This window comes from Notechis scutatus, chromosome 5 (genome assembly GCF_049901735.1).
Source record: "Notechis scutatus isolate UNSWTSFEM ecotype Mainland chromosome 5, rNotScu1.2, whole genome shotgun sequence".
Taxonomy (NCBI): domain Eukaryota; kingdom Metazoa; phylum Chordata; class Lepidosauria; order Squamata; family Elapidae; genus Notechis; species Notechis scutatus.
In genome coordinates, this window is record NC_142013.1 from 82,274,346 (window position 1) to 82,346,434 (window position 72,089).

A 72,089-nucleotide genomic window follows, 5' to 3' on the forward strand; every position below is an offset into this window, starting at 1 on the left:
AGATTTTTAATTATATTATAAGTAGTCCAAGGTGGTGAATATATATCATATATCTTACTCTTCCAATTTTCCACCCAAAAACCCTCTGAGGTGAGTTTGGCTGAGAGAGAGAGTGGACATCCCACTTAACAGTCTTATGGTGGACAACTAAATATTAATATAAAGAGGATCAGATGTACATGTGGAGGAGTTTGTAATTTATGCTTATAAAATATATTTTGAAGGTTCTTTGAACATGAAACATTCTAGGCAGTGTAAATGGAAAGGAATTAAGTAGACACTCTGTTCTTTCTTTTCCTCTAACAGATTGATTGTTTCTAGTCAGGAAAAAGCTGAAGCAGATTGAGCAAAAATAGGAGCAAACACAATGCTGTAGGGAGCAAACACAATGCTGTGTCAAACACAATGCTGTACAAAATAGAAACACAATGCTGTCTAAATGCTTGCAAAATATTGTTTTTAGTGGTAATTGCACAATACTATGTTCAGAAAGACAATATATACGTCCACAGAGTCCAAAATAGTTCAAGTCAACTCATAGCTTTACTTTTTTTAAACAGAATACATAATAATCTGAAGATGATAATAATTATTACAGTATCCACCCAGACTTCTTTCTGGCTAATAATTTTATTAGCTCTTTTTCCTCTTTTTGTCTGCTTATAGTTATCATTGCAATCCAGGCCTCTGGGAGAAGAAGAAAGGCAAGAACTGGCCTCGTAAGCTGGAGACATTTGATTTAATATGAAAAGGGCTACTGTACAACTTCCTGGGGTCACAATGAATTCACCTGAAGACGCTGAAAATATTAAAATGTTTTTTCATCATCAACATTCATTTGTAATCTCAAAGGTAAGACATGTAATACTTACAAATAGTATATTAAGTAGTAAAACTTACAAAACAAAATTTTTTCACTTCCTTCTTTTTGTGGGATGCCTCTTTATACCTCCCTGGACATGTGTCGGTGGATTTTTTTGGACAACATGTTTAGAAATAATTTGCCTTTGCCTTCCTCCTTGACCAGAGAGAGAATGATCGGCCCAAGATCACTGAGTTGGCTTCAGGCCTAAGGCAGGACTGAAACTCAGCTGTCCTATTTTCTAGCCTGGTGCCTTAACCACGACTGCAAACCAGCTTTCTTTGTCTTCTTCATGGAAGTGAAAACCACTGAATGCTGAAAACTTTCCTATAATGAAAACATACATATAAGTTGTATAAATGACACAAGGTGTTTTGCTGCATTCTTTGAGTGAGCTCCAAAAATTGGATTGCAGATGTATTATAAAACAATCCCTTCCCTTTATTTTGCTTTCCTATTGATTTATCTCATCAGCAGACATGATCCCATAATCCCCAACAATTGAAATTTTTCTTTGGCTCCTTCCAGCTGTTTTCCCATTAATACTGGTAAGTTAAACAAATTCAAGCTCTCAAGAGAGAAGTAATCTTACCATCTGTCATGAGTGTCACTGCACTTAATCATTCCAGACTGTGTGGATGTGGTTGCACAAAAGAGCAGATTCCTGAACAGCCCATTTCTTCTCTTGCTCATCAGCAACAGATGCAGCGGGCAAGAATAGTTGCCATACATAATCATGCTTGGTCCTAGAGCAATAGTTATTTATTTATCCCACATTTATTATTATACACAAATAAGTCAATGTAGCAAAGATATCCATCAGACCTCCATTCTGGTATTTTCCCCACAACAGCTCAGTGAGGTCAGTTCAGAGATGGTATTCAGCAGGTTCTGACCAGTTCTGGAGAACTGGTAGCGAGAATTTTGAATAATTCAAAGAACTGGCAAATGCCACCTCTGACTGGAGATTTTACAGTATCCTTCCCCTGCCATGCCCACCAAGCCACGCCCACAGAACTGGTAGTAAAAAAAATTGAATCCCACCACTGGGTCAGTTGTGTTGAGAGGAAGTGACTGACCCAAGGCCAAACAGCTGGCTTTCATGGCTAAAGCTATCATTGTCTTGAGAGCAAGTTCAGCTCTGAGTAAGATCTAGAAAAAGCAGAAATCTACTCACACTTAAAGTGATGCAGTAACGTTCCTTTTTGTACATTTGTCCATGTCTTTCCAGATCATATTTACTTCAAGTGAGCTGGGTGTCCTTGATTTGCTGAGGGAGTCGGGGGAACCGCTCTCCTCTGCGACTGTGGCTGAGCGCTTGAAGACCAGTCTCACCGGGATGCAGACACTGCTGGGGGCCTGTGTGGGGTTAAAGGTCCTGAAAGTGGAATGGAAGGAGGGCAAAGGTGATCCTGTTAGCAGGAGAAAGCAGTTACAGCTGTTTCAGGATTGTCAGCAATTCTTTTTGGAGTGCCAGATCAAATGTTTTGGGTGTCATGACTGAAATAATGCTAAAAGCATTATTATGCTTTGCTTATCTCAAGGAATTCAGTATATGGAATTCAGCAACGAGGTTTTGAAGTAATTGTTTTATCATTTTCAGGTCTTTATGGAAACACAGAGTTTGCTGATCTCTTTCTGGCTAAATCAAGCTCAAAGTCTCAGTATTATACCATGAAGTTCCATTCAGAAGCTGTGTATCCAGCTATGCAACATTTGTCTGAAGCTGTGAGGTAAGAAGGGAGTACCAGTAAAGTAAAAACTTCTTCTCAAAGACAATATTAGGTCAGGATGATAGTCTTCCTTTCCAACAAGTAACAGGGATTAGTGTCCTTACCATGTGGCAGTTTTGTTTGCTGTATCATTTGCATATTTGTTCACTCAATTACTGTAGAATCATCATCACTGAATAGATTTTCTCTCTTGTCTATCTTCTCAGTGGTCTCTCCTGAGATTGAAGAAGTAATTATCTCTGCACCTCTAGGTCTGTTTAATTTAAGATATAGAGTTTCAGCAGATGCCATGGTGGTGAACTGATTATACACACCCATTTCCTTTTGGATTTTCCAGTGGTGTTATTTATTCACTTAATCAAAATTTAATTGTTGCTCAATGTCTTTGGAAAAGATGCCTTTGCATGGCATGCCTGCAGATATACATAGAAAGCCAATTTATAAAAATTAGGGTTAAGATTTTTAATCTGATTAAAACATTGTCTTAGCTGCATTTTAATTAGAAAGACACTTTGATGATTGAAGCAAAACTCAGTTCATCAAATATCAGAATTCAAAAAGTCTAATGATGAAAATGACAAAAAATATCCTGCAAAAAGATTGACTAAATGAATTTAATAACTATTTAGTGAAACAAGAAGGACATAACGAGTCAGTTTCTGTCAGATCCACTCACTTCCCAGGTTTCAGTACTGTTTAGAGCCTATGATATTTTTGGAGTAACTTTTGCAAGTAATATTATTATGCTATTTGAATAGAAACACTATTTTGATGCTGGGGAAGTAGAAGAATATAATAGCTAATGGTATTTTTGTTGTTTTCAATTAAAACAAAAAACAAAACATCTGCTACAGGGATGGGAAACCTCCGATGCTATCAATATATGGCACTCCTTCAAATGAATTTTATGGACCTCAGTACAGGTAAAGTAGCATTTGTATGACTTTTGTTTGTAGAGATTGGATAGTAAATAGCTGTTTTGCTTTTAATTTTCTTATCAAATCTCACTTTGCAACTCTGCAAATATGTTTTCTTGAAAGTTTTGTTTAAATTTACTAAACAAGCTTAGACTAGCAGCACTACCCACCAACACTAATTTTGAGCAATCTGCCACAAAGAGAACCAAAGCCCAGTTTTATTCTAATAATCCTCACACTATTCCATCCATCCTACAATCACAACTTTGGAGTCTAGGTTGTAAACTAGTCCATCAGCCAATTTATCACCCCTGGATGATTTGCAAGGAGAAGAAGGCATAGAGAGATATGCTGATTATTGTTTTCATAATCTTGGTTTGTGTGTGTGTGTTTCTTGTTATCTTCTACTTCCCAGCTCATCTATTATTACCTGGTCTTTGCATAAGGTTGATTACCCTGAAAAGAAATAGTATGAAAAGTAGCTATGTTTGGATCTTAATGAAGCATGAATAATTTATAAACTTTCCCATGCCCTTATATCTTATGATATTTTTTTCTTTCAGCCTTCAATCTTTCTTTTCTGGCATTGGGATATTTTTACAACCTGTCTCACTGATCAAGAATTAATTTTCAAAAGGGAGAACTGGAATCTACAAGTACAGCTAGGTCATCTACATCTCAAATGCTAGAATGTGCAGTATGGTCCAGTATAGAAACAAAGATGCTTTCGTTCATTACCCAGAGATTCTCCAGTCTAGGTTGTAAACTAGTCCATCAGTCTAGGTTGTAAACTAGTCCATCCTTGTAATATACTTTTGTTGCTCCGATGCTAGTCCACAAGAATGTTGAACTACTTTTGAGATCCTTTCAGGACAGTTGATCCTGAGGCAAATGTTGGCACACAGTGTTCAACAATTCTGCCCAGGAATTGCTCAGGGTACAAATTGGATGGAAATGAGAATAATTCATCTAGGTCATATGGATTACTAATGCCATCAAACTTCAAGACAAATATTAAATAATCTGTTCTTTAAAACTAGATAATTAACAAAAGCCTGCAGAAACCATGGCTACATAATGAAAAATATAATTTTAGACATATGATCAGACATTAATCATATTGTATTTCATGTAGTTGTTGATCATCTGCCAATGCAAATTTCAATTCTAGTTCAAAGGAAGGTGTTGAAAGCTTTTTCCATTTCATGAGTGAGGCTTGGAGTCTCTATGGAAAAGAAGTGGTCTCTGCCTTTGATCTTTCTGAATTTCAGCTCATTTATGATATGGGTGGTAAGTATGTGAAGATATTCATCATGCCCCTTATTAGCAATTTGATATTATGTGATATTTTTTTACTTGAAGTCAAAAGGGTCATCAAACTATATGTACAAATAACAACTCCCCAAACCAGAAAAAACAAATTACCCATAACAATAAGGAAGCTCCAATCCAAAAAGAAATCTCTTTGGTGGAAAAACAAATCTGGTCACGTTGCCAACTTTAAAAGCCGATACAAAAATGTATGCCACCAGATAAAGACTGAATGTACCAATTATCACACTAAACAAGAGGAAAACCTTCTACGCACCAATTTCACCTGCGCTTTCTACAATTTTGTAAACAACAAACTAAAAGACTCAAGGTCCATCCCACCCCTGATAGGACCTAATGGTAAAGACAACAACGATGACACCATTAAAGCCAACCTCTTTAACACATTCTTTGGCTCAGTATTTGTAAACAGCAATGGATCATGCCCAATATTTCCTAGTCGAACCACAGAAAACTACAATGATCTAATACATTTTACAGAAGACAATGTTGAAAAAGCACTACGCAATCTAAAACCATCTCTATCTATTGGACCGGACGGAGTTTGTGCCTACTTCTTAAAAAAGCTATTCACTGCCATAGCTGAACCTCTAAGCATAATCTTTGAAAAATCTTTCAGGACCAGCTCCTTGCCAAATCTATGGTCACTAGCCATGGTCATTCCCATCTTCAAAAAGGGAGACCCCAGGCTAGTTGAAAATTACAGACCAATCTCTTTATCCGGTGTCACCTGTAAAGTCATGAAATCAATTATTAACCAATCCATTATCCTCCACTTAGAGACAAATAACCTACTCTCTAACAAACAGTTGGTTTCAGAAGGAAACTGTCCTGTAACCTGCAACTCTTACACTGCAAAAACATATGGACTACACAACTCGATCAGAGCAAAGCAATAGATGCAATCTACATAGACTTCTGTAAAGCCTTTGATTCAGTGGTACACAACAAACTACTCCTAAAACTAAGGTCTTATGGTATCTCTGGATACCTGCATAACTGGATAGAAGCATTCCTGTCAAACAGGCAACAAATGGTCAAAATTGGGAGTACCCTATCAAATCCTGTACCTGTGAACAGTGGTATCCCCCAAGGCAGTGTTCTAGGACCAACTCTCTTCATACTTTATATTAATGACCTCTGTGATTTTATTTAGAGCAATTGCGTTCTTTTCGGTGACGATGTAAAGCTATTCAACACCACTGACAATGCTGCTACCCTTCAAAAAGACCTCGACTATGTGTCAGAATGGTCAAACAAATGGCAACTTCAAATCTCAACAAATAAATGCTCTGTCTTACATATCAGCAAAAAAAATCAAAAAATAAAATACAAGCTGAATAGTCAAGACATTATTGATGACAAAAACTTTGTCAAGGACCTTGGAATACTCATCTCAAATGATCTAAGTGCTAGAGCCCACTGTAACTACATAGCCAAAAAGGCATTAAGAGTTGTTAACCTAATCCTGCATAGCTTTTTCTCCGATAATATCACTCTACTAACTAGAGCATATAAAACATTTGCTAGACCAATACTTGAATACAGCTCATCAGTCTGGAACCCGCATTACATATCTGATATTCATACAATTGAGAAAGTCCAGAAATACTTTACGAGAAGAATCCTCCACTCCTCTACCTTATGCCACCAGACTTGAAATTTTAGACCTAGACAACTTAGAACTACGCCGCCTTCGGTTCAATCTAAGTATAGTATATAAAATTATACATTGCAATGTCTTACCTATCAATGAATACTTCAGCTTCAACCAAAACAATACAAGAGCACTAAATAGATACAAACTAAAGATAAACCGCACCAAACTTGATTGCAGGAAAAACGACTTCAGGAACAGAGTAGTCAATGTCTGGAATACTCTACCTGACTCTATGGTTTCTTCCCCAACCCCCAAAATCTTCAACATTAGACTGTCTACTATTGACCTCACCCCTTTCCTAAGAGGTCTGTAGGGGGCGTGCATAAGTGCACCAAAACGTGCCTACCGTCCCTGTCCTATTGTTTCTTTCTTTTTCTTATTCATATCCATTTCATATATTTATAACCATGTTTATACTTATACTTGTTATCTAATTGTTTCACAAAATAAATAAAATAAATAAATAAATTTTGGAGAAACTGGATTGAAAGTCTTTCAGGCTCTATTAAGATTTATAATTCCCTGATTGTAAAAGTACTGTAGGCTTGTAGAATTCTACCCTGTGATCTTCTCTTCTAGAGTTTTGAACATTATTTATAAATACCCAATTTTAAAATGGCTTAGCTTATCAGAATTAGTCAATGACTCACAGTAAGTACCAACAATACTGAGACTGTTTGGAAAGAGATGGGCATGTTTTTGAAGATGAAATAACTCTTTTCCTACCTTTTCCATCCCTTGCCTGAGATAATAGTGTAATGATGCATTGAATGAAAAGAGAGCCAGCTCCTGTGGTGGTTAAAACATTCAGGCTAGAAACCTGGAAACCAGGAGTTTTAGTCCAGCTGGATGACTTTGGGCCAGTCATTTTTTTTTCTCAGCCCAATGAAGGAAGCAATGGCAAACCTGTACTGAAACTTTGCCAAAACAAAAACAAACAAACAACCCAAACCCCCATCTCCACCCCACCCCTATAAGGGTTTATCCAGGCTGGCATGAGATAACTCGCCATTGTCAGTTGGCTGCAGAACAACTTGCCCTAGGCAGCTTGCCATGGGGAAAACTTGTCATGAGCCTGGGCCTCCCACTCTGGTTTCCTGGCTTGGCCTGGCTTGAGAGAAGTGAACACACACAGAGACATAGAGACACAGAGACACACGCACCATTCTGAACTTGGGGACTTTTATCTTCATCCATGCTGGCAATTGTGCCCCGAGCTTGGAGGGAAGGACCTTTCCTTCAGTGTGTTGTGTGCACACACATACAAACCTCCCCTCCACACCCAATTCCAAGCATGGGGACTTTTATCTGCATCCAAGCTGGCAATCTTCCAATCACTCTTGGGCTTGGGGAGAAGAACCACTCTATCGGCGTGCTGTACTTGTGCTACAGAACATGTCAGTCAGAAAATTCTGACTGGCTGGGTCAAGGAAAAGGGCCTTTTCTGCTGCTGTTCCTGCTTTGCAGAACATCTTGCCCCCAGAACTGAGGAAAGTCCTCAATCTTCTGGCCTTCTGTAATGGTATCAAAACTTGGCTGTAGAGGACATCAGAGCCCACACATCCATAGGAGAGAATTCATGACATCACCCATGCCCCTCCTGTATTAACTTTTTGTCTTCCCATCTTGGATCTCTCTATCTCTTGCACTTTTATAATGTCTTACATTTTTAATCTTAAATTATTCATTTTTAATGTTTTATTATTGAATGGCATCATGGCCTAGAGGTGAAGATGCTTGCCTCCCACTCAGAACGTTGAGAGTTCAATCCTAGGCAGCAACATACGTTTCTCTATCAAGCTGCAAAGAGAAAATATCTGCTGCAAACTCTGCATAGGCGTCAGGAAGGGCACCAACCAGGAAATGCTCAGCTTCAGTTAGTTGCCCTGACCTCCATCCTGATAAAAGGGATTACAGGGTTGTAAAATGTTTTATTTATTGATTGTACACCCCTCAGAGCCCCTGGTGAGGGAGATGCACATTTAATAAGTTTGATATATAAATAAATAACCAAACAAACAAACATACATTTGTACACTTCTTTAAATGACAATATTATATGTCTGTTTAGCATAGCTATATGAACAATAAAATAATGAGGTAAGCTAAAAATCATAACAAATGTTCTAGTAAATTGTTAAAAATATTGATATGGAGGATATCTGTCTCACATAGTTCCTTTTTTGCATTGTGTTGTTTTTTTCCCAAGGAAGTAGCGGTGGCTTAGCTAAGGAATTGATTTCAGTGTACCCAAATTGTACCGTGAAACTTTTCGATCTTCCTGGAGTTGTGGAAATATCAAAAAAATATAATGCATTTTCAGATGAATCCCAGATCTCTTTCCACGAAGGTAATATGTCCTTTGAATTAACATCTCTGCCATTGCAAAGCAGTAGTTTAAAAAATGGTAGTATCACTGTAGAGCAAGCTTTATGAACAGGAGAGTAAATTGTTTCTCCACGTTGTTAGTAGAATTAACAAATTCCTATCTTATTAAGAGATTTATTCTTGTTACAGGGGATTTTTTTAAAGATCCAATTCCCGAAGCAGATCTTTACATCTTATCAAGAGTTTTGTATAATTGGAATGATGAAAAGTGTATCCAGCTACTAACAAAAGTATTTACAGCCTGTAAGCCAGGTAGGCATTGCTAGAAAGAGAAAAAATTGCCATTTGTGAATGGGAAGACAAACAAACCAATCAGAGCGATCCGTACATTTTTAAATGTATTTGCAACAACCTTTGACAAGTGAGATAGTGCTCACTTATGACCTAAAAGGGTCTCAGAAGTTTGGTTGTAGTTCTTTGCAGTCATTAAGTGATATAGGTAGTCCTTGACTTATAACTATTCTTTTAGTGACTGTTCGAAGTTAGATGGGCACGTGATCAAAATTCAGATGCTTGCCTATTTATGATGGTTGTGGTGTTCTGGGGTCATGTGATCACCTTTTACAACCTGCTGACAAGCAAAGTCAATGGGGAAGCCAGATTAATTCTATAACTGTGTTACCAACTTAACAACTGCAGTGATTTAACAACTATCTTGCTTAACATCAGGAATTTGGGGCCCAATTGGGTTGTAAGTCAAGGACTACCTGTAAAATATGTGACCACATCGCTCAGTGACCACAATCCTGGATCTTTCATTGAGACTGTTAAGCAGTTGTGTGGCTTGTTAAGTGGTGGGGGGACTGAAAAACTGCGTGCCAAAAGAGGACAGGCAGTTTCTCTCCATGCATGGAAGGGAATTTTTGGATTAGGATGCAGAATAGAAGCTTGGACCCCAAAAGTCTGACATGTGATGGAATGTAGTTGGGCGGATTCCTAGGAAGGAGGTGGTGCATCCAGAGGAATAAGAGACAACAGAGTTCAGATATTTTGTGTAAGAGAAAGAGGATGAAGCCAATTCCCCCCCAATAGCTCCCAGACTTAACACTTCATGAAGCTAGCAGTCTGCTTCAGTTTGGCAAGATTCTGTCTGTACATGTAGACCAATAAATACCTATGTTTGGAAGAATCACTACATATCTTTCTTGGAGACTGACGGAGCTTTCTTTCTCTGATCCACAGCAGGCCTTCCCCTGCCCTCCATGTGCAGAAGGGAACCGCTGTGTTGGACCAGAGAAAGGAAGCTCAGATCTTCATTAGCCTAGTTTCCTTTTTCCAGCCCACACATGAGTTCCCCTCTTCTCCATGTGCTAGCCTTTCTATCCTTCAGAACATTATGCTGTCTAGTTGTGGTTTACATTGGCTTGACGTAGTTGTCAGCAGCTACACAAAAGTAAATATAGCAGACCAGGAGATGATGGTGCAAGGAGAAGGACTGGAACTTCTAAGCCTTGTGGGGTGGGGAGAAGGTGGCAGGGAGCATACTGAGGCCTCCTGGGCCATAGCAGCTTTCTGTGTGCTCCCTAACCAACATTGAAGCATTACTATACTATGGAATCCAGTTTCTGCCATAGTGCCTATAAAAGCTATGTTATGAAACCTGTTTCTTTCTTACCCTTCCAAGACAGAGAAATGCCACTTATCATTGAATTTAAACAAAGTACACTTGTGGAAAGATTCCATAGAATGTCTGTGATGCTTCAGTCATGAAATAGAAGCAGAAGAGGTAGAGCATGGGAAGCAATCCTGTAGGAAATAGGCAAAGGTGGCATATGTTTTGAATTAAGCAACGATGAAGGATCCAGGGTTTGCATAACATTTTTTTTAAAACAAGTTTTATTAATTTCAACAACAAACAAATCATTACATATTTAAATCTTTTCCTGTATTTCCACAGAAATTTCCCCAATATTCTCATAAAACACAAACAAACACAAACAAACATATAAAAAATCTTTTAGTAAAGTACCTTGGCCCCAGTTACCTCTCTTTGTATGGGCAGCACATTTCACTCTTCACAATTCTATCTTATTTAATCCATCTTAATTAAATCATTATATTTATATCTTTTGCCCATTCATTATCCCTCTATCTCTTCTTATAATAAAAAGAATTTCTCCTGAAATCACTAATCAGAGTATGATGCCTTTCTATCCTCCCCTAAGTTAGTAAAATTAACATTCAACATAACAAATACCCAATTAGGTTCTGCTTGGTACATTCTATCCACCAAAAATGTTTAAATACATTGTATCCTCCTTTCCTTCAATATTTTATTACATTTTAAAAATCAATCATTATTAAAGACTTCAACATTTTAATTTCTTATTAAATCTTAAACCATTCTAATTTACTATTTCAAATATAAATGTTACAATACCATCTTCTGTACCTAGCAGAATCTTTCTTGCAGAAATTTATATTTCATCCTTTGTCCCTAAAAAAATTTCCTCTTCTCCCATCCAATTTTAAAACTTTGAGGCTTTTCTCCCGCCTTTCCCCTTTCTTTCTTCCCCACCAAATCTTCCTACCCCCCTCTTCTTCTAACCTCTGCCTTGCTGGGATCCCTTCTCTGTTGTGTTCCCTTTTTCTCTTGTTTGCTATCATTATATTTACTTTGCATCATATTTTTCTCTTTCTCAAATGTTTTTTTTAGATCTTAAGTCCTTCATTTTCCTTGCTCTCTTCCTTCCTTCTTTTCTTAGATAAGTTTTGAGATTCAATAAAGATGGCGTCTTCGTCTTTTTCTTGTTGTTGTTCTTCTGTTTCCATCTGTTCATTGTCTGTTGGTAATCAACCAGCGCCATTTCTAGAAATAGAAAGGCTTTTTCCATACCATCTTTGCAGGCTGCTTTTGTTTGCTCATATTCATCCCTCAGGTCCTCAGAAGGAAAAGCCATTATAAATAAATCTTTTCTTTTCTTTATTCCTCTTTCTTCTTACACCAACCAAATATTCAGAGAGAAAGGTAAAACAATCCCAAAGTCCACAATCCTCAATAAATCCAAGCAAGCCAAATTTCCCTTCCTCTTCCAGGGGTGGTATCAAAAAAAAAAAAAAAGAGAGTCCAAATCTGTATTTTAAAGCCTTTTAAAATTATGTTTCTGTCCTCAAATCTTCAAGGCATCTCCTCCAACAAGATCCAGATTTATATATTTTCTTTGTCCTCTCCCCTCCGGCTTAATTCCGTCGGGAGGAGAGTAAACTTTCCTTTCAGCACCTCAAAATTGCCGCTTTTTTTCTCTTGTGGAAAAATCATCAAAAAACCATCTTTTCCAGGAATTAAATTAGATAAATCTCAAAGCCCTGGGTCGACCAAGAATAACTTTCACTTTTAATAACTTTCTCTTCTTCCTCCTGCGCATACTTGCCCGGCTGCCGACTTCTTTGTGGCGGCCATTACGGACCGCCGCTGCACCGTCCTGGTAAAGGGGGTTCTGCCGGCCAGGGAGGGGGTCTGCAACACCCCAGACCCTTCCTCCGGATCCCCTTACCTTCAGCTACCCTGCAGGGCAGCCTTGCTCCGCACCCGTCCGGATCGGAGCCCCAAAACGGCTAGCGCGGCAGGGATCGCGCAGCTTCGCGAATCCCTACCGCTCGCGAAGCCGACAAACCGGAAACCCCCTGGGTTTGCATAACATTTTTATATCCTTTTAGGACCTTCAGGAGATTAAAATCTACCATAGACTTAGTCTAGGGGAAAAGAGTCGAATTTCCCAAAATAATATTTTTAGAAGAGGGGGAAATTTTGGGGAGAAAGGTCACAGCCGTAAAAATGAAAATGTGATGCATTACCTCTTTTGTAGGTGAGCTATTTCTTATTTAACAAATTACTTTCGCAACAGGTGGTGGAGTCTTAGCAATAGATCCAATTATTGATGACAAAATATCTGAGTCGCTTCCTGCTCATTTGTACTGCATTTTAATGTTGCTTATATGTGAAGGAAAGTCACGGAAAGAATCAGAACATCGGATGCTCTTCCAAACTGCTGGCTTTAAAGACATTCAGTTTAAGAAAGGAAATGTTTATGATGTCATTTTGGCCAGAAAATAATATTCAACATGCTTCATTCCAACTAAATGTCAAATAATTTCAAATAATAAAAATGCTTATTGTATTGATCCTAATGTGTGTGTTTGTGTGTTTGTGTATGTGTGTATCCATATTAACCTTATAGTCTATCTATTGACATTACTTTGATTTTCCTCACTGGAAGAAAGTAATTTAGGCTGAATAACTCTTGAGATGTTGTCATTCTGAGGGAACAACATGTTGCCCAAGAGGTAGATTAGATCAGAAAACTGACTTCATAGCAATACAATAACTACTATAGGAAACTATAAAAACATTGTCTCTGAGATGAAATATTACCAATTCTTTTACGGGATAGGGAAAAAAAATGGTGACAATTCCTAAAGTGGCAGTATCTAATGTGGGGTGGGAAAAAAATGAAATGGGCCTGATGAAGGCTGCCACTGTACTGGAGGAAGCTCTTAAAAACCATATGAAGAAGGTTGGGGAAAAAGAGTGAGAACATTTTCTGTTTTCACTGAGCTATTACAGAACAAACTGACTGCTGTGTATGCCACCTTAAGTCATAGAAATCTAATAAAACAAATAAACAAAGAGCAAATCTGTTTCTATCTGAACTTGGAAGAGGAAACTTGAATGTTTTCAGATATATCTTTTATAAGGTCTTTTTGTCCACCTTCCATTAATGCATGAAAATGCTTTACCTGCATCTTTAAGAAGTGGCCTTCCTCTCTAACAATCAGAGTTTGATGATCTTTGCTTGGGAACCTCAGTCCCAAAGGGACTACATGTAAATAGTGGAAATGATATTGCTGAATTTGATAGTTAATCCTTATTTCTTAGTGAAAGTGTGCAATTACAGGAAAGTGTTAGCACAGCTTCCATAGTAGTGATGACTCATTACAGTAACAAGAAATGGATTCTGCAAATGCAATAAGATTTGAGAAAATTTGCCACTCTTAAAGGCACAGTATAGGCTTTAACAGTGGCTCTCACCTGTGTTTGGTAGAGTTCATCCCTTATTGAACTCCAGCAATGCTTTAGATCAGGGGTATCAAACTCCCGTCATCATGGCGATGTCACGTGACATATTGGGACCTTTCCTCTTCACTAAACTTGGGGGGGGGGCAGGGCCAGCACATGACACATCCGGACCGTGGGCCGTGGGTTTGACACTTTAAATGCTTTTGTCCATGCAGCAGACCAGCATGGATAGTCCCCAGCTCCTTTGAAACTGCTCGGCAATCAGTCAGTTGGAGCAGACCAATCTACTGTGTCCAGTCCCTGTGATGGGTCATAGCATTGGAAAATCCCTAGGAAATCAAGGTCTGATCTGACCATGAAAAGGAGACAGTGTAAGTTCTCCCAATTTCAGATCACACTGCCAGTTCTCTGACAGGAACGCTAAATCAGAATTCAGGCTCCAGATGACCTGGGAGACGCTAATGGTTGCCATGGAAGTCTTGAACTCCTGAGCCACCTCAGACTCCATTCTCCAAGGAGATCAGGCAAGGAGATTGTAGTACAGCAGTAATGTAGGTAAAATAGCAACAGTCACAGCTGATCCCTAGACCTCAACGTGATGAACAGGTTTTCATAATTGGGAACCTGTTGGGCAGGATCTCTGAAAGCCACAAGGGGTTTCCTGATAACAATCCCTAGACCCCACCTTCCCAAACCTGTATGCAAATTTCTGATTAGTTCCCTGTCAGCTTTGGAAGCCATATTAGCACCAGCAGCTTCCATGCTGCCACATTCCTGAGCCTGAGAAATTGGGAGGGGGGATTTCATAGGGTATATGTAGTTTGACATAATAACATTCTTCTTTTCAGTCAAGGTCATGTCATCCTGCCCTTGGTTGAGGAATGGTTAGAGGATTGTGTCCTGTTGGGACGGATGGTGACTGGGCCATGTGATGGATTGATGGATTCAGGGGATTGGGTCTTTGAATTTCAATTACTGAGGTAAAACCCGAAACTCTCAGATTCAAGTTTTCCCAGATGTACCAGTATGACAACTCAAATAAAATGGAACTTTGAGAAAATGCCTGTCTCGGAGTTTTGGTGTTGGAGTTTGTTTTTCTGGAACGCTGACATCCACCTTCATTCCCCCAACTGTAATCCCATCTCCATATTTGTGCCCCTCAATTCTCAGGACTGAGACCCACCCACTGTCCTTACCAACATCCTTGGAGGGGGGTGACAATGGCATGAATGACTATTTCAAGGGCCTCCTGTCAAGGAAGAGATGCAACTGGTACACCAGTTTGGACAAGGGCCCTCCTGGTTATAGGTGTCACCTTCTGATTGAGCAGTAGCTGCAAGTCCAGGAGAACCCCCATGTTGTGTACCTGTCCTGAATAGGGAATTAAACCCCCATGCAAAACTAATGAAAGAAATATTGTAAACCTGGGAGGTCAAATGGCCAAAGCCATTCTATCTTGCTTGCATTGAACTGGTCACTTCCTCCCCATCCATATGCAAACAGTCTTGAGGTACTGGGTCAGTAGATTGATAGCTTCATCTGCACAGGATTGAGATGTAGAGCTAGGTATCATTTACATACTGATAACTGAAAATCCAACTGGTTTTTCCACTTGAAAGACTACAAGGTCAAAATGTAGTTGTGTCAGAGTATATTCATGAACTGGAATAGAGCACGGTAACAAGGTCAGCCAATGAATAGGCATAGCAACTAAATCAGCCAACGAGAACAGTTTGGAAACTGAAACTAGAAGTAGCCTAGGTGTGGCTCTATCTTAAGCTCTGCAGCTCTGAAGCTATTGTGAGCTCTGAGTCTGTCTATTGAAGATGAAACTAACTTGCTTGCTTGCTGAACTAAAATGAAACTGATATCTGTTTCTGAACTGCTGAAGTTGCTACTGAAGTACTTGCAACATGTTTCTGTCTGAGTTTGCTCCATGTTGGAGAAATCTACAACTGGTTTGAAAAATCTACTTATTATGTTTATAATGATGTTAAATGAAGCATCAGCCATCTGTGTTTATTTTTCTGTCATGTAAGAAGTTAAAGTATTCTGGGTAAAGCGTGAATTTGGTGCTCTGCCCTCAATGTGTCACACATAGCAACATGTACTACTCGATATATTTGTGTTGATTAGGAGAAGGCAGAGACATCAGTAAAGAGTCAACCAACAAACTCTTGAACTCAATTTCTTCAGCTCCGCAATGGGGATAAAAGCTTTGAAATGAAATGAAAGACCAAAGGTACAGTTTCTATTCAGCTGCCATTTACTATAGTTAGCAGAATAGGTATTTCTACTTCCTTAGTAGAGGAGTTTGTTATTGACAATTTGAGTCACAACAATTAGGCAAAGTGAATGTTTGTCTATATGTGTTATTGGGCAAGTTTAAGGAAGAAGTGAATTCTGGAAAGATTTCTATCTGCACTTTTGAACTCTATTTTTAACAACAGATACAATATACACAGTACTTCATTGAGGAAGAGTCCATTGCCCAAAAATATTTTAAAAATGCACCCCAGCCTCTGAAGATGTGGCATTTGCATAGTTTAGCTGTGCTTACCAAGACTCTGGAAACTATAAAAGCATTGCCTCCAAAGAAGACTCCTTTGTGATTCTTCCTTGGAATCCAAAGGACAGGTAAAAAGGGAAAGTGACTGTCCAAAAGAATGATAGTGTCTCACCTGGGATGGGAAGAAATGAAAAACCCATGCAGACACTGCTGAGGGCCTGTGTGGGGTTAAAGGTTCTGAAAGTGGAATGGAAGGATGGCAAAGGTGATGCTGTTAGCAGGGAGGAAGCAGTTACAGTTGTTTTAAAATGATCACATAGCATTCTTTTCCAAAAAGTTAGCACTTTCTGGTCATTTTTTTCTCATTATTCTTCTGTTTTGATTTAGTCATTGTGAAGTAATTATACATAGCTAATGAGTTTTGGTTACTAATTTGTTTTCTTATAAATGCTATATCCAGAGAATTCAGACAGCCTAACAGCCTGTAACTTATTTCAACATTGTCAGCAGCCCTTTTTGTAAGGTGACCAACCATCCTCCTTTAGGGAGGACAGTCCTCCTTTTGTAAGTTCTGTCTTCTCTCAAAAAGTGTCCTCCTACATGTCCTCCTTTTTGATATTTGAAGACTAATCTGTAAATCTCCGTATTTGATCGATGCCGATCAGGTCCGTTGTGTGTGATGTGACGTATTTGTATTTGACATGACGATTCGTCAAGGCTCGGTACAGTGTGGCGAGACGCGATTATGAGACGCATGCGCTCCACATCTGAGAATTGTTTTGAGAGAGAGTGCCGTGCACAAGAGTACACCGCGTGCAAGAGTGTGCCACGCGCAAGTGGCTTTGTTTTTTTTCTTCAATTTATTTGTGTCCTCCTTTTCATTGTAAAAAAAATTGGTCACCTTACTTTTTGGAATGCCAGAACAAATGTTTTTTGTTTCATGACTGAAACAAACTGGAATAAACTGAAAACTACAATTCACTTACAGTGAACATTATGCTTTGCTCATCTGAAAAGTATATGGAATTCAGAAATGGTATTTTGAAGCAATAATATGCTTTCATTTTCAGACCTTTATGGGAACACAGAGTTTGCTGATCTCTTTCTGGCTAAATCAAGTCCAAAGTCTCAGTATTATTCCATGAAATTCTGTTCGGAATTCACATATTTGTCATTGCAACACTTGCCTGAAATTGTGAGGTAAGGAGAGAGTATTGGTGGATGTTACGAACTAAGCAAACTCATTCATCAATAACCCTACTAGCTTTACTTCAGCAGCAGGCTCGTAATCCTGCACTTCTGATTGGCCCGCGGATAAGCGAATCGTGATTGGCCGCCTCTGGCTGACCTGATTGGCTGACAGCGGGCCGTCTCTGATTGGACGCTTTTAGAGCAGTTAATTCAGTTTCATTGGTTGTTGTGACAGTAGCCAGCTCTATAAAAGAGCTGCTGCTGCCCAAGTATGTTGTTCTGTTCTGAAGTCACTATTAAAGAGTTGAGTCACTATCAGATGCCTCATCTCCGTTATTGCGCCCACTCCTCCAGATCTAACACTGGCGACGAGGGTGGGATGCGGAGACGATAGAACTGACTGAGCACTCGCTGAGCACCGAACAGAGCACATGGCTAAGAGCGCGCCAACAACAGCAAGATGACCAGCGGCGCCATGCCACCCGCTCCATTTGACCCGGCTAACCAAGACTGGGACTCGTATATAGACAGGTTCCAGATGTTCCTGGAGACCAACAATCTGAAAGACGCTGCGCCTGGCAAGAAACGAGCGGTCTTCCTGACCCATTGCGGGCCTGCCGTTTTTAAAATGGCTAAGGCACTTGCTAAACCAGCGGAAATTAAGACAATGGATTGGGATAACCTCGCTCCTATCCTTCGGGCCCATTATGCACCCGCGGTGCCAACACTCATCAGGAGACACGAGTTTTACTAGAGGGACCAACGGAAAACGAAAGCGTTGGAGATTTCATCGCTGACCTCCGGAACCTAGGTGGACTCTGTGGTTTTTCAAACCTCGAGGAAGCCATGAGAGACCGAATAGTTCTGGGATTAGATGACCACACGACCCAGAGCAAGATCATGGCTAAAGGGGACATCGACCTCGCAGATGTCATCGCCGACACTACTGCAGCAGAAGCAACCAGGAAGTTGGCCGCTCGAATGCGCCGCACCAACGCACCGCTCCGCCAACTCGCCAGTGATACTACGCCTTTTTCCGAGAGGCACTCAACAACGGCTCACCATGAAGACCTCGAATCCTCGTCTGATAGTGAGGAAGAGGAGGTCAACCGACTCAGGTCAGAGTGCGACCAGCGAGACCAGAGGAGCCAGAAACCTTCGCGTCAATGCGCCGGTTGCGGGGCCAATCACCCGCGATCTGACTGCAAATTCCTCGATGCACTCTGCCGTTCCTGTGGAAAGAGGGGCCACATCACAAAGGTCTGCAGAAGCAAGCGAGGGTCAAGTCCAATCCGAAGAGAAAGCAACTTCTGCCAAACAACGGGCAGCCCACCTGTAAATCGGGACCGCCTGAATCACCAATGGAACCACTATCACTACAGAAATAGAGCGCCTGCTGCGTCAGCTAGACGGGAAGAGGTGCATCAAACCATTACCATTGGTCACGCATCATCCTTGGATGCAGGAAAGATCCGAGTGAAGGTCGCCATTGAGAATCGTCCATGCGTAATGGAAGTAGACTCGGGATCGTCCCTATCAATGGTCTCATGGAAAACTTTCAAACAGCTGATCCCTGACATCCGTCGCCAGGACCTCAGCACCCAAAAAATCATATTAAGGGACTACCAGGGAAACAGGATTCCCGTTGCCGGTTCCCGCCACGTCCAGGTGTCCTTCAAGGACCACACCACAACTCTGCCTATTACCATCGTCGATCGAGACCGGCCCAGCTTGTTGGGGTTACAGTGATTCGCTCCACTGGGGATTGAACTAGCTGGCATTCACCAGACCGGAAGCAGCGACTGGGAAGCGGCCCTCGTCCAGGAGTTCCAGGACGTGTTCACCGAGAAGCTAGGCAAGTACAAGGGATCCCCCATATCGTTTAGCCTCAGCCCCGAGGTTGCGCCCATCCGCCTTAAGCCTCGTCGAGTGCCTTTCGCACTCAAGCCAAAGTTTGAGGAACAATTGGACAAATTAATAGCCCAGGGGGTGTTGGAACCGATCGATCACGCCCGTTGGGAAACCCCGATTGTAACACCCATAAAGCCTGATGGATCGATAAAAATTTGTGGGGATTACCGGGCCACCCTAAATCACGCGCTTCAGCAGAGCGCTTATCCCGTACCTGTGGTCCAACACCTTCTTCATTCCTTGGGAGGTGGAAAAATATTTGCAAAATTGGACCTAGCCCAGGCATACCAGCAACTACCCGTAGATGCAGAGACTGCTGAGGCCCAGACTATAGTCACGCACAGAGGTGCGTTTAAATGTAATAGACTCCAGTTCGGAGTGAGTGTAGCACCAGGCATCTTCCAAAGCCTGATGGAGAGACTGCTACAAGGCATAAAAGGGGTCGTGCCTTATTTCGATGACGTCTTGATAGCTGCCCCCACTAGAGACGTATTAGAGAAACGACTCAGAACGGTTCTCCAGAAATTCAAAAACGCCGGTTTGAAAGTAAAAAAAGACAAGTGTCAACTTTGTACTGAGAGGGTTGAATTCCTTGGGTACCTTCTTGACAAAAAGGGAATCCATCCTACTGAAAAAAAAGTAACTGCAATAAAAAACGCCCCAAGACCCAGGAATAAAACAGACCTCCAAGCCTTCCTGGGACTCATTAACTTTTATAACATCTTCTTGCCCCAGAAGGCGACTGTAGCTGAGCCCCTACATAGACTACTCGACAAGAAGGCTTCCTGGGTCTGGGGACATCGGGAAGAATGAGCATTCCAGCAAGTAAAAGATCTCTTAACCTCAGATGCTGTATTAATGCAGTATAACGAGACTTTGGCTTTAACTGTCACCTGCGGCGCTTCACCGTTTGGGGTGGGAGCCATCTTAAGCCATGTCCTACCTAATGGCAATGAGGCACCTATTGCTTTCTTTTCACGAACTTTATCAAAGACTGAAAGAAACTACAGCCAACTCGATAAAGAGGCTCTCGCTATTGTATCCGCTATTAAACGTTTCCATGAATATGTATATGGAAGACCGTTTACCATAATAACCGATCACAAGCCATTGCTTGGCATTTTAGCGGGAGACAAACCAACTCCCCACATCTTATCACCCAGAATGACCCGTTGGTCAGAGTTTCTAGCCGCATACGATTATCAACTGCAACACCGCCCGGGGAAAGCCATTCCCCACGCTGACGCCTTGAGTCGTTCTCTGCTACCGGAAGCCATAGACGATCCAGCTCCAACTCTAACTGCTCTCCAAATTGAAACTCTCCCTGCACCACCCCTGACTGCACGAGACATCGCCGCGGAAACAAAAAAGGATCCTGTATTCGCTCGAGTCCTCAGCTGGGTGGAACGAGGTTGGCCTGACAACGAACCCAACGACACCTTCACGCCTTTCAAACACCGACAGACAGAACTGTTCTCCCAGAAGGGCTGCATCTTGTGGGGAGACAGAGTCGTCATCCCAGAAAAATTACAACATACAGTTCTAAAACTGTTGCACGATGGTCATCCAGGCATCGTGCGAATGAAGGCATTGGCAAGAAGTTACGCGTGGTGGCCAGGTATCGATAAACAGATAGAAGCCTGGGTGCCCACATGCAACAAGTGCCAGGAAATCCACGCTGCCCCACCAAAGGCACCTCCAACTGAATGGGATGCACCTCGTGGTCCCTGGTCCCGCATCCACATTGACTTTGCGGGACCCACCAAGGGACACACTTTTCTCATAACAGTGGATGCCTATTCCAACTGGCTCGAGGTCCACAAAATGAAGAGCACCACCACAGAAGCCATCGTTAAAAAATTAAATAGACTTCGCTACGCATGGATTGCCTGACGTTTTAGTCTCAGATAATGGTCCCCAATTCACTGCCCTAGCATTTGAACAGTACCTAGCCGACCGGGGCATCCGCCATGCCTTAAATTCGCCGGCTCACCCTGCGGCCAATGGCAGGGCTGAGCGAATGGTCCAATTCATAAAAAAGACCCTGCACAAGATGGAACATGGAGACATTGACGACAAAGTAATCAGAATGCTTCTCCTCCAACACATCACCCCGCACAGCATCACAAACAGAACCCTGGCCGAACTTCTGATGGGCTGGAAACTTCGCTCACACCTCGATCGCCTACACCCAACCTACACACCAGAAAAACCTTGCGGTTCCAGCAGCAAGTGTCATGCGTTCAAGGTAGGCGACTTAGTCTTTGCGAAAAACTTCTCGGGTGACCCATTGTGGGTCCCCGCTACTATAACTCAACTTACGGGCCCTAGATCTTACCGTCTACAAACTAGCGATGGGAAATTATGGAAGCGCCATATAGACCAACTTCGTTCCCCGATTGGCACCTAACCCTATCTCAACCCCTGAATCTCAAACTGGGGGGGGGGAAATCGAGGGGGCCGAAATAGAAATAGCAAACGACCCAATAATTGAAGCCCAGCAGTCTGCACAACCAACCATGGGATACTCACCTTCCGGAGGAGGACCGAGCCGGGTGATTACCTCGCCGCAATGCAGCCCGGCCATAGAAGCAAGCCCAGGGAACCCGGATGACAACAGAGAGGACAGCCCTGAGTCCCCAAGCGGAGTAGTGGAACCGTCTTCGCCACCCGGTTCTGCAAACAGCCCACCGGAGCCAGCGCCAGAGCAGAAACTGGTGGAACAGCGAAAATCGAACAGATAGGTGAAACGGCCTGCCTACTTGCGAGAATACGTCACCCCACCCCTCAGATGGAACCTAGGGGGGAGGGGTGTTACGAACTAAGCAAACTCATTCATCAATAACCCTACTAGCTTTACTTCAGCAGCAGGCTCGTAATCCTGCACTTCTGATTGGCCCGCGGATAAGCGAATCGTGATTGGCCGCCTCTGGCTGACCTGATTGGCTGACAGTGGGCCGTCTCTGATTGGACGCTTTTAGAGCGGTTAATTCAGTTTCATTGGTTGTTGTGACAGCAGCCAGCTCTATAAAAGAGCTGCTGCTGCCCAAGTATGTTGTTCTGTTCTGAAGTCACTATTAAAGAGTTGAGTCACTATCAGATGCCTTGTCTCCGTTATTGCGCCCACTCCTCCAGATCTAACAGTGGAGTAAAAATCTTTTCACCAAGGACACTTTACTGACCAGTCTTCCTTTCCCAAAAAGATCAGGAACTTGAGTCCTCACTCAGAGATTCCTGTTAGATTTCTTGATTATTCACTTGTTTATTGTAGAATCGTCATCGCTTAATACAATTTGCCTGTTTTCTCAGCTGTCTCTGTTGAGATGAAAGAACTAACAATCCCTGCACTTTCTTGAAGTACTTTACTGCGCTGTACAAGAGATGGAGTTTCAATAGATGGTAGTGAGCTGATTACCCACACCTATTTCCATTTGGACTTTCCAGTGGTGCATGTTGCAAATTCACTTAATGAAAATTTAATTCTTGAGAAATTTTTCTGGAAAATGTCTCCACACATGCACAAGCATGCCTGCACACATACATACAAAGCTAACCCTAACCCTAACCCATTTGATCAAAACCTTAAAATTCATAATTGAATGATCAATGTGAAAACAATCCTTCAAAAGACAACAATCTGCTCTCTACTAGCCAAGAAGAAAACAATCTATTTGTTTTATTTATTTTTATTTATTTGATTTGTCAATTGTTTACAAGATAATAAGTACAAGTGTATACATAGCTGTGAATATATGAAATGGGTACATATAAGAAAAATAAAAGAATAAGAGAAACAATAGGACAGGGACGGTAGGCACGTTGGTGCGCTTATGCACGCCCCTACAGACCTCTTAGGAAAGGGGTGAGGTCAATAGTAGACAGTCTAAGGTTAAAGTTTTTGGGGTTTGGGGAAGAGACTACAGAGTCGGGTAGAGTATTCCAGACATTGACCACTCTATTGCTGAAGTCGTATTTCCTGCAATCAAGTTTGGTGCGGTTTACTTTGAGTTTGTATCTGTTGTGTGCTCTTGTGTTGTTATGGTTAAAGCTGAAGTATTCATTGACAGGTAGGACATTGCAATGTATGATTTTATATACCATGCTTAAGTCGGACCCGAAGACAGGCGTAATTCGAGGTTTTCTAGTTTTAGAATTTTGAGTCTGGTGGCATAAGGTATTCTACAACAGGTAGAAGAGTGGAGAACTCTTCTTGTGAAATACTTCTGGACTTTCTCAATTGTGTTAATATCACATACGTAATAAGGATTCCAGACTGATGAACTGTATTCGAGTATTGGTCTAGCAAATGTTTTGTATGCTCTGGTTAGTAGTGAGATATTACCAGAGAAAAAGCAACGTAGGATTAGGTTAACAACTCTTAATGCCTTTTTGGCTATGTAGTTGCAGTGGGCTCTAGCACTTAGATCATTAGAGGTGAGTATTCCCAGGTCCTTTACAGAGCTTGGGTCATCAACAAGATCTTGACTATTCAGCTTGTATTTTATTTTCTGATTTTTTTACCAATATGTAAGACAGAGCATTTATTTGTTGAGATTTGAAGTTGCCATATGTTAGACCATTCAGATACATAGTCTAGGTCTTTTTGTAGGGTAGTAGTATTGTCTGTGGTATTGAACAGCTTTACATCATCAGCGAAGAGAACGCAATTGCTCTTGATATGATCACAAAGGTCGTTTATGTAGATTATGAAGAGAGTTGGTCCTAGAACACTGCCTTGGGGAACACCACTATTGACAGGTACTGGATTTGATAGGGCGTTCCCGATTTTGACCATTTGTTGTCTGTTTGACAGGAATGCTTCTATCCAGTTATGCAGTTGTCCAGAGATACCATAAGATTTTATTTTTAGGAGTAGTTTGTCGTGTACCACTGAATCAAAGGCTTTGCAGAAGTCTATGTAGATTATCTATTGCTTTGCCCTGGTCGAGTTGTGTAGTCCATATGTTTTTGCAGTGTAAGAGTTGCAGATTACAGGATAGTTTTTTTCTGAAACCAAATTGTTTATTGGAGAGTAGGTTGTTTGTCTCTAAATGGAGGATGATGGATTGGTTAATAATTGATTCCATGACTTTACAGGTGACGCAGCATAAGGAGATTGGTCTGTAATTTTCAACTAGGCTTGGGTCTCCCTTTTTGAAGATAGGGATGACTGTGGCTTGTAACCATAGGTTAGGCAAGGAGCTGGTCCTGAAAGATTTTTCAAAGATTATGCTTAGAGGTTTGGCTATGGCAGTGGATAGCTTTCTTAAGAAGTAGGCACATATTCCATCCGGTCCAATAGATAGAGATGGTTTTAGGTTGCGTAGTGCTTTTTCAACGTTGTCTACTGTAAAATCGATATGTATTAGATCATTGTTGTTATCTGTGGTACGGCTAGGAAACATTGGGCATGATCCATTACTGTTTACAAACACTGAGCCGAAGAATGTGTTAAAGATGTTGGCTTTAATGGTGTCGTCGCTGCAGTCTTTACCATCGGGTCCTATCAAGGGAGGGATGGACCTTGAGTCTTTTAGTTTGTTGTTTACAAAATTGTAAAAAGCACGGGTGGAATTGGTGCTTAGAAGGTTTTCCTCTTGTTTAATGTGATAATTGGTGCATTCGGTCTTTATCTGGTGGCATAAATTTTTGTATCGGTTTTGAAATTAGCAACGTGACCAGATTTGTTTTTCCGCCAGAGTGATCTCTTTTTGGATTGAAGTTTCCTTATTGATATGGGTAATCTGCTTTTTGTTTTGTTTTGGGAGTTGTTGTTGGAACATATAGTTTGATGACTCTTTTGACTTCAAGTAAAAAAATGTTGTAATGGTCTTCAACAGTATTGCATCCAGTGAATAGAGATTGCCAATCGAGGGATGAGAGATCGTTATCTATAAGATCATAGTTGCCTTTTTGAAGTTATAATTAGGGATGACATCATTGTGGTGATTTTTGTGTGGACGTATGTTGAGGCAAAAGTCAATCATATTGTGGTCACTACTGGAAAAGGGTTCTTTGGTTTGTATTCCGTAAATTAAATTCAAACTATTGCAGAAGATGAGATCGAGGCAGTTGTTCAGTCTAGTGTTGTTGGTTACTAGTTGTTCAAGACCTAGATTTGTAATAGCATTGTAGAAGGTTGTGTGTATGATTTCAGTTGTACAATTATTTAGGGTCCAGTCGATATGAGGTAGATTGAAATCTCCAAGAAAGATAAAAGGGTATGGGTAGGATGTAGCCCATGTTAGTAGTGTATTTAGCTTGTTTACATGTTCGATGTCATAATCAGGTGCTCTGTAACATAGTAAGAATCAATTGTGATATTTAAGGATAGTTCACATATGATGGTTTCAGGAAGGGCAAGCTCCTGGGTAACTTGGATATTTTTAGATGTAAGGATTTTTATAGAATATAGCAACACCACCTCCTCGACGATTTTCACGATCTGATCGGTAAACATGATAGTCTCTTACTGTGGTAATGGAGTCGGGGAGAGATGCATTGAGCCATGTTTCACAGACAAATATAATGTCGAAGTTAGCCATATTTAAGAGGATGAGAAATTCGGGTATTTTATTCACGAGGCTTCTTGCATTGAGTAGTTTGCATTTAAGTCCGGCAGCAGTTGGGATTGAGGTAGTTGGGGCGTGCGTGCCTAGCCTTGGGTGATGGTGGGTGGTGGGTAGTTTTGGGTGATGGTGGGTGGTGGTAGGTGGTTGAGGTAGGGTGGTGGTTGAGGGTAAAAGTTGGGTATTGGGTTACGTGTCTTACTTTTGATACAGTCGGCATGGTAGTCAATGTACAGGTCCTTCTCTCCATTGTCTAGACGGGTTTTGAGTTCGATGCGGAGTGCACGGGGCGGGCACGTTGCTGTATGGTTAAGTCAGGGCGGCAACGGAGGTTTTTGTGGTTGGTGTTGGTTTTGGCGAGTGAGTTTATAGTGTAAATGAGTTTACGTTTGCTTGATTCATTTTTGCAAATGATCCTGCACAAGCGTGGGAGCCACAGAGCCGTCTCTATTTTTGAGCTCTCGGTCAATGCGGAAATGTCAAGTATTTCATCACGGAGATGGTTGATGCTTGGTAATCTCTGATGATGTTTCGGACAGTTGTGATGTCATCATTGACAATGCTGTCTTCTAGTCCAAATAAGATGGCGTTTGGGCGTTTCCGTTCACGCTCAACAGCTTCTCTGATGAGGATTGGGATATCAATATTTGTCTGGGTTGCGTTTATTTGTGGATTGGGTTTTGGATTGGATTGTGGTTGTTGGGTGGAGATGTGGTTTGTGGCTATTTGATGTTCAGGTTTTTGTGTTGTGTCTTTTTTTTCAAGGTTGGTTATTCTTTCTTTTACGGCGTCCAGGGATGCTAGTATGGTGTTGAGGATGTTTTAATGGTTTCGATGGTTGAGGATGTTTCAATGGTTTCAATGTTTGGGGATGTTTTGATGGTTTCGGCGGTATCATCTCTTTTAGACAGATCTAGTTTGGATATGCATAATTTGCAGAAATATGGAAACTCATTGGATGATTCTAGGTATCGAATCATTTGCTCAGGTAATCCCAAGCAGTCATGGTGAGTGTATTTTTACACAGAGAACATTTGATGGAGTATTTATTATCCTTTAGATTTTTGCAGCATTTAAGGCATGTGCAGGAGTCTTGAAGTTCATTGGTGCAGGAGTCTTGTAGTTCATTGGTGGGGATTGTCTTCTCATTGAGTTGTGGTTTGAGGTAGGATTTTCTTTTTGGCATGGTAATATTGGTAAAATAGTACGTTGATTGAATTAATTAAATGAACAATTTAGGGTAATCTATATAGTCAATATTACATCAAACAATATCAAACAATCTATTGTAGTAATCTCTCAAGTCAGATAATATTCCTAAGCAACAATCAGCCTGGTCAATTAATTACTCTAATCACTAGTCAATTATTTACACTAATCATTACTCACACTGTTCATTTAAATCCACTAAATCAAAGATTTTACTATTCAATTAAATTACATGAATTTTGGTCTTTTAAACTAGTCAGTAATCATACTATTTGTACTAAACACTCTAATCACACTAATCAATTAAAAAACAATAAATCAATTAAACCATTAATAAAATATTTTATAGAAATTGATTATCTAATCGTTGATATAGGTGATGAGGTAGAAAAGTTGTAAGTTTTGAGGTGATGAGGTTGTATTAGGAGTCTTCTTTGTCTGCGGGGCTCGTCCTAGTTAAAATGGCGTACCCCTCCACTCTTATTTAAGGGCTTTTTAGATCGTGAGGAAGGGATTACCGTCCTCGGAGCTCTTCAATTTTTTCAAGGGATGGAGAACGTGGCTACAGAATCGTCCTTTCTCTGGATTCACACGGGGACTTAGAACCAGAAGGAAACCTCTCCGGAGCGACCCCACAACAGGAGACCGAATTGGGAGAGAAAGTTGGAGCGCTCTCACCCAGCGATCCTCCCGGCCGGCGCTTCTTGGATTTTTCTTCCTTCTCTCTCCAGTCCCCGGGAGCTCTCGGCGAGTTGCAGCGGCGGACACAAGAGTCGGGGGCCGGAGCGAAGCGGCAGCAGCGGCAGCGGCGTCTCCTCCGTCTTTTTTCTTCCCTCGCTGCCCGTCGTCTCCCTCAAGTTTTTCAGCAGATCGCTCGATCTCCTTACCCGACAAAGGAAAGCGGCGGTCACAAGAGTCGGAGACGGCAGCTTAAGTGGGGGCCGGAGCGAAGCGGCAGCAGCGGCAGCGGCGTCTCCTCCGTCTTTTTTCCTTCTCTCCTTGGTTAAAGGAGTTTTGGTTAAAGGAATCTTGGTTAAAGGAATTTGTTTGGTCATCATACTATTTAATAATAAAAAACACACAGTGAAACAAAATGAATATCAAGATCTCAGTTCAATTTACTCTCTTTCTAGCTTTCCATTAGTGTTTATTTTTTGAGTAACTGCAAGTAATATTATTTGCTATTTGAATACAAGCACTATTTGATGCTGAATATAATTGAAGAAATTAAAAGAATATAATCACCAATGTCATTTATTTTACTTTCAATTCTTTTTAAAAAACAAACAAAAATATCTGCTACAGGGATGGAAACACTGAGATTCTGTCGAAACATGGCATTTCTCCAAAGGATTTTTATGAACCTCTGTACAGGTAAAACTAGCATTTTTATGATTTTCCTATATAAAGATTGGGTAGTAAATAGCTGTTTTCCTTTGTTTTTCTTAACCTATCTCATTTTTGCAACCCTGCAAATATTTTCATAAGACCAAAAGACTAAATTAGCAATAATACTCGCCTACAATGATTTTGGCCAGTGTGTCACAAGCAGAACCAAAACCCAGTTTTGCTCTTATTTCTCACATTATTCCATCCAACCTATAGTCAAAACTTGGGGACTAGGTTACAAACAACATGATTAAGCAAGTTATCAGTTATGAAAATTTATTTTATTTATTTATTTATTTGATTTGTCAATTGCTTACAAGGTAATAAGTATAAGTATATACATAGTTATGAATACATGAAATGGGTACATATAAGAAACACAAAAGAAACAATAGGACAGGGATGGTAGGCACGTTGGTGCGCTTATGCACGCCCCCTACAGACCTCTTAGGAAAGGGGTGAGGTCAATAGTAGACAGTCTAAGGTTAAAGTTTTTGGGGTTTGGGGAAGAAACTACAGAGTCAGGTAGATTATTCCAGACATTGACCACTCTGTTGCTGAAGTCATATTTCCTGCAATCAAGTTTGGTGCGGTTAACCTTGAGTTTGTATCTATTGTGTGCTCTTGTGTTGTTATGGTTGAAGCTGAAGTATTCATTGACAGGTAGGACATTGCAGTGTATGATTTTATATACCATACTTAGATCAGACCGAAGACGGTGTGATTCAAGGTTTTCTAGTTCTAGAATTTCAAGTCTGGTGGCATAAGATATTCTACAACGAGTAGAGGAGTGGAGAACTCTTCTTGTGAAATATTTCTGGACTTTCTCAACTGTATTAATATCAGATACGTAATGTGGGTTCCAGACTGATGAGCTGTATTCGAGTATTGGTCTAGCAAATGTTTTGTATGCTCTAGTTAGTAGTGTGACATTACCAGAGAAAAAGCTACGTAGGATTAGGTTAACAACTCTTAATGCCTTTTTGGCTATGTAGTTACAGTGGGCTCTAGCACTTAGATCATTAGAGATGAGTATTCCAAGGTCCTTTACAGAGCTTGGATCATCAACAAGATCTTGACTATTCAGCTTGTATTTTATTTTCTGATTTTTTTTTTGCCAATATGTAAGACAGAGCATTTATTTGTTGAGATTTGAAGTTGCCATTTGTTTGACCATTCTGATACATAGTCAAGATCTTTTTGAAGGGTAGCAGTATTGTCTGTGGTATTGAACAGCTTTACATCATCAGCAAAAAGAACGCAGTTGCTCTTAATATGATCACAGAGGTCATTTATGTAGAGTATGAAGAGAGTTGGTCCTAGAACACTGCCTTGGGGGACACCACTATTGACAGGTACAGAATTTGATAGGACACTCCCAATTTTGACCATTTGTTGCCTGTTTGACAGGAATGCTTCTATCCAGTTATGCAGTTGTCCAGAGATACCATAAGATTTTATTTTTAGGAGTAGTTTGTCGTGTACCACTGAATCAAAGGCTTTTCAAAGGTCTATGTAGATTGCATCTATTGCTTTGCCCTGATCGAGTTGTGTCATCCATATGTTTTTGCAGTGTAAGAGTTGCAGATTACAGGATAGTTTTTTCCTGAAACCAAATTGTTTATTGGAGAGTAGGTTGTTTGTCTCTAAGTGGAGGATAATGGATTGGTTAATAATTGATTCCATGACTTTACAGGTGACGCAGCATAAGGAGATTGGTCTGTAATTTTCAACTAGGCTGGGGTCTCCCTTTTTGAAGATGGGGATGACCATGGCTTGTGACCATAGGTTAGGCAAGGAGCTGGTCCTGAAAGATTTTTCAAAGATTATGCTTTGAGGTTCAGCTATGGCAGTGGATAGTTTTTTTAAGAAGTAGGCACATATTCCATCCGGTCCAATAGATAGAGATGGTTTTAGATTGTGTAGTGCTTTTTCAACATAGAAGAATAGATTGTTTTCGATTTTTTTTTTCAAAATTGAAGAATAGATGGTTTGCAAGAAGACAAAGAACTGAAGAGAGGGTTTTTCTTTTGAGAAGTAATTATGTTTGGATTTTAGTGAAGCACAAATACCATGCATACTGCCCATGTCTTTTCTGTCTTATGATTTTTTCAAGTTTTCTATCTATCTTTTTCTGGTATTGGGATATTCTAACAACCTGTCCAAGTATTAATTTTCAAAAGGGACATTTGAAATCTACAAGTAGAGTTAGGTCAACTACATCTCAACTGCTAGAAGGTGCGGTATAGGAACAAAGATGCTTTCATTCATTATCCAGAGAGTCACCCAAATCCTTGTCCTGTGTTTTCTATTGCTCAAATGCCAGTCCACAAAAACGTTGGACTATTTTTCAGATCCCTTCCAGAATAGCTGATCCTGAAGCACATATTGACACATTTAGCAGTTCTGGCCAGGAATTGCTCAGTGTATAAAGTGAGCATATAGAGAATAATTGGGAATAATTCATTTAGGTGCATATGGACTAATAATGCCATCAACTTCAGTTCAGATATTTAACAACCTGCTTCTTAAAACCAGATAATTAACACAAAAGCCTGCAGAAACCATAGCCATATAATGAAAAGTATAATTCCAGCTTTATGATCAGGTGTTAATCATATTGTATTTCATTTAGTTATATGTCTGTTGATCATCTGCCAGAACAAATTTTAATTCTAGATCAAACGAAGGTGCTGAAAGCCTTTTTAGGTACATGAATGAAAGTTGGACTCTGTATGGAAAAGAAGTTGTATCTTCATTTGATCTTTCTGGTTTTCAGCTCATTTATAATCTAGATGGTAAGTACTAGAAGGTCTTAATCATACTCATTATTATTAATTTAATGTGATATGGTGCTCAGGTTCTGTCAAAACATGTAATTTCTTAATTGTAAAAGTCAGAGTGAAGGATCCAATCCTGTGTCTTTCCTCTCCTAGAATTTAAACATTGATTGTAAATATCAACTTTAAAATGAATTATCTTATCAGCATTATCTTAATCCACGAAAGAGCTTTTTGTTGGGGTTAAATGCATCAAGCTAGAAAGCAAGAGTTGTGCTCCAGCCTCAGGCAGAAACCCACCTGGGTGACCTTGGGCCAGTTATTTTCTCAGCTCTAGAAGGAGACTATGGTAAACCAATTCTGAAATCTTGGCAAGAAAACAGGGGGAACTTGTTCAGGCAATCTCCAGGAGTCAAAACTTAGTTGAAGGCATACACAGAGAAAAAAATATATGTAAAACATAATATGGAGCCTCTTTGGCGCAGCGGTTAGAGTGCGGTACTGCAAGCTACTTCTGCAGCCAGCTGCCTACAGTTCAAATACCACCAGGGTCAAGGTTGACTCAGCCTTCCATCCTTCCGAGGTGGGTAAAATGAGTACCCAAATTGTTATACTGACTCTGTAAACCGCTTAGAGAGGGCTGTAAAGCAGTATAAAGCGGTATATAAGTCTAAGTGCTATTGCTATAATGTAGCATAGATTTACTATAGTGGAGGTTTTAGGATAAAAGATCCTTGAATATCTGGTATTAAGTTTGAAAAATGTTTTCACAGTCAGAATGGAAAACAACACAACTTATAAAATAGATACATTACATAAAACTGTAAGCAATAATGGAACAGAAAAGATTGGATTAATTTCTGTTCAGATTTTATTACAGACACTTAGAGTAAAAGTAAGATCTTTAGTTTTGATAAAGCAAAGTAATAAGAGAAGAAATGATGCAAAGAATCACTGGATAGGAGTGGAATGAAAAATAACATCTAGTAGGATAGATTTTAAAATAAACGAACTCCTTAGAGGTAGTAAAAAGGTACCGACAAAAATGTAACAGTGTAGGACAATGAATGAGACAACATATTTCAATGAATATATTTGTTTAAATCACAGTATTATGTACCTGCTTAGCCCATCTACATAAAACCTAAAGTGATGGAAATAACTAAGAAATCTTAATAAAGGTTATAGTAAATCATCACAAATGTTGACATACAGGATGTTTTTCTTAACTCCTTTTTTTTGCATTTTGTTTTTCTTTAAGGAAATAATGTTTGCTTAGCCAAGGAATTAATTTCAAAGTACCCAAATTGTACTGTGAAACTTTGTGACCTTCCTGAAATTGTGGAAAAATCAAAAAAATATAGTTCATTTTCAGATGATTCCCGGATCTCTTTCCATGAAGGTAATATATGTTTTGAATCAATATCTCTGCCATTTTAAAAAGCACTTCTGAAAGAAGCTAGTAGTATTGTAGAGACAATCTTTATGAAAGGGAGAATCAATTCTTTTTCCAAGATGATTTAGGCTTTGACAGAGTCCTACTTTAATAAAAGGATTATTCTTTTTACAGGGGATTGTTTTAAAAATCCAATTCCTGAAGCAGATCTATACATATTATCAAAAGTCATGTATAATTGGAGTGATGAAAAGTGCATCCAGCTGCTAACAAAATTATTTATGGCCTGTAAGCCAGGTAGGCATTGCTAGAAAGAGAAAAAATTGCCATTTGCGAATGGGAAGAAAAGCAAGCCAATCAGAGCCCTGCATAGCTGTTTTATGTGCTAACAACAAGCTTTGGCAATATACAAGTACTATGGTTCATAATTTTGATTGTAAGTGGTTGCAGTCATTAAGCCATACTTCACCTGACTGCTTCGCTCAACAGCTACAATCCTGGTCTCCTGGTTGTTAAGCAATTGTAGGGGTCATTAAACTCAGACTGAAAAACTGCCTGCAGAAAGAAGGCAGTCTACCCCCTTCCATGCACTGGGCTGGAGAAAGGAAGCTAGGAACCAAAAGGTCTGTGATGGGTCACATTCACAGGAGAGAGGGGATGTGTTCTAGAGATGTAAGAGACAACACAGTTCAGATAGTTTTGTGTAAGAGAAAGAGGGTGAAGGCTGTTGTGAACTAAAGAAATGTGATTAATAAAGATTCATTTACATAGCAGGATCGTAATCCTGCACTTCCTATTGGCCCATATAATGGCAAGTTAGGATTGGTTCATTCCGAGCAATCTGACTGGCTGTTGGCGGGCCGAGTCCCATTGGACGAGGTTCAAACCCAATAACATCACCCATTGGTCATCCGGATAGCAGTTCACTCTATAAAAGGGCGGCCGCTATCCGGGGTTTTTTGTCTCTGTTAACATGCTGTAAATAAAGAGCTGAAGTTCAAGGTTAACAGTCTGGTCTCCGTTCATTAAACCCATGCCTCAAACTTAACACTGGCGACGAGGATGGGATACGGAGACAAAAGAGCTGGCTAAACCCTACAGAGTTCCAACCGAAGCACGTGGCTGAGAGTGCACCTACATCGACAGGATGTCAGGCGGCGCTATACCACCCGCTCTTTTTGACCCAGAAAAAGAAGACTGGGAGTCGTATATGGATCGTTTCCAGATGTTCTTGGAAATGCCACATAGATCAACTTCGATCTCGCTTACAACCAAATATCCGCGACCCCCCGGACTTCCAAACTCAGAGGGGAGGGAATACCGAGGGGGACGAAGACCGTATAGACGACGACGTAATTGAGTACAGAAGGCCGCTAAACCAAGTGCTCGCGCCACCTGAAGAAGGTCCGGAATCGGGGGCATCCTCCCCGCAGAGGAACACCGTAGTGGAAACATGCCTGCCCGATCCAGGAATGGACTTAAGGGACCCTGATAGTGTCGCGGAATCAACCCCGGGCGAAAACGAGCCTTGCGTTCCACCGGAACCGAACGTTAAACAAAAACCGGTGGAACAGCGGAAATCAAATAGGCAGGTAAAACAACCTGCATACCTGCGTGATTACGTCACCACGGCCCTCAAACGGAACCCAGAGGGGAGGGGTGTTGTGAACTAAAGAAATGTGATGAATAAAGATTCATTTACATAGCAGGATCGTAATCCTGCACTTCCTATTGGCCCATATAATGGCAAGTTAGGATTGGTTCATTCCGAGCAATCTGACTGGCTGTTGGCGGGCCGAGTCCCATTGGACGAGGTTCAAACCCAATAACATCACCCATTGGTCATCCGGATAGCAGTTCACTCTATAAAAGGGCGGCCGCTATCCGGGTTTTTTTTGTCTCTGTTAACATGCTGTAAATAAAGAGCTGAAGTTCAAGGTTGACAGTCTGGTCTCCGTTCATTAAACCCATGCCTCAAACTTAACAAAAGCAACCTGCCTAATAGTTCCCAAAGTATATGATTGATCTGCTTCATTTCGGCAAGATTTTGTCTATAGGTGTAGAAAAATAAAGAATTCTGTTCGGAAGAATAATGACTTGTGTTTCTTAGGTTTTGGAATCTGACAGAATTTTATTTCTTTGGTCCATAGCAGGCCTTTGCCTACTGTTTATGCATGGAAAAGAACCAATATCCAGGGCCAGAGAAAGGAAGCTCGGATGTTTAGGATCAAAGTTTCCTTTTTTCCAGCCCACACAAGAGTTCCCTCTGCTCCTTTTTACTCTTCAGAAACATCATGGTTGTTAGCTGTTCAGGTCTGCCTGGCATTGGTTTGCGATAGCTACCAGTAGCTGCAGAAAAGCAAATGTAATAGGCGAGGCACGTGGAGCAGGGAGAAGGCCTCAGCTTTCTGGATGTGATGCAGTAGTGAGAGGTAGGAACAGGCTGAGGCCTCCTGGGCAGCTTTGTATGTGCTGGAGGACTAGGTGGGCAACTGAGATGGTGGGGAGAGATAAATAGGTGGCAAGGAATTATCCCTATGGTGTGTTTGTGGATGCACTGCTAAGTGCCCAAATTTGGATCATATGAGCACAGGGGCACTGCGATAGCTATAACTTCAGGCAGGAAGCATGATTCCCCTTTTGGCTGTGGTTTGCTCTCTAAGCTTGTTTTAATTTAGTTTCTAAATGTTACATTTCATTACCAGACTAGGTAACATCATCCCTTTATTATTAAATTAATTAGTAAACATAATTCCCTTTGTTTAGCACCACTGTAGTTTTGGATAGTCACTGAATGTGCTGGTCATAAATTGAGGAATACTTATAGTGGGGAAGAAATAACGTTGATTCTAGATTGTGTTGCTAAAATAGGTGGTAGCAGATTTGGAGATAGAAAGGTGGAAGTTTTCTACCTAATAAATTAGAAATTGATCCATTTGCACATAAAATACGTGCTATAACACTTTTCTAAACTTATAATCTCCTGGAGGCAAACTTGACATTTTAAAGCACAAACAATATTTCTTAGCTATTAAATCTGAACTCTGAGAAGAAATTTTATAATTACATTTTGGATCACATTCTCTAACCATACTGAATCATGAATCAGTATACTGTGGAAACCACTTCCTCCCATAGGTGCCTAAATCCCATATAGATTATGAAACCTATTTGTTTCTTACCCTTTTAAGGTAGTGAGAGGCCATTTATCATTGAATATAAGCAAAGTCCAGTTGGGAAAAGATTGCTTAAAATTTCCATGATGGCTCAATCATGAAGTATAGGCAGAGTGCCAGAAGCAGTCCTGAATTAAGTGGGCTAAAATAGTATGTGTTAGGACAGTGGTCCCCAACCACCGGGCCCCGGACCGGGACCGGTCCGTGGATCATTTTATACCGGGCCACCTATTTTGCTTGGGCACCGCCATCTTGTTTCGACGGCGCTTGAGAAAGTGCTTCCGGGTGAGCTTGTTGGTCGGAAAGCGGCGTTTGGGTGCTGAAGGAATCCTCGCACCTTAGTTTCGTCGAAGGGGGGGCGGCTTCAAACAAAGAGCCATCCCGATGGCGGTGGAGTCTCGTGTTACTCAGGAGGAGATTAAGAAAGAGCCCGAAAAGCCCATCGACAAAGGTACAAAGGAGGAGTTGAAGGTGGCGGGGAGAAGCGGGGGACGGCTGGCTGGCCGGTCGCTCGGCTCGCCTTGCCTTGGTCATGCGTGCTGATGCCGGTACCAGTCCGTGGATCATTTTGTGATGCCGGTACCGGGCTGTGGTACAAAAAAGGTTGGGGGCCACTGTGTTAGGAGACAGACAATGCTGAAGGAGCCGCAGCTTGGCATAATATTACAATAACTTTTGGGACACAAAGGGGCTAAAATAGACCATGGCCTTAGCCTAGGAAAAAAGAGTCCAAAGCAATATTGTTAGAAGAGGGGCAAAGTTGTGAGAGAAAACTCACAGTCTCAGCAAAGAAAAGGAGGTGGTAAGAAAACCACTCCTTTTCTAGGCAACTTGTTCCTGAATTAACCAAATTACTTATGCAACATGTGGTGGAGTTTTACTGGTGGAACCAACTGTTGATGAAGACATATCGGAGTCTCTTCCTGCTCATTTGTACTGCATTGTAATGTTGCTTTACTCTGAAGGAAAAACACGGAAAGCATCGGAGCATCGTACGCTCTTCAACACAGCTGGCTTTAAAGATGTTCAGTTCAAAAAAGGATATGTCTTTGATGTCATTTTGGCCATAAAATAATATTCAGTTTGCTTTATTCCTATGAGTGTTAAAATAAAATTCCAATAATAAAATTGCTTTTACTATTGATTCCAACCTGCGAATCTATAGTATCAATTTATTATGGTAATGCTATTATCTACCTACTACTAGCCCTACTTTGTAAGTACTTTGAAGGAAAGTAGAAATTTCACAGCAGATGCCATGTATGTTTGTCAGACCTATAAGGTAGACCAGATCAGAAAACGGATTCCATAGGCACATGAAAAATACTTTTTATTATAGTAAAAGAATCTTACAAGACTGTTGGTGTTTTACCTTTTCTCTCTAATGCCCCATTTCGTCAAGGAGGAATCAGACCAAGTCTCATTTCTCAAGGATGAAGGGATGCTTCTGCTCTTGATATTTTTGTAACAGCTGAGTACACAGATAGGCCTCAACTTGCAACCATTCATTTAATCACCGTTTGAAGTTACAGTGCCACTAAAAAAAGTGACTCATGACACTTTTCCACACTTATGACTGTTGCAGCATTCCCAGTCATTCACATGAATTGCTTGACAAATGATTCATATAACCACACTTGGAATCCTGCATCCAGTTTTGGTTGCCACGATGTAAAAAAGACGTGACTCTAGAAAGAGTGCAGAGAAGAACAACAAAGGTGATTAAGGAACTGGAGGCTAAAACATACAAAGAATGCTTTCTGGAATTGGGTATGTCTAGTTAATGAAAAGAAGGACCAGGGAAGATATGATAGCAGTGTTCCAATATCTCAGGGGTGGCTACAAAGAAGAGGGGGTGAAACTATTTTCAAAATCACCTGAGATCAGTGTTAAGTTTGAGGCATGGGTTAATGAACGGAGACCAGACTGTAAACTGTGAACTTCAGCTCTTTATTCACGAGCATAACAGAGACAAAAACCCCCGGCTAGCAGTCACTCTTTTATAGAGTAAGCTGCTATCCGGATAACCAATGGATAGTGTTTGAACCTTGGCGCGGCCCGCCAACAGCCAGTCAGATTGCTCGGAATGAACCAATCATAACTTGCCATTATATGGGCCAATAGGACGTGCAGGCTTACGATCCTGCTAGGAAAATGAGTCTTTATTAATTACATTTCTTTCGTTCACAATACCCCTCCCCCCTGGGTTTCGTTTGACGGCCGTGGTGACGTAATCATGCAGGTATGCAGGTCGTTTTACCTGTCTATTCGATTTTCGCTGTTCCACCGGTTTTTGTTTAAAGTTCGGTTCCGGTGGAACGCAAGGCTCGTCTTCGCCCGGGGTTGATTCCGCGACACTATCAGAGTCCCTTAAGTCCATTCCTGGATCGGGCGGGCATGTTTCCGCTATGGTGTTCCTCTGCGGGGAGGATGCCCCCGATCCCGGACCTTCTTCAGGTGGCGCAGGCACTCGGTTTAGTGGCCGTCTATCCCCGATTACATCGTTGTCTATGCAGTCTTCGTCCCCCTCGGTATTCCCTCCCCCCTGAGTTTGGAAGTCCGGAGGGTCGTGAATATTTGATTGTAAATGAGATCGGAGTTGGTCTATGTGGCGTTTCCATATCTTGCCGTCTGTCGTCTTAAGGCGGTAAGATCTAGGGCCAGTGAGGTAGACTACGGTGGTTGGGACCCACAGCAGTTCGCCGGAAAGGTTTTTTGCGTAGACCAAGTCGCCTACCTTGAATTGGTGATACGTTCCGCTGGATCCACAGGGTTTCTCTGGCGAGTAAGATGGGTGTAGTCGGTCGAGGTGGGAGCAAAGCTTCCGCCCCATTAAAAGTTCGGCTGGGGTCTTGTTGGTGACACTGTGGGGGGTAATGTGTTGTAGTAAGAGTATTTTGTTCAATCTAGCGTCGATGTTCCCCGGATCCATTTTTTGGAGTGTCTTTTTAAGGAATTGGACCATCCGTTCAGCCCTACCGTTTGCCGCAGGGTGAGCCGGCGAAGTTAAGGCGTGGCGGATGCCCCGGTCCGCCAAGTATTGTTCGAAGGTGAGGGCCGTAAACTGGGGTCCGTTGTCGGAAACTAGAACGTCCGGGAAACCGTGTGTTGCAAATAATCTATCTAGTTTTTTAATGACCGAGTCAGTAGTTGTGCTTTTCATCTTGTGGATTTTGAGCCAGTTGGAATAGGCATCCACGGTTAGGAGAAAAGTGTGTCCTTTCGTGGGTCCCGCGAAATCAATGTGGATGCGGGACCACGGGCCTCGAGGAGTTTCCCATTCGGTGGGAATTGCTCTCAGTGGGGCGTTGCTGAATTCTTGGCAGTTTCTACACATGGTAACCCCGGCTTCAATTTGTTTATCGATGCCTGGCCACCACGCGTAGCTTCGAGCGAGAGCCTTCATGCGGACGATGCCCGGATGTCCTTCGTGTAGGGTTTTCAACACAAGTCGCTGTAGTTTCTCTGGCACGACGACTCTATCTCCCCATAGGATGCAGCCCTTCTGGGAGAATAGTTCCGTTTGCCGGTGTTTGAACGGCGTGAAAATGGCGGGGGTTTCTTCGACTGGCCACCCACGTTCGACCCAACTGAGAACTTTTGCGAGGATAGAGTCTCGTTTTGTGCCGGCAGCGATATCTCTTGCCGTTAGTGGCGGCGAGTTGAGGGTTTCAATTTGCAGCGTGGTGAGGGTTGGAGCTGGGTTGCTGACGGTTTCCGGAAGTGGGGAACGGCTCAAAGCGTCAGCATGGGGAATGGCTTTCCCGGGCGATGCTGCAGTACGTAGCTGTAGGCTGCTAGGAATTCTGACCAGTGAGTCATTCTAGGCGATAATATGTATGGGGTTGGTTTATCACCTGCTAAAATGCCAAGTAAAGGCTTGTGGTCTGTAATTAGAGTAAAGGGCCGCCCGTAGACATATTCGTGAAATCGTTTCACGGCCGAATACAATAGCAAGAGCCTCTTTGTCAAGTTGGCTATAGTTTCGTTCAGCCTTTGCTAATGTCCGCGAAAAGTACGCAATGGGAGCTTCATGCCCATTTGGTAACATGTGACTCAAAATGGCTCCAACCCCAAATGGTGATGCATCACACGTAATATTTAGTGGCAAAGTCTCATTGTACTGCATTAGCACAGTGTCGGATGTTAATAAATCTTTCACTTTTTGAAAAGAGCGTTCTTCTCGATGTCCCCAGACCCAGGTGGCTTTCTTGTCGAGAAGTCTATGTAGGGGCTCAGCTACAGTCGCCTTCTGGGACAAGAAGATGTTGTAAAAGTTAATAAGTCCCAGGAAAGCCTGGAGATCAGTCTTATTTTTAGGTCTTGGGGCGTTCTTGATTGCCCTGAGTTTGTTTTCAGTAGGGTGAATACCGTGTTTATCGAGGAGGTATCCGAGAAACTCTACCCTTTCAGTGCATAGTTGACATTTATTTTTTTTAACCTTGAGGCCGGCGTCCTTAAATTTATGTAAAACCAATCTGAGACACCTTTCAAGCTCTACTCTATTTGGGGCAGCAATTAACACGTCATCGAAATATGGTACAACCCCTTTTATTCCCTGTAAAAGTCTCTCCATTAGACTCTGAAATATCCCTGGGGCTACACTCACTCCGAACTGGAGTCTGTTGCATTTGAAGGCACCTCGGTATGTAACGATAGTCTGTGCCTCTGCGGTTTCCGCATCAACGGGTAGTTGTTGATACGCTTGCGCTAAGTCTAACTTTGCAAAGATCTTCCCGCCGCCCAGGGAGTGGAGAAGATGTTGAACCACCGGCACCGGATAAGCGCTCTGTTGGAGTGCGTGGTTCAGAGTGGTGCGGTAGTCTCCACAAATTCTGATTGACCCATCCGGTTTGATGGGGGTTACGATTGGGGTTTCCCAACGGGCGTGGTCAATAGGCTCCAACACCCCTTGGGCTATTAACTTATCAAGTTGCTCGTCAATCTTGGGTTTAAGGGCAAACGGCACCCGACGAGGCTTAAGGCGGATAGGGGCTACTTCTGGATTGAGGCTAAATGATATAGGGGTCCCCTTGTACTTGCCTAAGTTGTCCGAAAACACGTCGTGGAATTCCTGGACGATGCTCTCTTCCCAATTGTCGCTTCCGGCCTGGTGAATGCCGGCCACCTCGATCCCAAGTGGGGCGAACCATTGTAGGCCTAGTAAGCTGGGCCGGTCACCATTGACGACAGTTAATGGGAGAGACACGGCACGATCTTTAAAAGATACATGGACTTGACTCACTCCGACAACTGGGATTGAGTTCCCCTGATAATCTCTGAGGATGATTTTCTGTGTTTTGAGGTCTTGCCGATGGATGGTAGGGATCAGCTGTTTAAGGGTCTTCCAGGAAACCATTGAGAGGGACGATCCGGAGTCGACTTCCATCTGGCAAGGTTTGTTCTCGATGGCCACTTCCACTCGGATCTTTTGTTTGTCTAATGACGAAGCGTGGCCGATAATAATAGTCTGGTGTGCCTCTTCTCGTCTTGTTGGAAGAGCAGATGTTTTGCTGCTGTAGGCATGGTTGTTACATTGGTTATTCAAACGATCCCGATTTGCAGGGAGGTTCCCTGTGGTTTGGCGGAGGTTGTTCTCCTTTTTGTTTGTGTTGAATTCCCTCTTACTTCTGCAGACCCGTACGATGTGGCCTCTCTTCCCACAGGAACGGCAGATTGCGTCGAGGAATTTGCAAACGGATCGCGGGTGGTTTCCCCCACAACCCGCACATGGGCGCTGAAGTTTTAGAGTTTGTTGATCTCGTTCGGCCCGAAGTCTGTTAACCTCTTCTTCATCGCTCTCGGATTGGGACTCGAGGTCCTCGTGGTGCGCTGTCGCTGAGTGTCTTTCTAGTTGAGGTGAGGCTTCATGGGCGAACTGACGGAGCGGTGCGTTGGTGCGGCGCATTCGAGCAGCCAACTTCTTGGTTGCCTCTGCTGCAGTAGTGTCAGCAATGGCATCTGCAAGATCGATGTCCCCTTTTGCCATGATCTTGCTCTGTACTGCGTGGTCATCTAACCCCAGAACTATGCGGTCTCGCATAGCTTCTTCTAGGTCTGAAAACCCACAGAGGCCTCCCAGGTTTCTTAGGTCAGCGATGAAGTCTGCAATATTTTCACCCTTCCGCTGATCCCGTTGATAAAAATCGTGTCTCCGAACCAACGTTGGTATGGCGGGGCCATAGTGAGCCCGTAGGATAGGCTCGAGGTTGTCCCAATCCATTGCTGTCACTTCAGCCGGTTTCGCGGCGCCTTCGCCATTCTAAAACGGCTGGTCCAATAATGGGTCAAGAACACCGCCCGCTTACGATCCTGCTAGGCAAATGAGTCTTTATTAATTACATTTCTTTCGTTCACAACAGTCAGGACAAGTAGCAATGATTGGAAACTAATCAAGGAGAGAAGCAATTTAGAACTAAGAAGAAATTTCCTGACAGTTAGAACAATTAATCAGTGGAACAACTTGCCTCCAGAAGTTGTGAATGCTCCAATACTGAAGTTTTAAGAAGACATTTGACAACCATTTTAAGAAGAGATTGGACAACCAACCTGAACAGGGGGTTGGACTAGAAGACCTCCAAGGTCCCTTCCAAATCTTTTATTCCCTTCCCTTCTGTTCTATTCTATTTATGACTGTTGCAGTATGCTGTGATCAAGCGATAACCTTTGGCGACCTTCTGAGAAACAAAGTCAGTAGGGAATCGAGACTCACTGAACAACATATTACTTAACAACGGCAGTGATTCACTTACAACTATGGGAAGAAAGGTTGTAGAATAAAACAAAACTCACTTAACTGGCATAATGGGCAGTTTAATGGAATCATTCACTGTATGCTAATATGATATACTACTATGTCTACCCTGCTATGCTTATATGTGCTATGAATGGATGATTTTGTTTATGCCACTGGAGCACAATTAATTTCTACAATTGCTTTCACTAGTCTTGATCCTCAGGAGTTCCTGAACTTTTACTTAGCCCACCCCATTATATTTTCAAGTAGTTGTGTGAATGAACAGGCAACAGACTTGTAGTCTAAAATAAGTCCACAATAAAATGCCCTACAGGTCCCTGTGGTTTCTGCATTTATTGCTTTGTGTTACTGGGTCTAGGAGTATATTCAGTAGTTTTGTCCTTAGCTTTTTAAGAAGTATCCAAATATCTCATTTATATTCATGAATAAAGCCATTCATGGGGAAAAAAGACCCTAAAAGATTTATCTGGGCCACAATGGGTCAGCAGTCTGCTAAGGTTATCAGATGGGAAGTTGATAGTCTGGATTTGAGACCTGAGTGCAGCATGATAGGATGAACTCCTGTTACTTGCCCCAACTCCTGCCCACCAAACAATTTGAAAGCAAACCAGTGCGAGTAGATAAATAGTACCACTTTGGTGGGAAGGTAACAGCATTCTGTGACCCTTGGTATACATCTATGCTGACCACATGACTATGAAAATGTCTTCAGACAATACTGGCTCCCTCGGCTAAGAAATGGAGATGAAACTCTCCCCCGCACCCAGAGTTGGACACGATTGGATGGGAAACGTTTATCTTTACTTTTAAAATATTTAAATAAAATATTGAGAAAAACATGCCACTCACAGATAATCCAATTGTGAAAACAAAAATATATTAATGTTTTGAGAGTCTACTTACCTGTAGGTGAATTTAACCGTGAGCTTCTACAGGAATAACAAATTACTCAGAATGTATTGTGTTCATCCCTTTGAATGGTGTGGGAGTAAGAATGGATTTTCAGAGGAAAAATTGCAGACTATCAGAACCAGGAGCACTACTTAGGTGACTCCGAGGACACAGATAAACCTCCAAGTGCTTCAACTAAGCTCTAAAAAGATGCAAATTACCAGCTGTCTCCAAGGAATATAAATCCTTCCATTCCCAACTATTCTGTCTATTTTAATGTTTTAATCCACTAAAAGCTACTAAGAGTTGCATGCAAATGTGCAAACTTTGAGATAAAATGATGATGATGATGATGATGATGATAACAACAATAAATAGAATTCAACAATCATAGAAAAAAACTAATATCTTCAAGAACCAAGGTACCTACAGCCGTTAATATTCTTGATTACACAGGAAATTGATAGCACAGAAACTTCATCTTGAATTACACCTGTAAGCTATCTGGCAACCATTACAGCTGGCATATTAGTGATTACTTATTAGAATAATGAGAAATCTACATATGAAAGAAAGAAATCTAGAGAGAAATTTTATAGATGTACTAATAGTCTAACACTCTTATAGCCACAATGTAGGCCTTAATAGCAGCTCTCACACTATCCAGTAGAGTTCATTCCTTATTGATCACCAGCAACAATCTAGATGTCTCCACTCCCATTTCATCTCTGTCAACTCCTCTGTAATCCCTGGGGATTAATAGATACCCGAAAGGGAAGTAGTTAAAATCTCATCCAAAGCCTCAGCTAGTGTCCCCCTTATTCCAAGCAGCAACCAAGGCCTTGGATCAACCATGCAGGAGATCATCAGGGATAAGCCACAGCTCCTTCTGAAACTCCTCTGAGGCCATCAGTCTCTGGACAAGGATCAGTCTAATGGGTCCAATCTCCCTGTAGTAGGTTGTGGCATTAGAGAATACAAAAGAAATCAGAGCATGATCAGACCATGACAAAGGAAGTTAATTTCAAAAATCATATCATCATTGCTCTGACAGTGAATACTAAATCTGCAGTGTGACCACTGCCACAAGTCAAGTTCTGGATGATCTAGAAGAGGCTCATGGCTGTCATGGAAGCCATGAACTACTGAACCACCTCAGATTCTATTTCTAGAGAAGGCAAATTAAAATCCCCTAAAACTATAGGTCAAGGGAAGTCTACTGTTAATCTGGAGTCAGCACTTACTACTTTGGGCAGCCTCCATTTCCCAAAGAGTAACTCTATCCCCATATTCAAGTCTCTCAATCCCCAGGACTGGGACCTACCCACTGATCTTATCAAATATACTTGATAAACATCCTTGTGAGGAGATCAAGCTATGAGTGACTACCTGAAGGGTCTTCCATTAAGGATGTAACTGGTACATAAGATGAACCTGGGAAAAGGTTCTCCTGCAACAGCTGCCACTTCCTCATTGAGCAGTAGCAGCAAATGCAGGAGTACCCCCCCCCCATTGAGTATCAGTCCTGAATAGGAAACTGTGGAATTGAGGGGCTTGAATATGGTGGCCAATGGTGGAAATATAGTAAACCGGGGAAGGGAACGAATAACCAAAGCCACTCAACTTTGCTTGCATTGAATTGGTCTCTTCTTCCCCATCCAGATGCAAGGTCTTAAGGCATTGGGTTAATAGACAGCTTTATTTACACAGTCTTGGGTTGATAAGTAAAGCTGCATATCATTCACATATTGATAATAGAAAATCTAGCTTTTTTTTTCACTTAGAAAGTTACAAGGTCATAATGCAGTTGATAAGATCGGAAGGCTTCAGGTAAGAAGATAAAGTATTTTGCGTAAAAGATTACTTGACATGAGGGTCCAGTTATGTGTATTGTCAACATAGTAAACTACATTGTGGGAGAGCCCCTTGCCACAAGAATATTTTAAAAATGCACTCCAGCCTCTTCTGAATACATGGAGTTTGCATAGTTTACTTGTGGCTTACCAAGATTGTAGAAACTATAAAAGCATTGTCTCCAGAGAAAACTCCCTTGGGATTCTTTCTTGGAGTTTAAAGGGCAGGTAAAAAGGGATGGTGGCCATCCCAAATGAAATCAAATAAAAATATGGTAGCATATGAGAAGAAATGAAAAGGACCTGAGGAAGGCTAACAAAGTGTTTGGAGATGAACACATAATACTGTAATATAACTGAGGAGACTCAGATTCATAGAGTTATTGTGGGAAGAACCAGGGGACAGAAAGTGCTGTCTACTCTATAATGTCTTGAGGGGAAATGAAGTAGAAAACTAACAATATGAAGAAACAAACGTGTGGTTGTCAGAACTTTAAAGAGGAAATTCACACTATCATGGAAAGGTTATGTTGCCAGATCTTTCCTTAGTGCATTAAGTTGCTTCTCTGATATCTCTGATTTTATTTATTGATTATATTTTTATCCTGCCTGTATTACAAGCAAGTCAAGGTGATGAACATACATGATACACCGTTCTCCTATGTTCTGCACAACAACAACAACCAGTATGTGGTATAATTTAAATGGGGCCAGATAAACTTGGATGGAATGAATTGTTCATTTTTATTTGGAAGATTTCTGATCAAGAAACAGTCTGGGCAGTATAAATAGATAGGGGTTAATCAGCTACTCTATTCTTTCTTTTCCTCCTTAACTTATTTTTCTTTCTAGTAGGGATGAAGCGGAAACAGATTAGGAAATCATAGGAGAAAACAAAATGTTGTCCAAATGCTTGTAAATTATTATTTTTGGTAAGTAATAGCACAATACTGTGTCCAGGAGGAGATCATGGGTGTCCATGGAGCCTGAAGAAGTCAAAGTCAACTCATGTCTTTATTTATTTTTAAGTAGGATATCAAAAGACTCTGAAGAACACAATAATTAAGTGTTCACACTGACTTCTTCCTGATTAATAATTTTATTTGATTTTTTTGCTACATTAATGCTGTTTAGGTTCTTGGAGAAGGAAAAGGCAACAGCTGGGCTTGCAAGAGAGGACTACATGTAATAAACCAGACAATGTACTAAAGGACCATATACAGACTTTTAAAAATAAAATAAAATTTACCATATTTAGATAACGTGTTATTCACTTCACTGAGGTAATTAAAAAAATAATTTTTAAAATGGCAAGTGATAAAACACCAGAATATGATAGGTTCCTCCTTGAGTAGTATAAAAGATAAAGATAAATTTATAGATATTTTGGTACCAAAACCTTGTCATTTGTTGAAGAAATATTTGATAATTTTCAGAGGATAATATTGTCTTGAATCATATACCCAATACATGGAATTTGTCAGTACTAGGTAAATGGGTTCTCTGTACCCTTATTATGATCAAACACTTAATACTACAGTACTGGAAAGATTATTGTACGGCCCATTTATTCAGTGGACTGAAGACCTGATGGTAGTTTCCACTTATGAGAAATTGCCTGTAGATGTAGACTATACTTCTACAAAATACAGTAGATTAGTCATGTAAATATATTAAAATCTATGCATAGTTTAATATTTGCATTTGATAATTATATATATATAATTGTAACTGTTTATAGTTATAATGAAATATATGATATAATTTTTTGTTGTATTAATGTCACAAAGAAATGTTCTTTTGTTCCCTTTCTATTTTTGGCAAAGTATATAACTCCATCATTATTATCTTTGTATGTTGGTTTCTTTTCTTTTTTGGTTATCAATTAAAAAGTAATAAATAATGCTCCTGCAGTCCTCAACCATTGAAAGGTTGTTTGTTTTTAATGCAAATGTGGCTACTTCCAGCGGTTTCACCTAACCCAACCAAGCACTCAAGAGGAAAGTAGTTTTACAAGTTGCCACTGTGTTGCTGTACTTTCCGTTTATTTATAAAACTTATATGCCATACATCATGCTGTCAAGCAACTCTGGGCTGTTAACTACTCCAAGCTGAGCGCATGTGATTGCGCAAAGGAATGGATCTATCAGCCCATTTTTTCTCTTGCTCATCAGCAACAGGTAGAGCAGGCGAGTTTGATTGCCATAATCATGCTTGATTCCTAGAACATATTCTCTGGAGTGTGAGTATGGTTCTCTGTGTGATCTGGAACCCTCAAAAACATAACAGATAACAGATAATCAGAGTTAGAAGGGACCTTATAGGTCATCTAGTCCAACCTCCCACCCAAGTGGGAGACCCTACACCATTTCTGACAAATGGCAGTTCAATTTCTTGAAAGTCTCAAGTGATGGCGCTCCCACAACTTCCAAGGGCAAGCTGTTCCATCGGTTGATTGTTCTCATATAAATCTGTACTCACATCTTCTCCTTTTTGTACATTTGCCTATGCCTTTCCAGATCATATTTTACTGCAAGTGAGCTGGCTGTCTTTGATTTGCTGAGGGAGTCGGGGGAACTGCTGTCCTCAGCGACTGTGGCTGAGCGCTTGAAGATCAGTCTCACCGGGATGCAGATACTGCTGGGGGCCTGTGTGGAGTTAAAGGTCCTGAAAGTGGAATGGAAGGAGAGCAAAGGTGATCCTGTTAGCAGGAGGAAGCAGTTACAGCTGTTTTAAAAGAATCTCACAGCAATCTTTCCATGGCTTCAGCAGTTTCTGGCCAATTTTTCCTCATTTTTGTTTTATTTGGTAGTTATACTGTACATAGGTCTGAGTTTTTAACTGTACATAGTTATGAGTTTTGTTTACTAATTTGTTACTTTATAAATCTTATGTTCAGAGAACTCAGCCACTTTGCCAGTCTGTGACTTGATTCAATATCATCAGCAATTCTTTTTGGAATGAAAACTTTAATGTTTTAGGTTTCATTACTGAAATGTAATAATTTATAATGAACCTAATCTTTACGCATATCAAATGTATAGGAAATTCAATCATGCTGTTTTGAAGCAATTATCTTACATTATGCCTTCATTTTCAGATCTTAATGGAAACACAGAGTTTGCTGATGTCTTTCTGGCTAAATAAAGCCCAAAGTCTCAATATTACACCATGAAAATTTCCCCCCAGAATGTACATATTATTCATCACTGCAATACTTGCCTGTGAGGTAAAAAGGGAGCATTGTTGAAGTAAAAAATATTTTCACCAAGAACATGTTAGAGACCAGGATTGTTTGTAGGCTTTCTTTCCCACAAGTAACAAGGATGAGCCCTCACTTGTTGATTGCTGTATTTTTATGATTATGCACTAAATTATTCTAAAAATATTCATCACTCAATACAGTTTGCCTGTTTTCTCAGCTGTCTCCCCTGACATCATATAACTAATCATCTCTGAAGCTGTGGATTTGTTTAAGAATCATTCTCTGTTGCTTACCAGGGATGGGAGTTTCAACAGATGCAGTTGTTATGAACTGATTAAACACACCTATTTCCTTTTGGCCTTTCCAGTGGTGCATATTAATTATCCACTTAATTAAAACTTAATTCCTGCTCAATGTCTTTGGAGAAGATGCCTATACACAAATGCAGGCATGCCTGAACACACACATACAAAGCTAATCTGTAAAGAGGTGGGTTAATCCAGTTAAAATCTTTAAATTGTCTTAGCATTTGACTTTAGAAAGATATTTTGATGACTGAAGCAAAACTCATTTGATGAAATCTCAGAATTCAGAGAGCCTAATATTCAAAGTAAAAAAGAAAAGCCCGCAAAAGAATTGGTTAAAGGAATTTATTTTATCTTCATACTATTTACTAATGAAAAAAGTAGTGAAACAAGATGGACATAAAGATTTAAATTTAATTTACGCACTTCACAGGTTACTAGTACTGTTTACAGCCTGTGATGTTTTTTGAATAACTTTTGCAAATAATAAAAAACAATATATTCAATACTATTTAAATACAAGCACTATTTAATGATGGAAAGGAAGAAGAATATAATCACTAATGGTGTTTTTGTTGCTTTCAATTAAAAAAGAAAGAAACAAAAATCTGCTACGGGGATTGGAAACCTCAGATTCTATCAATATATGGCATTTCTTCAAAGGAATTTTATGGACCAGTATACAGATAAAAATAGCAGTTTTATGACTTTCCTTTGTAAAGTTTGATCAGTAAATAGCTGATTTACTTTTATTTTTCTTATCAAAACTTACTTTGCAACTCTGCAAAGATTTTCATGAAAGTTTGTGGCATGTTGACCAGAATGGATGGTCAACGTGCCACAAGTAGAACCCAAGCCCTGTTTTGCTCTAATGATACTCACACTATTCCATCAAACCTCCCATCAAATTTGGGGACTACATTGCAAATTTAACACCACTTTATGAAAATTGTGGAATACTGGATGGTTTACAATGAGGACCCAGATTGTTGGGGGAGGGGCAATATACTGACTCTGTAAACCTCTTAGAGAGGGCTGTAAAGCACTATAAAGCGGTATATAAGTCTATGTGCTATTGCTATTGCTACAAGGAGAAGATATGGAGACATGCATTGAGTACTGTTTTTATAATCTTGGGGAGTCTTTTTTCTAATTATCTTTTGCTCCAAAACTTGTCTGATTATTATTTCTTGGCTTGGAAATAATTAATAATTCCTTAAAGTTGGGCTATTTTTTAGATTCTTCCTAAGGTACTTAGCATTCATATTCATGTATCTATTCATATCCATATTCAATTGACATATTCAGCAGTTCTGGCCAGGAATTACTCAGAGCATAAGCTGAATGGAAGTGGGAATAATTCATCTGGCCATTTAAAATGTCATTTAAATTCAATCCTGATATTTAGAAATCTGCTCTTTACAATCACAATATTCACACAATATTGCAGGGATTGAAGAGAATAATGAAGAGTGTAATTCTATGTGATATTTTTATGGACATATATTAATCATGTTGTATTTTATTTAATTGTATCTCTGTTAGTCATTTGCCAGTGCAACTTTCAATTCTAGATCGAAGGAAGGCATTGAAAGCTTTTTCAGGTACATGGATGAGGCTTGGAGTCAGTATGGAAAAATGTGGTCTCTGCCTTTGATCTTTCTGGTTTTCAGTTCATTTGTGATGAGGGTGGTAAGTATCTGAAGCAGTGGTGGGATTCAAAATCTTTTACTACCGGTTTTGTGGGCATGACTTGGTGGTCGTGGCTTGGTGGGCATGGCTTAGTAGGCGTGGCAGGGGAAGGATACTGCAAAATCTCCATTCCCTCCCCACTCTTGGGGGAAGGTTACTGCAAAATCCCATTCCCTCCCCACCCCACTAACCTGCTTTCCAGCTCTGTTCTCCTGTGCAGGGCAACAAAAGAAGACCCAGCCGATCAGGTGGGACTTGGGAGGCAGAGAACAGATGGGGGCAGGGCCAGTCAGAGGTGGTATTGGCTGGTGCTCCGAACTACTCAAAATTTCTGCTACCAATTCTCCAGAACTGGTCAGAACCTGCTGAATACCACCTCTGATCTGAAGGTCATCTTAATACCCCTTACTAGTAATTTGATGCTATGAGATATTCCGGAGAAATCGGATTGTCAGACTTCTCAGACTATGTCAAGACCTATGTCAATGTTTTTACAAAAGGGGGAAAGTAATGGAAGAAAGTGCACAGCCATAGGTATAAAAATGAAATGAAGGACTCCACTTCTGTTCTAGGCAACGTATTCCTGAGTTAACAAATTACTTTTGCAACAGGTGGTGGAATCTTAGTAGTGGAACCAATTATTGATGAAGAAGTATCTGGGTCTCTTACTGCTCATTTGTACTGCATTTTATTGTTGCTTCACTCTGAAGGAAAAACACGGAAAGCATCTGAATATCGTATGCTCCTCAACACAGCAGGCTTTAAAGATGTTCAGTCGAAGAAAGGAAATGTCTTTGATGTTATTTTGGCCAGAAAACAATATTTAACATTCTTCATTCCTACTGAGTATTAAAAAAATTACAAAAATAAAATTGCTTTGACTATTGCAGTGATTCTAACCTCTGTCTACAGATGTATATATTTACTATACTAATCCTATTACGGTATCTATTTACCAACCCTACTTTGATATATTCACCCTTAAATAAAGTAATTTAAGTTGAAAAGAGTCTTGAGAGTTTGAAATTCTGAAGGGATCTACCTAGTGCCAAACACAGGTTTTTCATTACTCAAAAGACTAATGACTCTTTACTGTGGATCATCTGGTTAGTTGGTGTTAGAATGCCTACTAGTCCTCAGTTGTAAGAAACAGCAAAATACAGCACTTTGCGGGGAAGATGCCTACATGCTTGTCAAATGTACAAGTTAGATGAGACCAGACAACCAATTCCATAGGAACATGAGAATTACTTTTCATTATCGTGTCAGAATCTTGCAAGAATGTTTATATTTTACCTTCTCTTTCCAATGGCCCATTTCATCAAGGAGGAGCCAGACCATCTCATTTCCCAGGGCTGAAGGGATCCTTCTGGTCTTGGTGTTTCTGTAATTGTGTTTGAATATTCTTTTCAAGGCCAGTCTACTGCTCTCTACAATTCCCCAAATCTTGCTTGCAGATTGGGATACAACACAATTACAAGTCCCCAAGGTTCGTTCCAAGATTGTGGCTATCAGAAATTCTAGAACTACACATTGGCATTGGGGGTTTCTGTTACCTTATGATTTCCAGCTGCACTCCAATACAGCTACAGCACTTAATTGATCTTGGCATCCTGACAATTTCATAGAATCATCCACTGCATGCCAATATGCCATCCTGTATGCTACTATGTCTACCCTGCTCTTCTTATACATGCTATGAGGACCCAAAATTGTTGGGGGCAATATGCTGACTCTGCAAACCACTTAGAGAGGGCTGTAAAGCACTACGAAATGGTATATAAGTCTAAGTGTTATTCCTATTGCTCATAGCAATAGGATGGATGACTATTGATGCCATTGTAGATAATTAATTTCTACAATTTCTTTCACTAGTCTTCACCTTCAGGAGTTCCTGGAATGTTATTTAGGAGTTTTGTATTTTTTCAGTAGGTTGTTATGGACCAAATTGACTGCTATGTATGTCACTTTAAACAAATAAGTAAATATGTCAATGTCTGTGCTTGGAAGAAGCAATTCACTGAAAATCTTGTTATCTACTTTCCATAAAAATGTTTCTCCTGCATCCTACAGCAATATAGGCGGCAAATAAATTTAAATAACAAACAAACAAACAAACAAACAAATCTTTGTAAGTGACCTTCCAACATAACGGTCTTAGTTCCACATCTGAGATCACATTTAATGTGTCTGAGGATCTGAACAATGGGAGGTCTTTCTTATTTATTTATTTGTTTGTTTAATACATTTATTTGTTTAACAATTTATTAAATTGTTTACCATTCGTCTCACCTCGGGGCAGCTCTTAGATGGGCTATTAATTGGTGGCAATCCTCCTACCTCTATCAATCACATGAGAACATAGGTGTGCAAGTCTTATTCATTTTTGCCCTTTTGCCTAAATTCAGACAACTTGATTTGTCCCAAGAATCCCAGTTCATGCTTTTTCGGCTTGGTGTAACTTCAGAATTCCTTCACCCTTTGCCCTCTCAGTAATGTCTTCTCTCTTCTGGAGCTTTGCTTTCTATTCTCTTCCTTGCTTACAACAAACTTAACACTGATTTGAAAGGGGCTGCCTGGAATGTGCTACAAGATATATACAGTGTATGTATGTATGTATGTATGTATGTATGTATGTATGTATGTATGTATGTATGTATATTTGTTTTCTTAAGTTTTCGCGGGTACTTACATGTATGGTATTTAGCTTTGTTCGGGTATTTTCCCACGTCATTGTAGTTGTGCTTTTAAAGTTGTAGCAACGTTTCGACAGAATCTCATCTGCCATCATCAGGCTTCTGTATTGTGTTCGTCTGTGAGTCAGACTTTCACAGCCATTTCAGTTTTAAATTTGGGGCTAGCCTACTGCTGTGCCAGAATGGTTTTTTCTTCATCCTGATTGGTTGGGAGTCTTGGTCTGTGTTTATTGGTCTTGGAGTTTGCTGTGTTCTGCTTGATAGGTGTTTCTAATATCTTCTGTCTGTTTTGTGGCTCTTTTTGTGTCTTGATTGGCTGGCAACATTGTGTTCCTGTATTGGAGGCTTTTAGTGCAGTTTGGCTCCGAGTAAATGGACGGCTATCATTTGTTAGGAAGCTAGGTTTCATCTGAGTGCCTGGTTGGGGTGTGTTTGAGCTGGAGGTATCAGGGGGGATCTGTTTGTGCCCAGGTGTTTGCCTGGCTAGTGGTGTGGAGATTTTTTCTCTAGCTCAAGCTGCACTAAAAGCCTCCAATACAGTAATTGAAGATTAAAATATATGTTCCAGTAAAAGTGCTAATTGTTAAAGTGCCATTGCATTTTCTGAATAGACTTCTTTCAATCCACATTAATAGATTATTTACCTATTTTTGAATCATTGCTGTTGTTCTTTGAAATTTGGAAGAATCAAGATATTAATATCGAGTACTCTGTGGGGATACCTTTCTCTAGAGCAATTGGTCCCTGAAACAAATTAGGTTCCTTCCTGAAACTTGTACAATTTATCTCTTCCACATCACCATTGAGTTTGACAGGAATGTTAGCAATTATTTAATTGCAATTTTTAATTATAACCAGTAATTAATTTGCATTATTGAATATTACCATATATTACTATTTTATTTTAATCTTATATCAGCTAGGGCTTTTACTTCTGTATGTTACTTAATCAATAGACAGAAGTGGGTTATAATTCCTATATAAAAGCTGGGATCCTACTGGTATATCAATGGGGGTGGAATTCAATTGCTGTTGAACAACTGGTTCAGCGAGCGTAGTGTTTGCAACTCACCTTCTGCTGCAAGCCCTGTGTGTAAAACAGCTGACACATGGCAATCTGCTGTGCTGCGTGAAGCAGCTGAGCTGGAAAACCCTGAAATAAAGCACAGACTAGACCTGAAGCAGGTGGGCAGGCCCAATAGCTGATTATTGGAGGGGCCAGTTTTCCCGAACTGGCCTGAACCAGTAGAATCCCAGCCCTATATATCAATATGTCTACACATAAATGGAAACAGATAAAAATCCAGCACTGTCTTTAATATACAAGGAAAGCATTATTCCACTGATATTTCCATGTACCCTAAATAAATAGTGTTGTATCTTCTGAGAATGGACTATGTCTGCCAATGAGAAAAAGCAGAAGGTGACTTTTTAAGGTTTTGCAATTGATCTTATGGAAATCTAGCTAGTTTCTTTCTAAAAAACATCAAGGTCAGATAGAAGTTGATAAGATGAGATCAGAAGATCCCACTTAATAATATATTTATTGTTTCCTACTGGAATGTGACAGTTCATTTTTCTAAGAAACAAGTTGTTACATATGGAAAGACCAGTTACTTGAGTTTGCTATTCTTGCTGTTCTACGCTCCCCTTTGGGTAGGACAATATATAAAACCTTACAGTTTAAGTCCATATTCCTCACAACAAGCCTTATGTTTCACAGTGCCTTGGGCTTTTGTAAAATGATCTGCAATGTTATTCTCTGACATGCAGTACTCCAGTATAATCATTTTACTTTGAACACATTGTCTCACGTTCAGATATTGTAGATCAGTGTGTTTTGATCTTGTCTTTACAGTGAGATTGGATGCCATCTGAATTGCTGATTGGTTGTCTTCATATACACCAATAGGTTCCTTTACATTAATTCCCATGTCTATCATTAGTTGTTTATAACAAACTAAATCCATACATAAAAGAGACAAACATGAGAATTCAGCCTCCATTGTTGATAAGCTTAGATGTTTTTGTTGAATAGACTGCCATCCAATTAACACCTTTCCTAATAACACTACAGTACCTGAAGTTGATTTACGTGTAGGTACGTCTGTAGCGAAACTTGCATCGGCATATGCAGTTAAACTTAGTTCATCCTTAGGCTCCAAATATAATGCATAATGCATCGTTTGTTTAAGATATCTCAATACACGCTTAGCAGCTTGCCGGTGCCTTTCAGTAGGCTCAGTATTAAACCTGGCTAATTGGTTGACACTATATGCTATGTCTGGCCTAGACCAATTACTAAGATAGGATAAGCTACCAATCAATGATTGATAAATGTCTTTATCAAAAACAGGACTTTGCACATCACTGTGGTTAAACTCATAGGCGTCTTAGCTGGCTTACAAAGTTCCATTTTAAAGTTCTTCAGTAACTGGTTAATTTTATCTGCCTGTGAAATTTTGTAGCCTCCCTTAGTTTTATCTATTTTCAAACCAAGTTACTGTTTAATTTCACCGAAATGTTTGATTGTAAATTTCTTCTCTAACAGTGAAATAATCCCAGCAGCTTCTTTCTCAGTCTTAGTGATTAATGCTATGTCATCAGTGAACAACAGCAACAATGAAATTACACCATCACTTTCCTTTTTGAATAAACATGGATCAGCCATGCCAGCTACAAAATCTATCTTTGTTAATCCCTTCACTATGCATTGGTTCCATTCATAGCCTGATTGTTTCAAGCCATATAGACTCTTTTTTAATCTCCAGCAATCAGTTTTGTTATCAGTTTTTATCACCAAAGGCTTCTTTAAATATATAGTATGTTGCAACAGTACATGAAGATATGCCATCTCCACATCTAAATGGTTTATTGTGTATTTATTTTTAGCTGCCCACACTAATGCTGCTTGTAATGTGGTAGCCTTCAGACTAGGTGCAAACACCTCATCGTAGTCATTGGCTGACTGATCAAACCCTTGTGCTACTAACCTGGCTTTATGGGTAACAGTCCCATCCACACCTGTCTTAATTTTATAAATCCACTTACACCCTATGGCATGCTCACCTGGTGGTAACCTGACATTTTCATATACCTCCAAACTTTGTAAGGATTTCAGTTCCTTATCCATTGCTTCCTGCCAAGCAGCCTGATCCTTAGCAGGATACAGTTTCAGCTCATTATAGTTAGTAGGAACTATATTTACTTGGCATACTATACTAGCCTGATAACTATCTGGTGGTTGTGTTACACGGGTTGAACGTCTAGGCAACTCAGGGCTTACTGGTGGACTCTCCTGTTCCACCTGCTCCTGTTCTTCTACCTCCTCCTGTGCCTGTTCTTCCTCTTTAATGGCTATTGATCTCATCATTAGGGACTACTTGGGTGTCAATAATAACATCATTGTTGGATTCCTGTTCTAGTTTATGCCACCCAACGTGCTCAAGAAATTTAGCACCAGCACTACAGTAAATATTAGCTGTGTCTGGAGCCCAGAATCTAAACGATCTATGGTTGGTCTCGTAACCTAGGAAAAATAATTTCCTAGCTCTATGTTGCCCTTTCAGTCTTACTTGTGAGGGAATATGCACCCATACTGAAGCTCCAAATGTGTGTAGATAACTTAAATTTGGTTTTCTGCCATTCCAACGAGTGAATGGCAATTCACCAGTTGTTGTGTTCACCACGTTGTTTAACACATGGTTGCTACACATTATGGCTTCACCCCGCAGTGTTTCAGGCAAATCTGAATCAGATAACATAGTGCAAGCCATGGCTTGTAACGTTTGCCCTCTTTGTTCTATAAACGAGTTATGTTGTGGCCTGTATGGTGCAGAACACTTATGCTCGATGCCAGCCAATTTCAACATTGTTTGGAATCTATTATTAATAAACTCAGTCCCGATATCTGTAACTAAAGTAATTACCCTACATTTCATTTTCCTTTCTGCAAATCTTAGCCAGTTAAAGAAAAGTTGGAACGTTTCTGTTTTGTTTTTCATTAGATAGCAGAAACTGTACCATGAGTAATGATCCATTATCCTCAAAACATAGCAGGCACCTCCCAAACTGGGTTTCTTAGGACCAATTATGTCAGCGAAAGCAACCTCTAAAGGTTCTTTGGTCTTAAACCCATTCAGTCTGTTTGCTGGAGTAACCTTGCTTTTCTCCTGATTACAGGCATTACAATTTAAGTACTTGCTAAAGGGTTTTAATTTTAATTAATTTATTAATTAAATTAATGTGCCCCAGACATCTATGCAGTAAATGTATACATTCATCATGTGGCTTAACAACTGAGTTAGCCATCCGCAACTGGTCATCATGTATCACATATAAATCATTCTCTAAAGTAGCAGTAACATTTTTACCCTCTTTCTCTATTATACAGTTATATCTCCTAAAGGTTACTACATAACCAATGTTAACTAAAGCCCTTACTGATAACAAATTAAATTTCAGTTTAGGTACATATAACTTAGATAAATGCTCATTTACACATGAACAATATGCTGTACCTTCACCAGATGCTTTCATCTTCCATCCATTTGCCAATGATACATGTTGCTTACTCATGGACATCTTTACAAACCTCTCTCTATTTCTAGTAATGCACTGTGATGCTCCACTATCAACTACCCACAAATCACGTTTTACAGTTGAATTGCTAGACATAGCTAAATTAACATTTTTCTTAGCCTTCTGGTGATTACCAGTATTCTGTCATTTCCCCTTCTTACAGAATCTAGCTATATGTCCCTTAGCTCCACAAGAAAAACATTTCCTAACAGTATAGGCAGTTGAAAACAAATCTTCTTCTTGTGGTTGTTTCTCTCTCAGTTGGTTTCTATCCAGCTTTCTTCTTGCCTCTTCTAACAATCGTCCAGTAATGTCAGTCACTGTCAGTTCATTTCTGGTCAGGAATTCCAGTGAAGATACATAATCATCATAATTTTCATCCAATGAGGAAAGAATGATGTAAACCTGATGTAGCTCTGAAAAAAATCAGTTCCTTCTCCTGTAGCTCTTTAAAAGTTCTTTTCATAAAGTTCAAATGAGCTAACATATCTCCACCTTTCAGAAGACGTGCTCTAAACAGTTTACGTGTAAGATGTATGTGTGCACCTACACTGTCACGAACATAAATCCTCTTCAAATTCTCCCAACACCTAGCAGAAGACTTCTCCATGAATATGGACTAGCTGCTGGTCACTCAGTGTTAGTCCAATTATACAAAGAGCTCGTTCGTTGTTCCGTTTAAAGTCAGCTAACTTTTTGGCATTGTCCTCATTATTTGGATCCCAAGCATTTACATCCAGTGGATCCTGAACTGCAGCCCATAACCCTTCCCTATGCAGAAGTAGACTGCACTTCATAGATCAGGAAACATAGTTTGTTCCATCCAACCAGGTTATCAGTGATAGACTTGTTGACGGGTCTTGTGCCATCTTTACCAGGACAGTAACCCACAATTAAACAGTAAACAGCTGTCTGTATACAGTACTGTGTATTCACATTAACTCTCAATTATCTGAGTCTGGTATGTTCTGGCCCATAACCAGTGTTGAGGTATTCCCCATTAGGAGAATGAGTGCACTCAGGGAAACGTAGTGAGAGTGATGTTGAATAACACACGATCAGCATACAGATACACTGAATAGTAAAATGTAGGTTTTACTTACAGTAAATGGGTAAACAAAGTCTAACAGTCCAAATCATACATGGTTAAAGCAGTTAGTATCAGTCCAGGGATAATCCAAAAATGAAGTCAAGTATCATAAACAAAGTTCAGTAAACGGAGTTTGCTTACAGTTGCAAGACTCACAGCAATCCAAGCAGAACAACGATCAGGCAATATGGCAAAACAGGAAATGCAAGGAGAAAGAAACCAGGTTTCTGGCTCCATCTTATGACCATTGGAGGAACCTCAGCCAATCACACTTACAGCATTCTCTTAAAGATACAGTATTAAATTACTATCCTGGTTTATATATTTCCAATCCAACTGTTAGGTGACTATCATTCCTAACAATATCACATAAGCTTTGTGCTTATGTTCACAAGAGAAGAAGGAGTTATGACCAAAAAGTAAACCAATAAAGGCTGGAAATTATTTCCTTCAAATGAATAGAAAGAATATCAGAAATGATGCATCACTGGATGATTATCTGGCTGCTCTTGGACCTTGAGTTGGAGTGACATATTAGCAAAGGAGGGTAAAGGTCTGCTCTGTCATGTATAGAGTTCATTGTGCAATAACAAATCAGTCCAAAGAAAATGGTTTGTGTGTGTATGTATCTAAGCTATTTATCAAAGTCATGAACGCGTTCAAGGAGAAACTGAGAAGATTGCTATCTCCTCTTTTCACTTCCCATCTCCCCATCTCAAGGGGAAAAATGTAGTAAATTGTTTTTGTCCCTTGCCTCAAAATAATTTAAAAAATGCAACCTAACCAACCTCTTCTGAAGATAGTGGGTGTGCATATTTTAACCACTGTTTATCAAGCAATGGAGACTACAAAAGCATGCCTCTAGGAAGAAACTTTCCCAATTCTTCCCTGGAATCTGAAGGACAGAAGAGAAAGGTATTGTGATAAATCAGTGACAATATGCTAAGCAGAGCAGGCAGAACTGAAAAGGGTCAGTGGCAGAGGTGGTATTCAGCAGGTTCTGATCAGTTCTGGAGAACCAGTAGCGGAAATTTTGAGTAGTTTGGAGAACTGGCAAATACCACCTCTGAGTGGCCCTGCCTCCATCTTTTCTCTGCCTCCCAAGTCCCAGCTGATCTGCTGGGTCTTCTTTTGTTGCCCTGCACAGGAGAACAGAGCTGGAAAGCAGGTTAGTGGGGTAGGGAGGGAATAGGATTTCGCAGAAACCTTCCCCTGGAGTGGGGTGGGAATGGAGATTTTACAGTATCCTTCCCCTGAAGTAGGGTGGGAATGGAGATTTTGCCATATCCTTCCCCTGGAGTGGGGTGGGAATCAGTGGTGGGATTCAAATTTTTTACTACTGGTTCTGTGGGCATGGCTTGGTGAGCATGGTAGGGGAAGGATACTGTAAAATCTCCAGTCAGAGGTGGTGTTTGCCGGTACTCTGAACTACTCAAAATTTCTGCTACCGATTCTCCAGAAGTGGTCAGAACCTGCTGAATATCACCTCTGGTGGGAATGGAGATTTTGCAGTATCCTTCCCCTGCCATGCCCACCAAGCCATGCCCACAGAACCAGTAGTAAAAATGTTTGAATCCCACCACTGGTCAGTGGAAAGTAGTAGTAGTAGTCTACATAGTACATGTAGTTGATGGGCTTGGTTGTTAATATGTTGTAATAGAACTGGTGAGATTCATGTTTAGTGAAGAAAGTTCACTGGGTGACTTTGATTAATCACCCTTTATTCACTAAAGCTTACTGCATAGGGTGATTCTGAGCAAAATCAGAGCGAGTGCTGCTTCAGGTAAAACCAGGGGTAGGAAGCTACCAGTTCAGCCCGGTTCTATAGAACCTGTAGCTGCAAAGAGCAGCTGACACCGAACTAGATTCCCTTGGATATCTAGATGGGGTTTCCCCTGCAGGGTTTTAAGACAGTGGTTAAAATGGGCTGACAAGTGGGAATTTTACTAGGTAAACATTGTCAGATTATTTACCTATTGTATAACTAGAGACACTGAAATGGGTTGATGAATTTATTTATATATTTTTTGTGTTTTATACTGTAACCAATGGGAATTTCTTTAGATTGCAATGGTATAAGAGTATTATAAATGAGTGAGTGAATGAATGAAATAATTTTCTTGTGTGTTTGACAGAGAAGTGAAGAACAATGAGTTCACCAGAGGAAAAAGAAAATATTAAAATATTATTTCAGCATCAACATTCATTTACAAAGGTAGGGTGAAAACAGTAAATAATGGCATTAAAAATGTACAACTTTCTGTGGAGTCTTATAGATATGAAAAAACCTCCAAATCATGCAGCTTATGCTCCATTACAAATTAATTTACTTAAAGTATAAAGACTCTGAATCGGTTTTTTCATTTTGCTTATAAGATCATTCTTTTTGCTCATTTAGCTTTGGAAATGTTACTTTGTTCATTATTTATTTATTATTTATTATAGCAGTTTATAAGGCTAGCCAATTTGCAATTGAAGGAAATCAGATTGGAACATCACAAATAAAGAGATTATGTTACATTTATTATAAAATCTCGTAGTACTATACTGTAGATTGTGTTTTAAAATTTGATGGGAAAATCTTTAATTTTGGCCAATGGCTTTTCTACTTTTTTGAACAAAAGAAATCTGTTCAGAACTTGAAACAAACATTTTCCTTAATCTTTTCTTTTTGGTGACCATACAACTAGATTTAGTCTATGAAAACCCAGTAGTGATTTTTTTTAAAAAGAAACATGGCTGCTAGATGGGGAAAAATGTTGTACATGCTCTTTTACCTCTTTCTCAACAGCTACAGCTGTTTATTCCCTCTACTCTCTTTGCATTCACCTGGGAAGTCAACAAGAATGGTGTTCTAATATTTTCTTGAACATGAATACAGTTCTCCGTGTGATCTGGCACTCAAAACAAATACAGGTAATCCTTGAATTATGAATGTAATGAAACCTGCCAATTACATTTGTAACCCAAGAATTCTTTGGAGTGAATCATGTCAAATGAACATGATCACTCCCTGCTTTCACTCACACATTCGCTAATCGAATGTGCAGGTCGTTAAGTGTACATGAGATATTTCAGGGTGGGGAAGGCCATGGAGCTCCTAGTGATGGAACAGGCCACATGCTTCAGACTACCAAAGCCTCCCCCTCATGCTCCCTCCCTGGGGTCCCCACAATTGCTTCCACCCCAACCTGCCATGCTGGGTCATTAAATTTGTGAAGATCTAGTAAGCTGTCTCTTCTCCAGCTTCTCTGTTGTGGTTTTTTTGCCTGCTTGCAGTCTCAGCACAAAAAGCGTTTGCAAGCCAACAAGACTATGGAACAGCAAAATCGCATTGCTTTAAGCTTGCAAATGTTTTTTTGCGCTGAGATTGGAAGCTTCTGGGGGCCATGATCTGGTGCAAGATCATGGTCCCCAGAAGCTTCCAGTCTTGGTGCAAAAAGCTACTGATCTCATGTGATCTTGCACTACAGTACTTTAGGCCAGAGGCCTGGATGAGATCCACAGCAAAAGGCTTTGCAAATGGAGGAAAGATCTGGAAATCAGTAGCAAGAGATCTTGCATTACTGATCTTGCATGATCTCGTACTACTTTAGGCCTCTGTTCTCTGCAAATGCATCGAAGCAGGCAAAGAAACTGATGGGTCGCTAGATCATTGCAAGGTAAGTGAGTCTCCAGAGGCCCAGTTCCTGTGAAGACCCAGCCCTGGTATGGGAGGGGGGAATAGGCAGAGCAAATGTTGCAGTGCCTTTGTGGTCACTCATAAGTGTGAACAACTGCTATAGTGCTGCAACATTCATAACTTTGGGACTGTGTCATAAGTACTTGGGGGGGGGGGGGTATGGTGTAATTTTGGTTGCTAACTGTGGTAACTTGAGGATTACCTGTATCCCAAATTACATAAGAAGCTGCACTTATGTTCAGGAAAGACAGACTTCCTCTTGCAGACCTCCTAGATGAGCAAGCGGACATTAAGAAGGGACAGGACTGGAAAAGGCATGCATTCTCTATCCTGAAGAGGGCTTCTAGATAACCCCCCCCACATCTAATTAGTCTCTTTTCCTTTGTAAATGTTTTAGAATTATTGACTTTCACTCATCCTTGTTCATAAACTGTCCAGATATTTTATATATATTTTGAAGGAGACAAAATTAAATAATTAAAGGAACATCATCCTTTTCCAAACTTTCTCCTGTTGGTACATCTCTCCATTTCTTTTCAGATAATATTTACTTCCTGTGAATTTGGAATTTTTGACTTACTGAGAGAGTCAGGTGAATCTCTCTCCTCAGCTATTATTGCTGAACGTTTAAACACCAGTCTCACTGGAATGGAGAAGCTGCTGAACTGTTGTGTGACTTTAAATCTTCTGAAAATGGAACAGAAGGATGATAGAGGTAACTAGGTTGGAAGCAAAAGTGCCTGGAATTATTTATAATTAATTACATATTAATCTATACCATGAATGACAAATCCTTTGGGGTTTATGTGTCACAAGCCCATTCCCAAGCAAAAGAGAAACAATTTTCTCTCCCACCCAGTGCCAGTCTAGGTCACTATGAAGAGCAGCAATAGAGGGCAGCCTTAAGGCTGGGCCTGAAGTTGAGGCCCCGGCCCAGAGCTCAACTTCAGTCCTTAGCCCCACTATTACTACTCAAAAAGCCCACCTGATCCTGTGCCCCAAGATGCACAAGCAAAAGCATATCCTGTTCTCACATAGGTTTTGGAGGCTCTGGATGCCTCCTGTGCAATTTTTATTTTATTTTATTTTATTTTGTCAAGCGATTATAACATAACAGGTGTAAGTATACACCTAGTTATGAATACATGAAATGGATACATATAAGAAAAAAAACACAATAGGACAGGGACGGTAGGCACGTTGGTGCACATATGCACGCCCCCTACAGACCTCTTAGGAAAGGGGTGAGGTCAATAGTAGATAGTCTAAGGTTAAAGTTTTTGAGGTTTGGGGAAGAAACCACAGAGTCAGGTAGAGTATTCCAGACATTGACCACTCTGTTGCTGAAGTCATATTTCCTGAATCAAGCTTGGTGCGGTTTACCTTGAGTTTGTATCTATTGTGTGCTCTTGTATTGTTATGGTTGAAGCTGAAGTATTCATTGACAGATAGCATATTGCAATAGATAATTTTATGTACTATACTTACATCGAACTGAAGGCAGCATAGTTCTAGGTTATCTAGGTCTAAAATTTCAAGTCTGGTGGCATAAAGTATTCTGCAACGAGTAGAGGAGTGGAGAACTCTTCTCGTGAAATATTTCTGGACTTTCTCAACTGTATTAATATCAGATACGTAATGCGTGTTCCAGACTGATAAGCTGTATTCAAGTATTGGTCTAGCAAATGTTTTGTATGCTCTAGTTAGTAGTGTGTTATTACCAGAGAAGAAGCTACGCAGGATTAGGTTAACAACTCTTAATGCCTTTTTGGCTATGTAGTTACAGTGGGCTCTAGCACTTAGATCATTAGAGATGAGTACTCCAAGGTCCTTGACAAAATTTGGGTCATCAACAAGGTTTTGACTATTCAGCTTGTATTTTATTTTCTGATTTTTTTGCCAACATGTAAGACAGAGCATTGATTTGTTGAGATTTGAAGTTGCCATTTGTTTGACCATAGTCAAGGTCTTTTTGAAGGGTTGCAGTTTTGTCAGTGGTGTTGAATATCTTTACATCATCAGTGAAAAGAACACAGTTGCTCTTAATATGATCACAGAGGTCATTTATGTAGAGTATGAAGAGAGTGGGTCCTAGAACACTGCCTTGGGGGACACCACTGTTGACAGGTACAGAATTTGATAGGACCCTCCCAATTTTGACCATTTGTTGTCTGTTTGACAGGAATGCTTCTATCCAGTTATGCAGGTATCCAGAGATACCATAAGACCTTAGTTTTAGGAGTAGTTTGTTGTGTAGCACTGAATCAAAGGCTTTACAGAAATCTATGTAAATTGCACCTATTGCTTTGCCCTGATCGAGTTGTGTAGTCTATATGTTTTTGCAGTGTAAGAGTTGCAGATTACAAGATAGTTTTTTTCTGAAACCAAATTGTTTATCAAAGAGTAGGTTGTTTGTCTCGAAGTAGAGGATATTGGATTGGTTAATAATTGATTTCATGATTTTACAGGTGACGCAGCATAAAGAGATTAGTCTGTAATTTTCAACTAAGCTGAGGTCTCCCTTTTTGAAGATGGGGATGACTGTGGCTTGTGACCATAGGTTTGGCAAGGAGCTGGTCCTGAAGGATTTTTCAAAGATTATGCTTGGAGGTTGGGCTATGGCAGTGGATAGCTTTTTAAAGAAGTAGGCACAAATTCCATCCGTTCCAATAGATAGAGATGGTTTTAGATTGCGTAGTGCTTTTTCAACATAGTCTTCTGTAAAATCGATATGTATTAGATCATTGTAGTTGTCTCTGGTTCGATTAGGAAATACTGGGCATGATCCATTACTGTTTACAAATACTGAGCCAAAGAATGTGTTAAAGAGGTTGGCTTTAATGGTGTTATTGTTGCAGTCTTTACCATTAGGTCCTTTTAGGGATGGGATGGACCTAGAATCTTTTAGTTTGTTGTTTACAAAATTGTAGAAAGCGTGGGTGGAATTGGTGTGTCGAAGGTTTTCCTCTTGTTTCATGTGATAATTGGTACATTCAGTCTTTATTTGGTGGCATAAATTTTTGTATCGGCTTTTGAAGTTGGCAATGTGACCAGATTTGTTTTTGTGATCTCTTTTTGGATTGAAGTGATCTCTTTTTGGATTGAAGTGATCTCTTTTTGGATTGAAGCTTCCTTATTGTTATGGGTAATCTGTTTTTTCTGGTTTGGGGAGTTGTTATTGGTACATATAGTTTGATGACTCTTTTGACTTCAAGTAAAAATATGTTGTAATGGTCTTCAACAATATTGCATCCAGTGAATAGAAATTGCCAATCAAGGGATGAGAGATCGTTGTCTATAAGATCATAGTTGCCTTTTCTGAAGTTATAATTGGAAATCCCATCATTAGGATGATTTTTATGTGGATGTATGTTGAGACAAAAGTCAATCATGCTGTGGTCACTGTTGGAAAAAGGTTCTTTAATTTGTATTCTGTAAATTGAATTCAAACTATTGCAGAAGATGAGATTGAGGCAGTTGTTAAGTCTAGTATTGTTGGTTACTAGTTGTTCTAGTCCCAGATTTGTTACAGCATTGTAGAAGGTTGCATGTATGGATTCAGTTTTACATTCATTTAGGGTCCAGTTAATATGAGGTAGATTGAAGTCACCAAGAAAGATAAAAGCATGTAGGTGGGATGTTGCCCATGTTAGTAGTGAATTTAGCTTGTTTACATGTTCGATGTCATAATCAGGGGCTCTGTAACATAGTAAGAACAGAAATGTGATATTTAAGGACAGTTCACAGACGATGGTCTCAGGAAGAGCAAGCTCCTGGGTAATTTGGATGTTTTTTAGATGTAGGGACTTTTTATAGAAGATAGCAACATCATCTCCTCTACAGATTTCATGATCTGATTGGTAAACATGATAGTCTCTTACTGTGGTAATGGACTCAGGGAGAGATGTGTTGAGCCATGTTTCACAGACAAAGATAATGTTGAATTTAGCCGTATTTAGTAAGAGGAGAAATTCAGGCATTTTATTCACAAGGCTTCTTGCATTGAGTAGCTTGCATTTATGGCTAGTTGTAGTTGGAATTGAGGTAGTTAGGGGCATGCATGCCTAGTCTTGGGTGATGGTGGATTGGTTGAAGTAGGGTTGGATGCTGAGTTGAAGGTTGTGTGACTTACTTTTGATACAGTCAGCATGGTAGTCAATGTACAGGTCCTTCTCTCCAATGTCTAGATGTTTTTTGAGTTCTGTGTGGAGTTCATGGGAGCAGACATGCTGCTGTAAGGTTAGGTCAGGGCAAGAACAGAGGTTCTTATGGTGGGTGTTCCTTTTGGCGATTGAATTTATAGTATAAATGAATTTATGTTTGCTAGATTCATTTTTGCAAATGACCCTGCAGAAGCATGGGGCCACCTTCTGTTTTTGAACTCTGGGCCAATGCGGGAACTGTCAAGTATTTCATCAGGGGAGATGCTTGATGCTTGATCGTCACTGAAGATGTTGAGAACAATTGTGATGTCATCATTGTCATTGATGTCCTCTAGTCCAAATAAGATGGCATTTGGACGCTTCCGTTTGCGCTCGACAGCTTCTCTGATGAGGATTGGGATATCATTATTTGTTTGGATTTGTGGTTTTTTGTGGATTGGGTTGTGGTTGTTGGGTAGAGATGTGGTTTGTAACTATTGGATGTTCAGGTTTTTGTGTTGTGTTTTTTTTTTCAAAGTTAGTTAATCTTTCAGAGATGCTACTATGGTGTCAAGGGATGTTATTTTTGTTTCTATGGTATCAATTCTTTCAACCAGGGCAATATATGATGGGCAGAAATATTGAAATACATGGTTGGATGATTCTAGGAATTGAGTAATTTGCTTGGGTAATTCCAAGCAGCCATGGTGACCATAGTTGTCACATAGAGAACATTTGGTGGAATTTTCATTATCCTTTATAGTTTCATTGCATATAAGGTGTTATAAATAAGAGCAGAAATGAAAGAACAGACTTGATATGCTGAAACATGTAATTGGCTTTTATTTAAGATACTGCAGTATTGATCAAACTTTAACACATACTGTTCATAGTATGAGGAAAAGGAGATGCCTTTTTTCCAAAAAGACCACATATTTATATCCAAATATAGTTATATAAACAGTTACATAACACATCTTGTTTTCCAAATCAAAAATACACAGAATCCCATGGGAAAGTTGTGGGTCTTTCCACAAAAATTCCCCCACTTGACATTGGATGATTATCAACATTCTTTATTCAGATTTATCTCCAGATGTCCTGTTATGCAAATACCAGAAGGCTATAATAGGGTCATTAATTTCTCTTAATGTGACTATATAATGTCAAAGCACCCTAGAACATATCTCTAACTTAAACCAAGTACACGGTTTTGCAATCTAACATATTTGTCTAGCAAAAACACATTTCATAACTGTTCTGAGCTTTTAAAAGTTCAGACTGCGGACACAAAATGGCTTCAGTTCAGCTCTTTTTATTCTCAAGTATAATAACCAATAATATAAGGCAATAACACCCATAATATAAGGCATGTGCAGGAGTCTTGTGGTTCATTGCTGGGGATTTCTTTGTCTTTAGGTTGTGGTTTGGCATTGGATTTTTTTCCTGGCGTGGTAGGTTTGTTGAGATAGTACGTTGATTAAATTGCTTAATGAAACAATTTTGGGTAATCAATATAGCCCCAAGAACCCATTTGTAGTATTTAAGAATGACTTGGCCTTTATGATGTCCTATTAATTGTTTTTTTTAAGTGTGGTACTTTAAGATTGTTTGAGGTTTTATAATAGAAAGCATGATTTGAAACATTTTGGGTGATTGATTACATGCCATAAATCACTGAAGACCACAAACAGATTTTCTTCAGGGGGAAAATCTGCATATTTTCCAATGCCCGTTACCCATTGCCACTGTAACTGAATTCATCTACCTTGCTGCTGGTCATCTTCTCTTTCCTCCCACCTTTTCCAGTCTTTTAATAATGTGTCCAAAGTAGGAAAATTTAAGCCTGATCATTTGCTCTTTAAGTGAAAACTCTGGGTTGCTTTGTTCAACGATCGATTTGTTTTCTTTGCTGTCTACAATATTCTCACACATATTCGCTTAATACTAACATTCAGAAGCATTAACAATCATTCTTAATAACCCATTGGATTTGTTTTTATTCAAAATATAAGAAATAGTATATTGAGTAATATACAGTAGTTTTAAATTTTCTTTTTTGTGTTGGCAATAATCTTAATACTCCTTTCTGTTTCCCTTCATTTTAAGATCTTTATGGAAATACAGGATTTGCCAATCTCTACCTGGCAAAATCAAGTCCAAAGTCTCAATATTATACCCTAAAGTTTTTCTCTGATGTTTTGTATCCGAGAATGAAATATTTGCCTGATGCAGTGAGGTAGGAAGATTTTTTTAAAGAAATATCACACAAAAGCATATAGATAAAAACAATTTGCTCTTTTTCAAAATCATTTTTTCTCCCATGCTAGAAGACTTAATGTGTCATTGTCATATTTTATTCACTTAGTAGAAACATCATTGTCATTCAGCGTAAGTATACTATGTCTTTTCTATTGTTCTCTCCAAATTAAAGAAATCCATCTGGAGGAAATGAAACAATGAATCTCCACTCATCATTTATCTCTACTTCAGTCTTCACGTTCTTCCAATTTTTGAATTCCTTTAAAAAGAATTGTCCAATTACTTTAATCATATTTGAAAACAATCAGAAAATAGTATTTTTCATTATCCTGCTTTCTCAGGATGGCTTTTAAAAGATTTAAGATCACAACAGAAAGACTGAACTGAAATAAATAAAAAGGAGACCAAGAGAATATACAAATGCAATAACATTTCCAAACAAAAAAGAATCAAGAAATAAAAAATTTTGTATGTAATTTTGTATATAGCATATTTGCTAAAACATTAACTTATTCATTTATTCATATGTTACACTACTCTTATCCTTCAATTCAGTGTTGCAACTTTTAGTAAACTGAAAATTGATCTGAGGGTCTAGGAAAATTCACTGCTGCCAACTCACCATGGGCAACTCGCCATGGAACAACTCACCACGGGACAATTCAACACTGTATTAATAGTTTCATTTAGTTATTTATTATTAGTGACAATGCTTTTGTCAAAATTATTGTAATTCTTGTATTTCTGGATTGACGTTCTTTATTTTATTATTATTGGCCACAGTTCCATCAAAATTAATGTAACTTTTGTATTTGTTGAATTGCTCCACAGTGAGTTGTCTTGTGGCAACTTGACCACGATGAGCTGTTTCACAGTGAATTGGTTGCAGTTAGTTGGCTATGGCGAGTTGCCCCATTCTGTGGCCTGATCACTTTGGCTTTCTAAATTAATGTGAAAAAGTACATCTTTACATATCTGAAAACCTGATTAAAATTGTCTGAAATCATTTGAGTGTCCAAAAGTTGACATATGTGTAGCCATTTTAATTAGTATAGTATTATGGTATTTGCTATCCTTTCTCTTTTCTTTTTCCCTGTAAGGGGGATGTTGGGCTTGTCACATTTCAACGGATGGGAGGAGGAAGTAGATAGTGGAGGATGTTTTGGCTAGTGACATTCTTTCTTGTGGGAATAGGCAGTGTCCCTGCAAATGGCTGAAGGTGGAATTTGGAGTCACCGGAGGTACTGGACTGAATGTTGATTGGGGAATGTGATTTTGGTGGGACATTTCTAATTTTCATATTATTGGGTGTAATTCCAGGGTGGGGTCAGATTTGAAATTACAATAGACTTTGCCAATTTGATGTATACCTAAAGAAAAGAAAATGGACTTTGGAAAATGGACTTTGCAAGCTTCTTTTTGAAAAGGGAATTATCACTTGGAAACCTGACATTGAGTGATTCAATTTGTTTTGATACAGAGATTCACCAAGTTTCATTCTAGTTAAATTCTGAACCAGAGCTTCTCACTGTTCTAGGCAGAGCACCTCCTTGGAGGAGGAACCTTGTCAAACCCCTGTGTGTCAATCTAAACTTTTAGATCAGAGATTGGCTCTACTTCAAGAATCAGTAACAGTGAAAATAAGAGTACCTTTTTTTTCTCTTGAACAAACTTTTAAATAAATGTAGTAGAAATAATCCCTTGAAATACTGTATATTATTCACTGAAAGATAAAACAATAAGGATAAAGAATAAAAAAGAATGCTATCTTGAATAAAATGTTTCCATTTTGAATATTATATAAGTATTTTTTTTAAAAAATAAATGAAACTGATTTCTGATTAGATGTGTATAGGATTGCATTGCAAAATACTTCAGCTTCAAGTGATCAACTATTTAGAGCAGGGGTCCCCAACCGCCGTCCGGACCGATACCGGGCCGCGGAACAACTCTTCACCGCTGGTTGCTGGCGCCGCCATCTTTTGTAAAAAGTGCTTCCGGCGAGCTTTTCCGGGTAGAAAGCTCACCGGGCACTTTTTCATCAAAAAGATGGCGTGCGCTTTCTCGGTGAGCTTTTCCGGTAGAAAGCCATTTCTACCCGAAAAAGCTCACCGACGCAAGCGCCGCCATCTTTTTGACGAAAAGTGCTTCCAGTGAGGTCACCGGAAGCACTTTTCGTCAAAAAGATGGCGGCGCCCAGTTGATGCCGTGCCGGGCCGCGGCGCCCAGCTGATGCCGGTACCGGGCGCGCGCCAAAAAGGTTGGGGATCCCTGATTTAGAGACTAAGCCATTTGAAATGACTTTTGAAAATAATACCTTCATAATAGACTCAGTATTTGATGATGTGGGGAAAGAATATGATAATTACTGTACTTGTGCTGCCTAACCATTTCTTTCTAAAATATATTTTCAGGGAAGGAAAGAATTAGATTTCATCAATGTTTGGTGTTTCCACAGACAATGTCTTTGAGGCTTATTACCGGTAAATCTACTTTCCAAAGAATGGGCAATAAATATGTCTATCAAATCTTTCTTGTCCAAATTTGTAAAAATGATTAATATTAACACTCTCTTTGTTTTTTTCTTCTTCTCTCTTCAATCTCTTTGTGATGTCACTTGGGTACTATAACTGTCCAAGAATTCCTTTGTAGTGTGGAAACGTGGGATCTGAAGTTAGAGCTACATATACGGATGAAAGATTAGAAGCCCTAAGAAGCTGTCTGATTTTTCCAATTTGGTGTCACCTCTTGCCTTAGGATAGTGGTTTGGTAGTTCTTGCTGGCACTATCTGACCTCCAAAGGGTATCTTACTGATATTCTAATGCCTGTATGCAAGAGATATATATCTGCCAGATTTCATGTTGTCTCTCTGATGACTAACAAGTTAAAATGT

General features: G+C 40.0%; 2 protein-coding genes and 1 pseudogene across 3 annotated transcripts in view; all 3 read left to right on the top strand.

Annotated features, from left to right (window-relative positions):
* The first annotated feature begins 744 nt into the window (after window positions 1-744).
* On the top strand, window positions 745-13,020 carry LOC113411580 (acetylserotonin O-methyltransferase-like). The gene is made up of 8 exons (XM_026666714.2): window positions 745-852; window positions 2,094-2,268; window positions 2,466-2,595; window positions 3,450-3,518; window positions 4,684-4,802; window positions 8,714-8,854; window positions 9,022-9,144; window positions 12,738-13,020. Exons 1-8 carry the CDS (start codon window positions 745-747, stop codon window positions 12,944-12,946), a joined length of 1,074 nt encoding a protein of 357 aa, XP_026522499.2. The 3' UTR covers window positions 12,947-13,020.
* A 4,524-nt stretch (window positions 13,021-17,544) lies between these two features.
* Window positions 17,545-37,114, top strand: LOC113411729 (acetylserotonin O-methyltransferase-like). Its single transcript, XM_087967174.1, has 6 exons — window positions 17,545-17,618; window positions 28,604-28,672; window positions 31,367-31,485; window positions 32,729-32,869; window positions 33,038-33,160; window positions 36,906-37,114. Exons 1-6 carry the CDS (start codon window positions 17,560-17,562, stop codon window positions 37,112-37,114), a joined length of 720 nt encoding a protein of 239 aa, XP_087823300.1. The 5' UTR covers window positions 17,545-17,559.
* A 24,144-nt stretch (window positions 37,115-61,258) lies between these two features.
* The window catches only part of LOC113411728 (acetylserotonin O-methyltransferase-like), an 18,338-nt pseudogene continuing 7,507 nt past the window's right edge, over window positions 61,259-72,089 (top strand). Inside the window, exons 1-4 of the transcript XR_015749988.1 lie at window positions 61,259-61,324; window positions 63,332-63,506; window positions 69,043-69,172; window positions 71,610-71,678. The product of XR_015749988.1 is annotated as an acetylserotonin O-methyltransferase-like (transcript). The remainder of the gene's footprint in view (window positions 61,325-63,331; window positions 63,507-69,042; window positions 69,173-71,609; window positions 71,679-72,089) is intronic.

What these genes read in the sequence shown, in the direction of transcription:
- LOC113411580 (XM_026666714.2), top strand. Translation starts at nt 745, where the DNA reads ATGAAAAGGGCTACTGTACAACTTCCTGGGGTCACAATGAATTCACCT. An exon ending in GCTCATTTATGATATGGGTG is followed by an intron (nt 4,803 to 8,713) that starts GTAAGTATGTGA and finishes TTTTTTCCCAAG; the next exon opens with GAAGTAGCGGTGGCTTAGCT. An exon ending in CCAGATCTCTTTCCACGAAG is followed by an intron (nt 8,855 to 9,021) that starts GTAATATGTCCT and finishes TTCTTGTTACAG; the next exon opens with GGGATTTTTTTAAAGATCCA.
- LOC113411729 (XM_087967174.1), top strand. Translation starts at nt 17,560, where the DNA reads ATGAAATTCTGTTCGGAATTCACATATTTGTCATTGCAACACTTGCCT. An exon ending in CACTTGCCTGAAATTGTGAG is followed by an intron (nt 17,619 to 28,603) that starts GTAAGGAGAGAG and finishes TATCTGCTACAG; the next exon opens with GGATGGAAACACTGAGATTC. An exon ending in ATTTATGGCCTGTAAGCCAG is followed by an intron (nt 33,161 to 36,905) that starts GTAGGCATTGCT and finishes CTTATGCAACAT; the next exon opens with GTGGTGGAGTTTTACTGGTG.